Here is a 72,089-nt window from a genome sequence, read left to right as displayed (position 1 = left end):
GCAAAAAATTGCTTAGCTGTTATGCAATGACATATTGCACCATCAGTGGTATCCAGTACAATGCTAATTCTGGAGCAAAGCATTGATAAAAATGTGTTCCCACTTCTCTGCCAGTCTTACTAATGAAAATCCAGCTTTAAAAATGCCGTGTTTATCCTTTATTCACCTAAAGCTCCAGGGAGCTTTGTCCTCCTTTATTGTTTTAAACCAGCGCTCCAGGAAATAATTTTAATGGAAAACCTGCTCTTGATTTATTTTTTTAGCAATTTCTACAGCAGTCAATCTGGCACAGTATTTTGTTGAGGCTAAATATTCACTTTGAGGAGGCTGATGGTCCTCACCACGTCCACTTATTCCCTTTAATCATTTATCTGGTCCTTTCTGCAGAGGATCCGATTCATTGTTTCATTTATTTTCTCCAAATCGTGTGCAATACTTTTGAAACGAATTGCATTTTGTTGCAACAGATTGCATTTATATAGCGCTTTCAAGGTAGTAAAAGGTCTCATATGCCTAAACATCATAGGCCCGGAATTTGCGGTCAGGGGCGAAGCGAAGATGTTTGCTGTTTACCCCAAACTATGCTTCGCACAAGGATCTCGCGATCTCTGTGTCGAGAACTTTGGGTTTTCCGATTCAACGCAACAGAGTATAGCGGGGATCCCCTTGTGCGGACTGCTGTGACGTCAACTGCTCTGACTAAGCAGCCAATCAAAACACAGACAGCAAACAAGGAAGTGAGCAAGCTCTTAGCGTTCTAACTTTTCAAAATAGTTAGAGAGATCAAACAAAAGATTGGGGCTCTCGCATGGAGAAAAGGCAAAAGTAAAATAAAGATGGACAAACGTTAAAAAAATCTTCAAAACATTTATTTGGAAAGTTTCTTAAAAATGTAACCTTTTTATTAAAATGGACAAATTTCACACAGCACAAAATTAAAATTAGTTTTCCAGGCCCTTAACATTTGTTCAGCAGTAATAACTCTGTCAAAACCCCAGTTACACCTTATCCTTTTGGGTCTAACCTTTAGTGGGGAATTTGACACCCTAAACATCACCCTACCGCACCCCATCCCACCAACCCCACCTCCCTCCGCCTGCCTCAACACCGAGAGACACACATCCACTTCACCAGCACACCTTGCTGTAAACAAAATAGTAGATATAGCTATGCTGTGAAGGTACCAAAGCTAATTTTTTCAGGCCAGAGAGAAGATACAGTGTGCAAGACCAAAGATCGAGAGGGCAGAGCAAGAATAGAAGGGGAATTAAAGTAGCAAGCCACAGGAAAGTCAAGGTCTCACCTGTGGACAGAATATTGGGCAAAGCTGTGTGTTTGATGTCCCAGTGTAGAGGAGAGCACAACATGAGCTGTGAACAGTGTATATTAGATTAATGGACATTAGCTAAATGAGAGAAAACGTGGAGCAGTGGTTAATGGAAAATTTTCAGACTCTAAAACTGTAAACCCCTTGCTCTTTTTAATGTACATTACCATCGCTAAGCAATGTCAGAACAGAAAAATGCTATGCTCAATCCCCAGTGCATATTGATCTCAGCAAAGGCAGCTGTAATGATGTCACAATTTGCCTCAGGGGCTTGTAGTTCGGGCACTGTTGTTGGGGAGGGGTTGGAGATGGGTGGGAGGAGGGGTGGTGGTGGTGGAGATATAGTTGTGTGGAGGATAGATTAGATCATTGCTGTCCATGAGACTCTGTTTGAACCTTGAGGACTTGGTTCTGATGCTCGCTACAGTCAGATAACCTGTTCAAACTTACTGTGAAAACTCACACGAATAATGGCCACTTGAATGAGGTACCGGAGCAAGTATTGGATTTGGAATTGTGCTCCATCAAGGAGTCAACAGCTTCCAGAGGGGCGGAAATGTTTTAAGCATTCATTTCCATTTAAGAGCATGTTGAAGCCTCGCTGTGATTTGTTCCTTACTCCACCTACTATAGTTCCTTACAGTTAACGAAGAAAGTAACGCTACTAATCTTTCTGGTTCAGCCAATAGGCAAAACAGTCCTGTAGATTTATTTTTAACATGCAACATGCTAATGCTGTATAGAACACCTCATACTGCATGTAAAGGATAAACAGGATGTACCGTGGAAATAGTTCAGCTGCGTACAGTACTTGGGGACAAAGCTGTCTGATAAAGAACCTCAGATATTTCATTGGGCTGGATTTTCGGCTTTGATGATTTCGGGGTGGTAATGGTGGCAGGGTTTGTGCCGGGGAACAGTTTGCGCCTCAGTAAGTAAAATTGGGCAGCTGGGCCCTGAGTCAGGGGGCACAGCACTAAGGGTGGCGTTGTACACCTCTCTTGGGCGCTAGCATGGGAAAATCCTGAGCCAAAGAGCCAGACCGGGAGCGCTCCGAGAGAAGCCGGGGGAGAAAAAATATATATTAAAAAAACCCTCAAAATCATTCCCAAAACATTGCTCCGCGCTGCCACAAAACCAGGCCTGAGGATCTGCGGAGCGCTGGAGGTTGATCGCTTGCCCAGAAGACCTCACCGACCCATTGCCGCCTCTCCAGGGCAAAAAAACGGAGCGCTGAAGACTCGAAAGTCCGCCCCAAGCTTGTTATTTAACTTGGTATCTATACTGAGTCCCAAAACAGCATTTTGGATAAAGTAACAGTCAGTTAATTAAATAAATCTGGAATAAAAAGTTAGTATCAGTATTAGTGACCATGGCCCCTATTTTCCACTTGCTGCAATTTTGGCACCCACGCATATTAACGTTCGATTTTTTGTGTATGTTCACGCCAGAAAATAAAATCGGGACTTTCGCCAAAGAAATATTTGAATTTGGCTCCGCACTCTCTGAAGTTGTCTGGGGATGGGGCGGAGCTTCAAGTCTACGCTAAAAACTCTTTGGGCATGAGCGAAAAAAGAAACTTCCTGGTCTGGATCAGACATATTTAAAGAGCCCTTTGTGATTGGATCATTTTTCCTTTTGTGATCGGATCGTGCTGACTGGATCTTTCTGCAATTTTGTCTATTGAAACCTGCAAAACATGGCCGAGAGGGAACTGGAAGAGGAATTCAAAGGACGAGGAGAAGGAAGGGCGTTTGATTTCTCCAACATGAAGTGGAGAGAAGGGATAACCAGCCGTGGATAACCAAGGTAATTAATAATGGAGAGTATCAAATTAAAAACCAACACGTATAAGGTGGCCAAGGTGAGTGGGAAACTAGAAGATTGGGAAAATTTTAAACGACAGCAAAAAATGACTAAGAAAGCAATAAAGAAAGGAAAGATAGATAACGAAAGTAAACTTGCACAAAACATAAAAACAGATAGTAAAAGCTTTTACCGATATATAAAATGGAAGAGAGTGACTAAAGTAAATGTTGGTCCCTTAGAAGATGAGAAGGGGGATTTAATAATGGGAAATGTGGAAATGGCTGAGACCTTAAAAAATTATCTTGCTTCGGTCTTCACAGTGGAAGACACAGAAACCATGCCAGAAATTGCTGGTCACGGGAATGTGGGAAGGGAGGACCTTGAGACAATCACTATCACTAGGGGCATAGTGCTGGATGGACTAATGGGACTCAAGGTAGACAAGTCCCCTGGTCCCGATGAAATGCATCCCAGGGTATTAAAAGAGATGGCGGAAGTTAGAGCAGATGCATTCGTTATAATCTACCAAAATTCTCTGGATTCTGGGGAGGTACCAGCAGATTGGAAAGCAGCTAATGTAACGCCTCTGTTTAAAAAAGGGGACAGACAAAAGGCAGGTAACTATAGGCCGGTTAGTTTAACATCTGTAATGGGGAAAATGCTTGAAGCTATCATTAAGGAAGAAATAGCAGGACATCTGGATAGGAATAGTGCAATCAAGCAGACGCAACATGGATTCATGAAGGGGAAATCATGTTTAACTAATTTACTGGAATTCTTTGAGGATATAACGATGGATGTGGTGTATTTAGATTTCCAAAAGGCATTCGATAAGGTGCCACACAAAAGGTTACTGCAGAAGATAAAGGTACGCGGAGTCAGAGGAAATGTATTAGCATGGATCGAGAATTGGCTGGCTAACAGAAAGCAGAGTCGGGATAAATGGGTCCTTTTCGGGTTGGAAATCGGTGGTTAGTGGTTTGCCACAGGGATCGGTGCTGGGACCACAACTGTTCACAATATACATAGATGACCTGGAAGAGGAGACAGTGTAACAAAATTTGCAGATGACACAAAGATGAGTGGGAAAGCGGGTTGTGTAGAGGACACAGAGAGGCTGCAAAGAGATTTAGATAGGTTAAGCGAATGGGCTAAAGTTTGGCAGATGGAATACAATGTCGGAAAATGTGAGATCATCCACCTTGGAAAAAAAAACAGTAAAAGGGAATATTATTTGAATGGGGAGAAATTACAACATGCTGCGTTGCAGAGGGACCTGGGGGTCCTTGTGCATGAATCCCAAAAAGTTAGTTTGCAGGTGCAGCAGGTAATCAGGAAGGCAAATGGAATGTTGGCCTTCATTGCGAGAGGAATGGAGTACAAAAGCAGGGAGGTCCTGCTGCAACTGTACAGGCTATTGGTGAGGCCGCACCTGGAGTACTGCGTGCAATTTTTGTCACCTTACTTAAGGAAGGATATACTAGCTTTGAAGGGGGTACAGAGACGATTCACGAGGCTGATTCCGGAGATGAGGGGGTTACCTTATGATGATAGATTGAGTAGACTGGGTCTTTACTCGTTGGAGTTCAGAAGGATGAGGGGTGATCTTATAGAAACATTTAAAATAATGAAAGGGATAGACAAGATAGAGGCAGAGAGATTGTTTCCACTGGTCGGCGCGACCAGAACTAGGGGGCACAGCCTCAAAATACGGGGGAGCCAATTTAAAACTGAGTTGAGAAGGAATTTCTTCTCCCAGAGGGTTGTGAATCTGTGGAATTCTCTGCCCAAGGAAGCAGTTGAGGCTAGCTCATTGAATGTATTCAAATCACAGATAGATAGATTTTTAACCAATAAGGGAATTAAGGGTTATGGGGAGCGGGCGGGTAAGTGGAGCTGAGTCCACGGCCAGATCAGTCATGATCTTTTTGAATGGCGGAGCAGGCTCGAGGGGCTAGATGACCTACTCCTGTTCCTAATTCTTGTGTTCTTATGTTCTTATATTATCCCTGGTAGATATCATTGAGAGGAAATGGGATCTGCTGCTGCAATAAGGGAACACACCCAGGTTGTCATTCAACAACACCAATTGGCGGCATCAACTGCTGTCACTCATATCATCCCCAGTCCACCCTCAGGGACTGTGATGCAGGTTGATCCACAGCTTGCAAAAGAAGACAAAGATGAACCCGGGCCTTCCACAAAGGTATCTACTAGATCTGCCCCTGTTCAACCCCACCAACGAAAAACAAAAAAAATATAACCTTGGGCTCACCGGGGGGCTGAGAACGTTTGCTGCATCAACAGACAGGGCTATGGCTAAAGGCACCAGGGCGGGCAAGAGGGCCACTACGCGCTAATGATCGTTGAATAAGGGGGAGGAGAGATATGTGTATCTTGCTGCTACTTGTTTTGTTAGCAGAAAAGTTTGATACAATAAAGTTTTGTTAATTGAAAATGTTAAAGTTTGCGAGAAGTTTAAAGTTTGATACATGTTAATGGAAAACGCTAAAGTTTGATATTTCTTCATTGAAAAGTTAAAAGTTTGACACAAGATGTTTTATTAAAGTTAAGTACAAACGTACAAATGTTTAATAAATCTATTCTTTTAATTTAACCAGAATCAGTGCATTATTTTGTGAATTTAACTAACATAAACCAACACAACATTATTAAAAGTGCAAACATGGTGCGACATTATAATCAACCCCGTGCCGCCGTTTAGCCTTCAGGCTGAAAAATGTTCACGGATTAGCCACTGATGCAAGTCTCTAGCAATGGCTAGAGGTCCCCTTGGTCACCCCATCCTCCTCCGCCGTCGTCCTGCGACTTGAGGTGGTTCCTCCTCCTGCTGCTGGCTCTCCTCCTCCTCATCGTCAGCCTCCTCTGAATCCTCATCCCTCCTTCTCCCCTCAGGAGGATCTTCAATGTCCCGTACCTGTCCCCTCATGATGGCCAAGTTGTGCAGCATGCAGCACACGGCAGTGAACTGAGTGAGGTGGTGAGGGGAATATTGCAGGTATCCTCCAGAGTGGTCCAGGCATCGGAAAAGCTGCTTTAAAACGCCAATTGCCCTCTCTATGATGCTCCGTGTCGTTATTTGGGACATATTGTATTGACGCTTTGCCTCAGTGCGGGGTTTGTGAAGGGGGGGGTCATAAGCCAGGTGGCGAGCCCGTAACCTTTGTCCCCAAGCAACCAACTCTGCCCTTCTGGCAGCTCCTGAAACATCGCAGATATAATGCTCTCTGGTAGGGTGAAAGCATCATGGATTATATTGGGATATTTGGCATCCGTTGCCATGATCCTCTGCAGATCGTCGCACACCAGCTGCACATTTAGGGAGTGGAACCCTTTCCTGTTGCGGTAAACTTCGGAATTTTGCAAGGGTGCTCTCAAGATGATGTGGGTACAATCAATGGCACCTGTACCCTGGGGAAGCCAGCAATTCTGAAGAACCTGACAGCCCTGTCTCTCATTGCCTGCGTGGTCATAGGGAAAGTGATGAAATGGTCCCTTTTGGCATACAGTGCAACAATCACCTGGCAAATGCAGCAATGGATGGCGTGCTGCGAGATTGAGCATACGTCCCCAGTTGAAGCTTGAAATGATTCCATAACATAAAGGCAAGTGCCGCTGTTACCTTTACTTTTACAGGTCGGGCTGTCCTCCTTCCACTTCTTGGCCATATGTCTTCCCTGATTAGTTTACAGATCTCAGTGATGACCTCCTTACTGGATCGCAGCCTTCGAACACAGTCTCCCTCACTCAATTGCAGGTATGAGCACCTTTACCAATAGAGTCCCTATGGAACTACAGCATGTGAACGACGTTTGCGTCTGCGCACACTCAGAGGCCAAACTCCAAACTATCGTCAACACCTTCATCGAGGCGTACGAAAGCTTGGGCATTACACAAAACATCCGTAAGATAAAGGTCCTCCACCAACCTGACCCCACTACACAGCATTGCACCCCGGTCATCAAAATCCACGGTGCACTCTTGGACAACGTGGACCATTTTCCATATCTCGGAAGTTTACTATCAGCAAGGGCAGACTTCGTTGACGAGGTCCAACACTGCCTCCAGTGTGCCAGTGCAGCCTTTGGTCACCTGAGGAAGAGAATGTTTGAAGACCAGGACCTCAAATCTGGCACCAAGCTTATGGTCTACATGACAGTAGTGTTACCTGCCCTCCTATATGGCTCAGAGATGTGGACTATATACAGCAGACACCTCAAAGTGCTGGAGAAGTACCACCAGCACTGCCTCCGCAAGATCCTGCAACCAACGTCAGGCCAACATCGCCAGCATCGAAGCATTGACCACAATCGACCAGCTCCGTTGGGTGAGCCACATTATCCTTATGCCCGACACGAGACTCCCTAAGCAAGTGTTCTACTCGGAACTCCTAGTGAGCCCCAGGTGGGCAGAGGAAACGCTTCAAGGACACCCTCACAGCATCCTTGATAAAATATAACATCCCCACCGGCACCTGGGAATCCCTGGCCCAAGATCACCCAAAGTGGAGGAAGAGTATCCGGGAGGGCGCTGAGCTCTTGGAGTCTTGTCACCGAGAGCGTGCAGAAACCAAGCGCAGACAGCGGAAAAAGCAAGTGGCAAATCAGACTCCCCACCCACCCTTTCATTCAACTACTGTCTGCCCCACCTGTTACAGAGACTGTGATTCCCACATTGCACTGTACTGTCAAATGAGAACTCACTTTTAGAGTGAAAGCAAGTCTTCCTCAATTTCGAGGGACTGCCTATGATGATGATGATGAGACTCGCTGCGGGTAAGGCCTCCTCCCTATCAATCTGTCGCCCCGATATCGGTGTCAAATTATTTGTCACCTCTGCATGCCGTGTATGGCCAAAGCCCTTATCACAAATTGCATGTTATTGTTATTATACAGATAAATACTTAAATCACTGACGCTGTAGGGTATTCATTTTCCACTCTACTTTGATTCATAGACCTCGGGAATTACAGGAAGGACTCCACGTAATGCAAAGTTTAGGCTTAAAACCAACTATTAGTTTATTACACAAAAAAAACAACAAAAACTTACAGAACAAGACTCCTTAGAGAATTGACCGAAGACATACAATCGCCCATCCAGCCAGTTGCTGCTGGTGTCGATTGTAGGCTCGTGGTCATTGTTCCTTTGACCTGTTGTTCCACTCTGATGTTCCCTCCTTCTCATTCTGCTTGTCGATCTGATGTTCTCCTTCTCGACCTGTTTTTGTTCTTGTTCTTCTTCTGAACTGCTGTTCTCAGCTCTTACACATATATCCATTTGGTGACTACATCTCCTGTTGGGCTGCTTTTCAGTTAACGCGTCTGGATCGGTCTGAAGGGTGTGATGATCTGTTTAGATGGCTGTGATGATGAGTCTGGATCTGTTTGGATGGCCACAATTTGCACACGGAGTCGACAGGGCAAAAGATAACTCCTTATCTCTTGTGCCCCTTGATTGTATCAAACCCTTTGTCTCGATGTTTAATCGGGTTTTGCTCCTGACCGCAGCAATTGCATTAATCAGTTATGAGTCATCACCTGCCCCAGGCTGGCGCCCTTTCTCCAGTTCCAACAGTCCCAAAAGTTTCTTTAAACCTTTTTAATCCGTGGCCTCTTGCTGTGCCTCAATTGTGAAATTGTGTAACCTTCCAACACCTTTCCACTCCATTTTGCTCCACAAGGCTGGGTGAGGCCCGAGATCGGACCACACCCTGATCTGCGCATGCGCTTGGTTGTTTGTTTGTACAGTGATTCACTAGGATCACCTTTGACAAATGGTGATTTCTAACTTGCTGCTGTGCCTGTGCACAAAATGTCCCATTTCGGATGCTGACCGAGCTCGAGGCACGGGTCAAAGGAGTGTTGGCCGGGCATGATCGCCAGCTCGGCCAGTCACAAGCACAACAACTCGACGCTCAGCTTCAAAAGCAGCCCAGGTTCTTGTGCTTTTGTGGCGCTGCGTCAATTTCCTTAAGTTCACAGAGGGGGCTTTTTTGGGGCTCTTTGGCAGTGTGAGCCACGCTGAAAAAAATCGTGAATGACCAAAATTGCCTAACTTCACAAAAACGGCGTCTGAGCGTGGCAAAAATTTTTAAACTGGTGCACATGGTCGGTGCCAGTGTACAAACATTGCCGAAAGTTGGAAATGGAGGATTTCACACCAAAAAACCTTTGTACACCAAAAACCGGCGCAAAATCGTGCCGAAAATAGGGGCCTATGTAACTACTGGATTGTCATAAAAAACCCATCTGATTCACTAATGTCCTTTAGGGAAGGAAATCTGCCATCCTTACCCGGTCTGGCCTATATGTGACTAAGGAACCACAGCAAAGTAGTTGACTCTTAACTGCCCTTAAGTGGCCTAGAAAGCCACTGTGTTGTACCAAACCGCTACGACACTCCATACGGACTGCAGCGGTTCAAAAAGATGGCTCACCGCCACCTTTTCAAGGGTAATTAGGGATGGTCAATGAATGCCGCCTTGCGACACCCACATCCCATGAATTAAAGAAAAAAAGGCATGCTGTTATACAAAGAGCATAAACACAGAAAATGCTGGAAATCTCAGCGGGTCAGGCAGCATCTGTGGAGAGAAAGAAGAGTTAACGTTTCGGGTCGACGGCCCTTCATCAGAACTGGAGAGTGTTCGAAAAGAACAGATTCTTAACGAGCACTGAAAGGGGGAGGGGAAGAAAGAACAAAAGGGAAGGTCTGATAGGTTGGAAGACAGGAGTGATTAGAGAGACAAATAATGGCCCAAATTCAAATGGTAATGCCAGGAGTTAGAAAAACATTAGTCAAGATCGAGTATGAATGGTGGATTATGACCAACTGACATTAGAGACAAGGAGAAAAAAAGAACGAAACAGGCTCTGGGGGGTGTGGGGTGGAGGGAGTGGGGGGAGTGGGGAAGGGGTGGAAAGGGAGCCAAAGATTGGCAGTGGCTACACTCTGAAATTGTTGAACTTGATGTTGAGTCCAGAAGGCTGTAAAGTGCCTAAACGAAAGATGAGGTGCTATTCCTCGAGCTTGCGTTGAGCTTCATTGGAACAGTGTAGGAGACCGAGGACGGAGATATCAGAGTGGGAGTGGAGTGGAGAATTAAAGTGACGGGCGACCGGAAGCTCAGGGTCACACTTGCGTACTGAACGGAGGTGTTCTGCAAAGCGGTCACCCAATCTACGCTTGGTCTCCCCAATGTAGAGGAGACCAGATTGTCAGCAGCGAATATAATACAGTAAACTGAAAGAAGTACAAGTAAATCGCAGTTTCACCTGGGAGGAGTATTTGAGGCCCTGGATAGTGGGAAGGGAGGAAGTGAAAGGGCAGGTGTTGCATCTCCTGCGCTGACACGGAAAGGTGTCGTGGGGAGGGGAGGGGTTGGTGGGGGTGACTGCAGAATGGACCAGGGTGTCGCGGAGGGAGCGGTCCCTTCGGAATGCTGAGAGGGGAGGGGAAGATGTGATTGGTGGTGGGATCATGGCAGAAATGGAGGTGGCGGAGGGCTGGAGGTAGCGGAGCTTCAAAGAGCATCGTTGGGCAGGCAGACAGACCCAAGGTACGTTGGAGTGTAGTCACTGTTGTTGTGTAAATAACGCGGCAGCCAATTTGCACACAGCAAGCTCCCACAAACAAGAATGTGATAATGACCAGATAATTTGTTTTTTGAGGGATAAATATTGGCCAGGACACCAGGGATAAGGTCCTTGCTCTTCTCCGAAATAGTGCCATGGGATCTTTCACGTCCACCTGAGAGAGCAGACGGGGCCTCAGTTAAACATCTCATCTGAAAGATGGCACCTCCAACAGTACAGCACTCCCTCAGCGCTGCACTGGAGTGTCAGCCTCGATTTTTGTGCTCAAGTCCTTGAACCTTCTGACTCAGAGGCAAGAGTGCTACCCACTGAGCCATTGGCTGACACACACCTAGTTTATGTAATCTCTCCTCAAAAGTTAACAGGAGCCCTGTTAACATTTTGATGAATCTGTGCTGCAGTCCACCAAGACCAACATATCCTTTCTGAGGTGTGATGCCCAGAGGTGTACACAGTCATCCACATGTGGTCTAACCAGTGCTTTGTATAGCTGTAGTAAAACTTCCTCCCCTTTTTATTCCATTCCTCTAGTTAGAAAGGCATTCCATTAGCCTTTTTTATTATTTTTTGTACCTGACTACTACATTTTAGTGACCTGTGTGCTTTAGGCTTCTACTATTCCTAACTTTTCACCATTTAAAAAATAATTGGATCTATCCTTTTGTGGTCCAAAATGGATGACCTCACACTTACTTGGGTTGAAATTCATCTGCCACAGTTTTGCCTACCCACTTAATCTATAAATGATGTTTTGTAATTTTAAGCTCTCATTTACACTACTTACTATGCCAACAATCGTTGCTTCATCGTCAAACGTGGATATATGACTCTTTACTGTGTTCGCTAAGTAATTAATAAATATAGCAAATAGTTGAGGCCCCAGCACAGAATCTTGTTTCACACCACTAGTAACGTCCTTCCAATTCGAGTAAGTAATGTATGTACCTGTGTGTATGCTCACGGGTTTGTAGAGCTGTTGCTAGAGAAGTCCGTGTTCCACGTTTTTATTAAATGTGTGAGGTTGCAGCCCCTCTTCCAATATCTGAAGGGGCTGCTCCTCAAATTCTGGTTGTACTTCAGTCCCACACTCCTGATCTTTGGGACTGAAGTACAACCAGAATTTGAGGATCCTGTGCGGAGGGGAGCAGGTAGGTCCAAGGGACTCATCGTAGGACTGCTCCTAGTCATGGCCAAGGGTGCCATCAGCTGGTCCAGGCAGTGGGCGGTCAAGGGGGTCGTTCAGCCCGACTGCCTGCCTCTCTTCTGCGGTTACATCCGAGCCAGGGTGTCCCTGGAGATGGAGCACGCGGTGTCCACCAGTACGCTCGTGGCGTTCCGCGAGAGGTGGATGCCGGAGGGGCTGGAGTGCATCGTTACCCCTGGTAACCAAATTTTAATTTAATTTTATATGTTTTAAAGTTTAATTGGTTTAATGTGCCGGGTTTTAGTGTCCGCTCCCTTTTAGCCAGGGGGCACTTGTATAATTTGTGCTTTTAGTGCCCCTCCTCCCCCCCCAAAAAAAGGGAGCACTTGTTTGAAAGTTTTTGGAGTGTTCCCCCCCTTTAATCAGGGCACACTCGATTTAATTGTTTAATTATCTTCAACCCGAAAGAGTTGTAGAGCTGTTGCTAGAGGAAGCCGTGTTCCATGTTTTTATTGAATGTGCGAGGTTGCAGCCCCTCTTCCATTATCTGAAGGGGCTGCTCCTCAAATTCTGGTTGCACTTCAGTCCCACACTCCTGATCTTTGGGCACCCTGTGCAGAGGGGAGCAGGCAGGTCGGAAGGCTTCCTCGTAGGACTGCTCCTGGGCATGGCCAAGGGTGCCATCAGCCGGTCCAGGCAGCGGGCGGTCAAGGGGGTCGTTCAGCCCGACTGCCTGCCTCTTTTCCGCGGTTACATCTGAGCCAGGGTGTCCCTGGAGATGGAGCACGCGGTGTCCACCGGTACGCTCGCGGCCTTCCGTGAGAGGTGGGCACCGGAGGGACTGGAGTGCACCATCACCCCCGGCAACCAAATTTTAATTTGAACCACATGTAAAAAGTTACTTTGTTTAAGTTTGTCGATTTTAGTGACTCCCCCACTCCCCCCCTTTAGCCAGGGGGCACTTGTATAATTTGTGTTCCTGGTGCCCTCAAAAAAAAACAAGGGGGCACTTGATTTAATGTTTATGTGTTACAGATACAACTCAAAATAGTTGTAGAGCTATTGCATTATGAATGGCTTAGCCAGACAAATGATGTTCACAAGACTCAATAAAACCCCAGTCAGTTGGGTATAGGTCATCCACGATGAGGTATGCCGTTGTGAGCCTCGTGGATGAACTGGTAATGTGTAGTGTGATTGTTAAACATTTGTTAATAAACCAACTAGTTCTTAATAGCAATGTGTTGCTATGATATCTTAAAAAAAGAACCTATGAAGCAAATACATTACAGAGTACATGTCCATTATTCCTACTCTTAGTCTTCTTCACCCAGAGAGTGGTGAACCTGTGGAATTCTCTACCACAGAAAGTTGTTGAGGCCAATTCACTAAATATATTCAAAAAGGAGTTAGATGTATTCCTTACGACTAGGGGGATCAAGAGGTATGGCGAGAAAGCAGGAATGGGGTACTGAAGTTGCATGTTCAGCCATGAACTCATTGAATGGCGGTGCAGGCTCGAAGGGCCGAATGGCCTACTCCTGCACCTATTTTCTATGTTTCTATGTTTCTATGTAAGCAATCTCCTAACCAGGCGTTCAATTTTAGCTAATATTTTTCAGAATGCACATCAACCAATTAAAATGTGCTCAAGCTTGAAATACTAGATCATTGAAACTATAAATTCCCAGAGCTTAATAATTCCTAGGGGATTGTGTACTTAAATTTTCATGAGGCACTTGATAAAGTTTCACATGAAAGGCCACAAATTAATTTGAGAGGAGTTGGGGATTCAGGGCAAATTTGGGCTTAAATAAGAAATGTCCTGCAGGGAAGAAAACAATGGGTACTGGTTCGAAGGATAATATCAGGATAATGGATAACTAATGAGTGGCGTGCCCCAGGATTCAGTATTGGACCCACTGCTGTTTCTAATTTACATCAATGACTTGGATTCAGAAACTCATTGCAAATTGGAAACGTTTTTGGATGCTATCAAACTCAGAGGAGCAGTGGAATCAAGGAGACAATCCAAAAATTACAAAATAAACTGAACAAATAATGTGAGTGGGCCAAATAATGACAAATGAAATTTAATGCAGAGAAGTGTAAAGAATTTCCCATAGGAAGGAAATATGGGTGACACATGTATTTCATGAAAGCTCTGGAATTCCCTCCCTAAACCTCTCCACCTCTCTACCACTCTTTCCTCCTTTAAGATGCTCCTTAAAACCTAGCTTTTGGTCACTTGTCGTAATCTCTCCTTATGTGACTCCGTGTCAAATTCTTTTGTCTTATAATATTCCTGTAAACCTTGGGACGTTTTACTACGTTAAAGGTGCTATATAAATACAAGTTGTCGCCGTTGTTGTTGAAATAGCTGTTTATGTGTTACATCATCATAGGCAGTCCCTCGGAATCGAGGAGGACTTGCTTCCACTCCCAAAGTGAGTTCTTTGATGACAGACATTAATCGAGGGAAGGGGTGGGTGGGGCTGGTTTGCCGCGTGCTCCTTCCGCTGCCTGCGCTTGACCTCTTCATGCTCCTTGCGTCGAGACACAAAGAGCTCAACGCCCTCCCAGATAGACTTTCCTCACCTCGGGCGGTCTGTGGCCAGGGTCTCCCAGGTGTCAGTGGTGATGTCGCACTTTACCAGGGAGGCTTTGAGGGTGTCCTTATAACGTTTCCGCTGCCCACCTTTGGCTCGTTTACCATGAAGGAGCTCCACATAAAGCATTTACTTAGGGACTCTCGTATCTGGCATGCGTACTATGTGGCCTGCCCAGCGAAGCTGATCGAGTGTGGTCAGTGCTTCAATACTGGGGATGTTAGCCTGGTCGAGGACACTGATGTTGGTGCGCCTGTCCTCCCAGGGGATTTGAAGGATCTTGCGGAGATATATCTCCAGCGTCTTGAGATGCCTTCTGTACATCGTCCATGCCTCAGACCCATACAGGAGGGCGGGTATTACTACAGCCCTGTAGACCATGAGTTTGGTGGTAGATTTGAGGGCCTGGTCTTCAAACAATCTTTTCCGCAGGTGATCAAAGGCTGCGCTGGCACACTGTAGGCGATGCTGAATCTCCGGACCAATGTCTGCCTTTGTTGATAAGAGTCTCCCGAGCTATGGGAAATGGTCCACGTTGTCCAGGGTCGCGCTGTGGATCTTGATGATTGGAGGGCAATGCTGTGCGGCGATGACAGGCTGGTGGAGGACCTTTGTCTTACGGATGTTAAGCGTAAGGCCCATGCTTTCATATGCCTCAGTGAATACACTGACCATATCATGGAGTTCAGCCTCTGAATGTGCGCAGACGCAAGCATCGTCCGTATACTGCAGCTCAATGACAGAGATTGGGGTGATCTTGGACCTGGCCTGGAGATGGCGTAGGTTAAACAGCTTCCCACTGGTTCTGTAGTTTAGTACCACTCCAGCGGGGAGCTTGTTAATTGTGAGGTGGAGCATGGCGCTGAGGAAGATTGAGAAGAGGGTTGGAGCAATAACGCAGCCCTGTTTGACCCCGGTCCGGACGTGGATTGGGTCTGTAATGGATCCATTGGTAAAGATCACAGCCTGCATGTCATCATGAAGCAGGCAAAGGATGTTGACAAACTTTTGGGGGCATCCGAAACTGAGGAGGACACTCCATAGACCCTCACGGTTGACAGTGTTAAAGGCCTTTGTAAGATCGAAAAAGGTCATGTATAAGGGCTGGCGCTGCTCCCTGCATTTTTCCTGCAACTAACGCGCTGCAAAGATCATGTTTGTTGTGCCACATAGGGGACGAAATCCGCATTGTGATTCCGGGAGGAGCTCCTCGGCTACAAGGAGAAGCCGATTGAGAAGAACTTGAGCGACAACTTTCCCAGTGGCTGATAGCAGGGAGATTCCCCTGTAGTTGCAGCAGTCGGACTTGTCCCTTTTTAAAAAATGGTCACAATCACTGCATCTCTGAGATCTCCCGGCATGCTCTCCTCCCTCTAGATGAAAGAGATGATGTCATGTATCCGTGCCAACAGCGCCTCTCCGCCATATTTTAGCGCCTCAGCAGGGATTCCATCCGCACCCATAGCCTTGTTATTCTTAAGCTGTTTTATGGCTTTGCCTACCTCGTGCAACGTTGGAGTTTCACTGAGTTGATGGCGGGTGGCATGCTGCGGGATGGAGTCGAGAACACTCGAGTCAAAGGCAGTGTCTTTATTGAGGAGATCTTCAAAGTGCTCCTTCCATCGGGCCCTGACAGCCTCGGTGTCCTTGATGAGTGTTTCCCCGTTCTTGGTCAGGAGTGGGGTGGGGCCTTGCGAGTTTGGACCGTAGGTGGCCTTGACTGCAGTGAAGAATCCTTGCATATCGTGGCTGTCGGCCAGTTGTTGTACTGCTGTGCTTTCTCCATCCACCAGCTGCTCTTTAGGTCCCGAATTTTTTGTTGGGCCTGAGCCTTGAGCCGTCTGTAATGTTGTTTTGCAGCTTCCGAGTTGGGCTGTTGCTTGAGGCTCAGAAATGCTTTGTGCTTGCGATCTATTAGTTCTTCGATCTGCTGATCATTTTCATCAAACCAGTCCTGATGTCCTCTGGTTGAGTGACCAAGTGTCTCTTCACAGGCACTGGTTATAGAGGCCTGGAGGGCAGACCAAGTGCTGTGGGCATTCAGCATCTCAGGGTCATCAAAGCACGCCAGGTTAGCTGTGAGGCGCTGGCTGTATAGGGCTCTCTTAGCTGGGTCTCTAAGTGCTCCGGCATTAACTTTTTTGCAGAACTGCTTCTGTTGTCCCCTCTGCTTTGGGGCAATGTTAATGTTGATGAGGGATCGGATTAGGCAGTGGTCCGTCCAGCAGTCGTCAGCTCCTGTCATGGTGCGGGTGATGCGCACATCCTTGCGATCCCTGGCTCGGACGATGACACAGTCAAGCAGGTGCCAGTGTTTGGAGCGAGGGTGTTGCCACGATGCCTTGTATTTGTCCCTCTGGCGGAACAGGGTGTTGGTAATGAGGGGTTCATGTTCTAGACATTTTGTCAGGAGTAGGGTACCACTGGAATTGACTTTCCCTACTCCCTCTCTGCCAATCACGCCTCCCCAGAGGGCTGTGTCTTTGCCAACCCTGGCATTAAAATCACCCAGGAGGATCAATTAGTCGCCCGTGGGGACACGGGACAAGGATGTCTCGAGGTTGGAATAAAAACCCTCTTTAGCCTCATCCATTGCATCGAGTGTGGGAGTGTACGCACTGATGACTGTGGCACATTGGTTCCGAGATAGGGTGATATGGTGAGTCATGAGGCGTTCGTTGACCCCACAGGGGGAGTCTTTGAGGCGGTCGACCAGCTCATTCTTGACGGCAAAGCCGACTCCATGAAGGCGGCGTTCTGCCTCCGGTTTCCCTTTCCAGAAGGTGGTGTAATCTCCACCATGTTTCTTCAACTGGCCTTTCCCTGCCCGCCGGGTCTTGCTTAGGGCGGCGATGTCAATGTCAAAACGTCTGAGTTCCCGGGCAACTATGGCGGTGCAGCGTTCCGGCCTGTTGCTGTTGGGATTGTCCATGAGGGTCCTGACATTCCAGGTCCAGAACTTCATACTGACGAAGTGGAAGATGTCTGTGCACGAGTTCTTTTAATGTGGGGTGGCCGCTGCACACCGACAACCACACGGGCTCAGCTGAGCAAAGTCTTGGTCCAGTGGCAAGGGGGTCCAAGACAACTGGAGATCAGGCACTGCTCGATAAGCCTCATTGCCTACGGCTAAGTGTTGGCCGCAGATGTGTTACAGATACAATTCAAAATAGTTGCAGAGTTGTTGCATTGTGAGTGGCTTAGCCAGTCACATGATGTTCATAAGACTCACTAAAACCCCAGTCATTTGGGTCTAGGTCATCCACGATGAGATATGCAGTTGTGAGCCTAGTGGATGAACTGGTAATGTGCAACGTGACTTAGTAGGCTCAATGTCCAACCAACGCAGAGTAGCAATCAACAAAGCTGACAGTATGTTGAACTGAATTGCCAAATTGGCAGAATATGTTAGAGAACTGAGAACCAAGGGTCGACTCTCATGCACTGGAAGAAGTGCAGAAAAGAGCCATGAGGTTTATTTCCGAGTGACATGGGTCTGCATTATGAGGAAAGACAGGAGAAACTTTGGTTTTTCAGCCTGGAAGAAAAGTGACTGAGGTCTTATCGGGGTATATAAGGTAGTAAATGGTATAGAAAGGGTGAATGCAGAATACTACATTAAATCAAACAGTGGGAATAGGATCAGGGGACACTAATTATAACTAGTAGAATATAACTTTAGGACAGATACCAGAAGATGCTCCCTCACACAGAAAGTGATCAAAATTTGGAATGGATTTTCAGCCAGAGTGGCGGAGATAAAAACCCTGGAATCATTTCAGAAACAATTAGATGTAGTAATGGGAGGAGTTTTTTCACATGATACCAAAGTCAGAGGGGCAGAGTTTTTCTGGGTGGACTAATTAAATTGGGCTGAACAATGTTCCTCATCCATAATATCTTGTGAACTTGTGAGATTAGAGTTCCAACCAGTTTGGCTGGTATGATATTGGAGAACGATGCACAGATATAGGCCAAAAACACAGCTAATAGCTGAGCACAGGAACGCAAGAAAGCAAACGACAATCTGCTGGGTGCTGAAGCAGATGGAATAAAAGTACGTCATGGAAACACGGAACGCAAGCTGACGGTTTATTCAGGGAATGCCAAAGTGGAAAAGAGTGAGACTTGGCTGAAAAGCTGCATCTCCGCCCATCACAGCCCGTCTGCTGCTGAAACTCTCACCCATGCTTTTGTTACCTACAGACCCGACTATTCCAATGCTTTCCTGGCTGGCCGGGTGAGGGTTCCCCCATCATATAGGCAGAGGCAGGGGCAGTGGCGGGCGTCATAAACGGAGGTGGAAGTCTTTGTGATGGAGCGCATCTGAGGTTGGAAACTCAGCTCAAGATAGACTAAAACACCACAGTCGAGAACAGTATGGTTCAACCTGGGACGTTGGTGGGATGGAAATGGAATTGTGGCAAGGGTACAAGAAAGAGGGCATTTGGCAGTAGACCTGGACAACAACAACTTATATTTAAATAGCGCCTTTAGCATGATAAAACATCCCAAGGCGCTTCACAGGAGGGTTACAAAAGAAAATGTCCCATTCAAGGCCCTGTACTCCCAAATCTACTCTAGGCTCCAGGCTTAGTTCTGTGGCAGCACTCTTGCCTCTGCAGCGAAGGTTCACCAGACTAATTCCCGGGATGGCAGGACTGACATATGAAGAAAGACTGGATCGACCAGGCTTATATTCAGTGGAATTTAGAAGAATGAGAGGGGATCTCATAAAAACATATAAAATTCTGACGGGATTGTACAGATTAGATGCAGGAAGAATGTTCCGATGTTGGGGAAGTCCAGAAGCAGGGGTCACAGTCTCAGGATAAGCGGTAAGCCATTTAAGACCGAGATGAGGAGAAACTTCTTCACTCAGAGAATTGTGAACCTGTGGAATTCTCTACCGCAGAGAGTTGTTGAGGCTAGTTCATTAGATATATTCAAAATGGAGTTAGATGTGGCCCTTACGGCTAAAGGGATCAGTGGGTATGAAGAGAAAGCAGGAATGGGGTACTGAAGTGCATGCTCAGCCATGATCATATTGAATGGTGGTGCAGGCTCGAAGGGCCGAATGGCCTACTCCTGCACCTATTTTCTATGTTTCTATGTTTCTATGTTGTGGCTCGAGTTCCATTCCAAAAATTTGAGCATATAATTCAGGCTGACACTGTATGCAGTGGTGAGGGACGCGGAAAAGGTTTTTGACAAGGTTTGGTACAATATGCCACATCCCAGCTCAGCATCCCCAACAAGCTGATTGGATACATTTTGAATTTCCTGGCAGAGTGCTCAGCCAATGTCAGAGTGGGCGCAGTAATCTCCAATAGGTTTTATCCAATGGCCGGAGTCCCCCAGAGCTCAGTTCTTAGATCACTGATATGCCCACACCCAAAGCAAAAATGTGGGGTCCGCTCACAGTTTGCAGAGGACAGACAAACTAACATTAGCGTCCTTGACCAGGCCAACATCCCCAGCATTGAAGCACTGACCACACTTGATCAGCTCCGCTGGGCAGGCCACATAGTCCGCATGCCAGACACAAGACTCCCAAAGCAAGTGCTCTACTCGGAACTCCTTCACGACAAACGAGCCAAAGGTGGGCAGCAGAAGCCTTACAAGGTCACCCTCAAAGCCTCCCTGATAAAGTGCGACATCCCCACTGACACCTGGGAGTCCCTGGCCCAAGACCGCCCTAAGTGGAGGAAGTGCATTCGGGAGGGCGCTGAGCACCTCGAGTCTCATCGACGAGAGCATGCAGAAATCAAGCGCAGGCAGCGGAAAGAGCGTGCGGCAAACCAGTCCCACCCACCCCTTCCCTCAACGACTATCTGCCCCATCTGTGAAAGGGACTGTGACTCTCGTATTGGACTATTCAGCCACCTAAGGACTCATTTTAAGAGTGGAAGCAAGTCTTCCTCGATTCTGAGGGACTGCCGATGATGATGATGATGACATGACCATTTGAGAATGCTCCATGAGTTCAGAAATAACATGAGGAAAGCTCCAGGGATGTCTGGAAGATCTGGCCATGCAAATGGAGAATTCTACTAAACTCGTAACGTGGGCGGTCTTCCAAAAGAACAAAGCACAAGGAACAGCGCGTGATGATTGAGCTGCTGTCAAAACCAATCAGGATCGGCATACAGCAGAAGTTCCTGGGAATAACATTCCAGAGGATTAAGGCCTGGACACGGCCCATTGACGACATTGTCACGAGGGCACCAGCCTGTCTGGACAATTTGCGAGCCCTCTGTGGTGAAAAGGTACGTAGTTAGACTAAGAACTTATCTCAAACTCTGCGAAGCCTGCATCCATCCAATCCTGGAATATGGCCATCCAGCTTGGGCCATAAGTCAGACACAGGTTGGAAGAACCAAAAAATAAGGACAACATATCATCAACCAAGCTTAATCATAGAATCATAGTAATTCATGGCACAGAAGGAGGCCATTTGTCCCATCGTGTCTGTGCCGGCTGAAAAACAGCTACGCATCCTCACCCCATTTTCCAGCTCTTGGTCTGTAGCCCAGTAGGTTGCGACACTTCAAGTGGAGACCTGCCATGCACAACATCTATGGACTGCATAATTGGAAGAAAGACTTCTGAAACCCCAGCGGAGATACCTGCAGAGGACTAATCTGTCATTGTCCATGCTGATAAACGAGAAAACCCATCATGGTACAGTTGTGGAACTGCACTATTTCTGGGCCTGCAGTAGGTGGCACACCTCAGCAACATTCAATCACAAGGAGGATTGTGGCACAGGAGTCAATTAAGTCTGTGAAATAAACACACCAGTCAGAATTGACGGTTGCAAATACATGAATATGCGATATTATCATTCCCAAGCTCACAGTGTTCCTAGTCACTCCAAGAACTCAGTGGCTGAGAATTTCATCTGAGTTGTTCCCAATCTGCCAAATCAGAATCTCTGTTTACACGCATAAACGGGGGCTGGTGATTTGAGCCCTATTTGAAACCAGGTGGGTGGCAGTTAAAATGGACAGAGAGTGACTGCCTGCCGTCAGAAAAATCATGCAGCCAAGGGGAAAGGGGTTCTGGCAGGGTCTCTCAGGAAGGCAATGGGGGAGTCTGGGGTCGGAGAGGACACAACTTTCTTTGTTTGGCTCCTCCTGGGCCCTCAAATGTAAGTAATTTACCTGTTTGGGTCTCTTTATCTACCTGGCAGGTCCCTTACCCCAGGCCTAAGTTAAAATCACAATCAGGGACCCATAACGTTATTGGACCATGATCTGCACATTTATAGGAGGACCCTGCTGGCTGCAGCGGGTAAGTAACAATCTCAAGGCTGTGGGTTCAAGTCCCACCCCGGAGATTGGAGCCCATAATCTCAGTTTACATTCCTAGTGCTGCATTGTCAGAAATGATGTCCTTTGGAAGATACATTACAGGTAAATGTAAAAAATCCCATGGCATAATTTGAAAAGGAGCAGGGGATTTGCTCCCAGTGTCTTGGTCAATATTTATCCCTCAATCAACATCACTAATTTAGATTATCTAGTCACTGCTGTTTGTGGGACCTTGCTGTGCGCAAATTGGCTGCCGGATTTCCTACATTACAACAGTGACTACCTCCAAAAGTATCTTCTTGGCTGTAAAGCGCTTTAGGACTTTTTGAAAAGGGATATATAAATGTAAGTCTTTCTTCTTTTCTTTTAATACTATATTTCACCTGGTGCCTCCAGCAAAACAGAAACTGCCTCAGAATGTGGATGCCCCCAGGTCATCAGCAGACATAACTGTTTGCCGCCAGTGATATAATCCGCTGTTGGCCATCAATAGTTAGCTGTCCCTGAGCAGGCTGAGTTTCCGCGCTCAGACAAATCAAAAAACTGTGATTTTATATTGCTGGCCTATGTTTCCCAAGTATTCTATGATTCAATGATTCTATTCGAGAAGCTTGTGGCTAAAAGCTTAAAATCTCTGCAGCAGCGTTTCCAACAATTAGACCCATCCAAGCTTGTGCAGGCACAATTTCATCATCATCGGGGTGGAAGATGCCTGTGCGTGAGTTCTTTTAACGTGGGGTGGCCATTGCACACTGGCTACCACGTGGGCTTAGCAGAGAAAGGTCTTGGCCCAGTGGCAAGGGGCTCTAAGACGACTGGACACCACATACAATTGCAATTCTATTGCCACCGACACTCTGATAATTCACCTCACGATAGAATCATGACCCGGGAAAGAGTATCAGAAGTCTTAGTATTACATGAGATATAAACATGTCGTTAAATTGTTTTTCCTTCTTGACAGCAAAAAATCTAATCCTAATTAAAATTTGCACTGCTGATATTAGCAGGCTGACATTTAACACCTTTGCCAGGCATTCCTTAACAGTGATGGCAACCTCAGCGATCCTTGTTAACCCGAAGCTGGGATTCCGACGTCATATCCTCTGCATCACCATGACCGCCTACTTCCACCCATGTAATATCGTCGCTATTTCCACCAATGTAATACTGCCCCTGGCTCAGTCCATCCGCTGCTGAGACCCTCATCCATTGCCTTTGTTCCCTCCAGACTGGACTATTCCAACACTCTCCTGGCCAGCTTTCCACCTCCATAAGTTTGAGCTCATCCAAAACTCTGCAGCCTGTATCTGAACTCGCAACATTGACCCATCCCCCCTGTGCTCGCTGACCTACATTGGGTCCCAGTCCACCAACGCCTCGATTTTAAAATTCTCACCCTCATGCTCAAAACCCTCCATGGCCTCGCCCCCCTCCCTAAACCACTCTACCTGTTTCTCCTCCTTTTTGAAGCTCCTTAAAACCTACCTCTTTGACCAAGCTTTTGGTCACCTGTCCTAATAGCTCCTTATGTGGCTCGGTGTCAAATTTTGTTTGATAATGGTTCTGCGAAGCGCCTTGGGACGTTTTACTATGTTAAAGGCGCTATATAAATGCAAATTGTTGTTGTTGTAACCGTCTTAATCTAAACAGATCAATATTGCTTTAAAGTAGTCGACAGAGGAATGTTATGTGAATCCATTAAACGTTCATCCAGTAAAGTCGCAGTTATTTCTGTGCTTTAGTTTCCCTGCATATTTTAGCCAGCCGCATCAAGCAGCGGGACTGCACCAACAAAAGCTCTAAAGCAATTAGCAACTGCTCTCGCTCACTGAAAGCCACCCTTTGAAACTTGTTATTAATGAGTAGACGGGATGGTAAAAGGAATCATTACTTAGACCAAACAGAGATTGGTGAAATCTTTTGACGCAATTATATAGCGCCTTTCATGCCTTCAGGACGTCCCAAAGCACTTTACAGTCAATAAAGTACTTTTGAAGTAGAGACACTGTTGTAATGTAGGAAATGCAGTAGCCAATTTACAACCAGCAAGCTTCCACAAACAGCAATAAGATAATGATTGAGGGATAATTATTGTCCAGGACACCAGAGAGAACTCAGTTGCTCTTCTACGTAATAGGTCTATGGGAATTTTTACATCCATCTGAGAGGGCAGACAGGGTCTCAGTTTAACGTCTCATCTGAAAGGCAGCACCTCTGACAGTGCAGCACTCCCTCAGGGCGGCACTGGAACGTCAGCCTGGGGCTTTTGTGCTCAAGTGTCTGACGTGGAACTTGAACTTACGACCTACTGACTCAGAGGGGTGAGTGCTATCACTGATCCAGGGCTGACACGCAGGTTTGATTCCTTGTCTGTGCTGAATTAACTTATGCCTGGGTGGCAGTCGGAATATGAAACTTGTCTGAGCACGCCTGGGCTTGAGAAATGAAATTCAGCCTCCTGAAATCGTGCAGGTCATGAAAGCCTCCACAATGACATGAGCTGCACCTGAGATTTTTTTTAATGCATCTCATTGTATTTAAATATTTCCAGTTCTGATATCACAAACAGGAATTAGGAATAGTAATGTTTTTGGAAAATATTAATTATTTCCAGGGTACAATGCTAACTTTTAGCAAATGAATACTGCAAATATTGTATTCAATTGTAAAAAGCAACAAAATTGTAAAAACACAAAGCAATAAGGGAATAAAGGATTATGGGGAGGGAGCAGGGAAGTGGAGCTGAGTCCATGATCAGATCAGCCATGATCTTATTAAATGGCGGGGCGGGCTCGAGGGGCCAGGTGGCCGACTCCTGCTCCTATTTCTCATGTTCTTATGTTCTGAAACATCCAGAATCAGAGAAGGTGAAGTTGGGTGAATCATATATGGAGAAACTATGAAAGAAAAAGATGGCACTGAGAGAGAATTCAAGCTCTGCAGCCAGGCTGCATTTAGACAAACTGTGAAAAAACACAGGCCACATTGCATTAAGTCATCAATCAACTTGACATTTTCGGACCTTGGGTAGCGAGCCAATTAAAACGTTAAAAGACTATTAATTGAGCCAATAAGGTCAAAGAAGGCGAGTTCTTTTCTGTAAATTGAACCCGGTATAAATACAGCCATTTTGACCATGTGGTTTCAGTAAGACAAAGGACCTGGCAATCAGCCAGCTGATTATTGCTCTCTGCCAAGATTAATAAGTTAAAACGACAATCGGAGTTCCTATTTCATTGGAAATTAAGTGATCTAACAATTTTGGCGCTGCGAACAGGATCGTTGAGGAAAGAAACTGAATTTTGGACATCGGACCTACATATTGAGGTAAGGACACCTCTTTTTAAAAAGACCTTGGTCAAAAGTCTAAATTCGCCTCTCCTTCTACGCAATTCCGAAAGCCTCCGGTTTGCGAACCCTCCGGTTGGTAGTCGGCTCGAGGTCCCATAGACGTCTAAACTTCAGCGGTGTGTTAGTTAATTAATCACCGACCTATTGATCGACTGGAAAGCTTACGACTCGAGACCCCAGTAAAGAAATTATGGCAGCAGGAGATAAGAACAAAGAATTGCCTACAACTGTTAAAGGTGGGCAGGCACCACCTGAGGTTTCGATAGATTTAATTCTCGAACAGTTGAAAGAATACATAGAGCAACAATTCAACTTATCTAAAACCTGTATTAAGATCGAACAAAAGTACGGAACCTCCAAAGGACAATGGTCCTTGGACGAGATTAAAAGGGTCTGGGGAAAAACGACCCGTATGAAAAATAAAGAGCGAACGAGATGGTCCCTGGCGGTTATGGGCCAGATTCGAAACCGGAATGAAATTATAATGCGTTCCCAACATGATCGAGAACTGACCAGTACAAAGGACCAATTGCAAGCTGTATGTGCACAGCTGCGACAGAAAAAGCTTGAACTTGAAAAGCTGGAAGCGAAAGTTAAAGATCTTAAAGGTGAAATTAAAGAACTGAAAAAATCATTAGGTCAAGAGACAGTAATAGGAAAAGAAAAATGTGTTGATCAATTCCCAGGGTACCCATGTTTGGATAAATTAAAAGCGCAAACCCGAAGACACGACCGAGGAATAGATACGGATTCTGAATCCTCTGACAATACAGTGTCGGAGCATGACGAATTAGGGCTGCGCTTTGCCCCGTTTAAAAAAAGTCGAGTTGTAGTCAAATCAGAAGAGACTGCGGATGAGGGCGGAACCAAAAAAACAAAAAGAAGGGTGTATGCAGAATACTTAGTTCATGCTCCGGCAGACCCAGAGAAAATTGATAAATGGTCCAAGGAATTGCCCAATCCAAAGAAAGGGGGAGTAAAAACGTGGAACCAATTAGACCGCTTAAGAAATATATATCAACTTCATCCCTGGGACGGAGTGCAAATTTTGACCATAATGGTGCCAAAAACACAGGGAAGAAAATTGCACGACAAGGTAGAAGAAGCTTTGGGGCAGAATGAGCAAGAATTAAACGCAGGATGGGAGGCGATTAAACACTGGCTGCAAGCCTTCAGTCCGGCTAAGACAGACTGGGGAAAAATGGCAGCCTGCCAACAGAAAGGAAGAGAGGAGGTCCTGGAGTATGACGAGTGGTTTAGATGCACGTGGCTAGAACATTCGGGTATGAATAATACGGATGAGGAAATGGATGAACAAGTGTTTGGACCCCTGAAAGTAGCTTTCGTGGCAGGTCTAAAGCCAGAACTGTCCAAAATGCTTAAGGTAGTGTTACCGGACTGGGAAGGTAGAGGAACTACCTTTGCAGCATTGGTGGAACGATGTAACCAATTAGACCGGGATATGGGAGCTAAAGTCTGAGCTGTACAGGCTATGGGATAGAAATCCCAGGATAAACAGTTATGAGGAAAATTACCTGGAAAATGTCATTATTGTGGGAAAGAAGGTCACTGGGCCAAGACGTGCAGGGCAAAATAGAAAGGTCATGGCTGGGGAAGAGGACGCAGCCAGGGATACAATTCAGCCAACAAGCCAGGCTTGTCACAAGATAACGACCTCATAGAAGCATTTAAGCGACTGACAATACAACAACAGAAGGAGTTACTTGGGATAGCAAAAAACGATGAGAGCCCACCCTGGCCCCCTTCCTCGCACTAATACAACAGAGGGGAGATGGGCTATATATAACTGTGAGAGTGGGCGATAAGGATGTGGACTGTCTTTTAGACACAGGGGCGGAATTAACATGCTTACCCCTACAATATGGAGACTTTTTGCCATTGGATGGTAGGGCACGTACAGCCTATGGAGTTGGGGGCCATAAAATGGAAATTAAAAGGACAACACCGGTACTTATAGGGCTGGGTCCACATGAACTAACCACGCCAGTCTGGATAGGCCCAGTAGATCAACCCATTTTGGGAATGGACGTTCTAATCCAAGTAGATTCATCGTTGCATTTCAAGGATGGTCGGGTGACATGGTCAATTAGAACTTTGAAGAAAGAAGAATTGAAGGAATACCCGATATGGGCTAAAGATAAGAACGATTGTGGTCTACTCCAGATGGAGCCTGCGTCATTTACAGGGACCAAGCCTCCATGTACTAAACAGTATCCCATCAGTCCAACTGCCATCGTGGGAATCTTACCGGTTATTCAGCAATTGGAGAAACAAGGGGTGCTTATTAAAACGCATAGCTCCTCCAATAGCCCCGTGTGACCGGTACAGAAATCTAATGAGACTTGGCGTTTGACTGTCGATTATAGGAAAGCTAACCAGTGTATTGATCAAAAAGCTCCTTTGGTCGCAGATCCCTCCACCATTTTTAATGTCCTCAAACTGGAACATAAATATTTCTCGGTTATAGAAATGGCCAACGGATTTTGGTCGGTGCCTCTGGCACCGGAGGTTCGACAGTGGTTTGCTTTCACTGTCCAAGGACAACAGTATACTTGGACCCGGTTACCACAGGGTTTCCACAACAGCCCTACGGTATTCCACATGGCTTTACAAAGCCATTTGTGAGAATTACTTCCCCTATCATCCACAGTCATCCAATATGTAGACGATATCTTGCCAGCTTCAAACACGGAAGAACAGCATGAACAAGATTTACGAGCTTTGCTGGATCACCTTCTGATGAAAGAACATAAAGCCAGCATCGACAAAGCACAAATATCCCAAGAAGAGGTTGTATACCTGGGACAAAAGATTTCACAAGGAAAGAGAGAACTTACCCAGGATAGAACTGCAGCCATTCGGGCTGCTAAAAAAACCACCACTATTCAGGAACTAAGGTCTTTTTTGGGATTGTGTAACTTTAACAGAAATTGGATTGACTCCTTCACACAGCTTGCTCAGCCACTGAATGATATTATAAAGGGGAAACGTGCCTCTAAAGAAGCCATCACCCTCACTAAGGAACAGCAAGAGGCCTTCCTGAGTTTGAAAAAGGCTTTGTGTTCGGCACCGGCTCTGGGAATCCCTGACAGTGGTAAGCCATTTACCCTGTTTGTTCATGAGAAAGAAGGATATATGACAGCTATACTGACACAAGAACATGGGGATCGGCAAAGACCTATTGGCTATTATTCGGCAAAACTGGATGCGGTAGCCCTTGGATGGGGAAGTTGCCTAAGGGCCATGGAAGCTACATGTCGAGCGGTAATGATCACTGCGGGTCTCGTCCTCGACCAAAAGCTGATTGTCAAGTGTCCCCACACCGTACACGCTTTGCTGTCTATGAATAGAATGTCTCAGGTGACGGCAGCTAGATGGACCCGCTGGACAGCAGTTTTGGAAGCTCCTAATCTCCATATCGTCCGGGCCAGCCCGGTTAATCCCGCAACTATGCTCCCGATGTCAGAATCGAGGGAGCAAGAGGGGGGAGAATGTGAAGAGCATGACTGCGTGGAGATTTTAAAAGAAACAGAAGAAGCAGCCTTAGCAGCAGAGGAGCCTCTGCACAACCCAGACCTCATCCTGTTTACAGATGGTTCCTCCTTTGTTGACAATGGTACCAGAAAAGCAGGATGGGCAGTTACAACCTTATATGAGGTAGTGGCAAACGGATGTTTACCCTCAGGAACGTCAGCACAACAGGCCGAGTTACGGGCCCTGTCAGAAGCATGTCGAATAGCAGAAGGACAGACAGCTAATGTCTACACAGATTCGCGTTATGCTTTTGGAGTCGCTCACGACTTTGGTATGTTATGGCGGAAAAGAGGATTCCTCACTGCTGCTGGTACACCTATCCGAAATGGAAAAGAAGTCCGAGACTTACTAGAGGCCATACAATTACCTCAGGAAGTGTCCATCCTGAAGTGTAAGGCCCATACCAAGGAAAATACCACAGAAGCACAGGGAAATGCCCTAGCCGACCAGGCAGCTAAAGATGCCACCTCACAGGGCGTTCCTCCAGAAGAACCAACACAAATGTGCAGATTGAAAGCACTCAGGACTCTGACACGAGACCTTCAAACAATGCAAGGCAAGTGCTCCTGAGAGGAAAAATGGACATGGATTGAGGCAGGAATTAAGCTATGTGAAGATGGTGTCTGGAGACAAAGAGTTACCGACAAGCCAGTCACGCCACAAGCGCTTATGCCTTTTTTAGCCCAACAGATCCACTTGTGGGGACACTTAGCCTCACAACAGATGACGGCACGGTTCCAGAAAAGCTGGTGGGGTCGGGGATTTAAAAAACATGTCCAGCTGGTAACAGACCGCTGTGTGGTCTGCCAGAAAAATAATTCTGGACCCATCACGGTAATGCCCCAACTGAGGCCCCCTGTCCCTGTCGGACCATTCCAGCATCTGCAGGTTGATTATATATCTCTTCCTTCATGCCAAGGATACACTAACATTCTTGTCATGGTTGACAGATTCTCTAGATGGGTAGGAAGCTGTCCCAACTAAAAGAGCCACAGCTAATCACACTGCAAAGGTCTTGTGTAAGGATTACATTCCCCGATGGGGAGTCCCGAGTAGCATTGCCTCAGATAAGGGAACACACTTCACAGGTGCTGTCTGCCAAGAAGTCTGCAGGTTACTGAACATTACGTGGGATTTACACTGTCCTTATCATCCACAATCATCAGGACAAGTAGAACGAATGAATCGAACTCTGAAACAACGGCTTGCCAAATATCACCAAGAAGGAACACCATGGCCCCAGGCACTACCAATAGTGCTATGTAGCATTAGGGCAACCCCGAACAGAACTCCAGGTCTAAGCCCATTTGAAATTATAACAGGCAGACCCATGTCGCTGTCAGGAACTATCGATTTACGGAAAGCTGATGTTCACTTAATGAGTGACACTTTGTTATCATACTGTCAGAACTTAACCAATGCTATTAGTTCTGTTTCCCGATAGGTATCGGCAGCTTGGGGTAATCCACCCGAAGGAGGACACGACATCATCCCGGGAGTCTGGGTGTATGTGAAAAAGTTGCATAAAGAATCTTTGGGTGCCAAGTGGGAGGGACCTTATCAAGTGTTATTGACCACCCAGGCAGCTGTTAAAGTCCAAGAAAAGAAAGCCTGGATCCACGCTTCACACGTTAAACGAGCACCCGTAACTGAAGCTGAAATCTAATAAGGACAATTATTTTTTGCGAAAATGTATAAATTTACTGTATTATTGATTGTAGGTATTCTAGGCCTAGGCCTACTTCTTACTAGCCGACCCTCTGCACCAAAGGGAAATAGTAGGGTAGCAAGGGAATTACATGTAAATACCTTTTATTTTTATATTGTTTGTTTATGTTGATTAAATGTTGTTGCGACCAGGCGGCTGTAGCTGCTGTCCTGCAGGTGAGATACATTACAGGTCCCAGCAGGCCATCTATACGTGGCACAGGGGTATGTTATGCTTAAGGAAAGGTTGTTTACTGGTTGAATTAAGATATTGATTTGGATTAAATTGGAATAAGGTTAATTAACCTACTAAAACCAGACTTCCATTGTGGCCACGATGGAACTCGGGTTGGTGTAAATTTGTGTGGAAGCTACTAGTCCGGACATGTGGCGAAACACATCAACAAATTTTAGAAAGAAACTCTATTAACATGTATGAAATTATTTTGTAGAATGTTTAACCAGTGATACCTGAAGTTTTATGATTCAGTTTGTGAAAGAATCAAAGGGGGGATTGATAGAGAATTCAAGCTCTGCAGCTATGCTGCATTTAGACAGGCTGTGGAAAAACACAGGCCACATTGCATTAAGTCATCAATCAACTTGACATTTTCGGACCTTGGGTAGCGAGCCAATTAAAACGTTAAAAGACTATTAATTGAGCCAATAAGGTCAAAGAAGGCGAGTTCTTTTCTGTAAATTGAACCCGGTATAAATGCAGCCATTTTGACCATGTGGTTTCAGTAAGACAAAGGAACTGGCAATCAGCCAGCCGCTTGTTGCTCTCTGCCAAGATTAAAAAGTTAAAACTACAATCGAGTTCCTATTTCATTGGAAATTAAGAGATCTAACAGGCACTTTTCCCAAAACAGATGGCACTGGTTTCAGAAGGCTGAATCAGAAAGCAATATATATTTGTATTCATATCAAACCTTGTCATATTCTTGCAAACATCCCCAACAAGGTCACGCAGTGAATCACTATTTGATTGCTGTGACTATTCTTACGTGAGCAAAGGCAACAGCCATCCTGTGGCAGCAGCTTCCCACAAACGGCTATGAGATGAATTGCCAGTTAATCAGTTTCTTTCCTTGGTATTGGTTGAAGAAGGAATATTGGCCAGGGCACCGGCAAAGTTCAGAAAGCGAAATACTACCCACGCAGGAAATCTGAAACATAAACAGAAAATGCTGGAAATGCTCAGAATGATTTGAAAGAACAAAACTCGATGTTTAGGGTACAAAACCCTTTCTCGGAACTCAGAGCACCAACAGAGTTCCCTGTCATTCTTTCAATAGTTCCATTGAATCTTTAACATCAGCCCCTGAAAATTTGGGAACAGATGTAGTCTTAACGTCTTGTCCAGCAAAGCAGCACTCTCTTGGTAGTGTACTAGTCTTTATGTTCCAGCCCTAGTGTGGGACCACTCCAGAATGATATTATGCGTGTTAGTTGTCTCTCAAAATGGCAAATGGGACCTACGCAAGTAGGATTTGAATTTGCACGTTAAAATCGCCTATCGCCCGAAACAGGCAATCGCCCCAGACACCCAGCTGTAGGACCCTTCAGGCTGGCATTGGCCGGATCGAGAGCAGGAACGGGGCGGTAAGTTTTTCCCTAAGATTTACGAGGCGCTACTTCCTCATTTCCGCCAAGAGAAGCCAGTGAAAATCTACCCCATTGTCTCCTCCTGCCACTCCCCTACTCTCTCCTGATCACTCAATTTCCCTTCCTAGCCCCATGCCAGTTGATGTTGTAATAGCTCTTTGTCCTCAGGGACTGCACCATCCCCTCCTTTTCAAAACTACTCTTCAAGAAAAAATATCCTCGACCCCTTGCTAACTAATGCCCCATCTTTAACTTTCCTTTCCTCTTCAAGGTCCTTGAAGTTGTTCTCACCTCTCACATCTGTTCCCTGCAACTCTCAGTTTTAAACTCTCCACCCCACCACTGCCCCGAAACCCCCCAAACCAAAGTTACAAAGCAACCTTTCCTATGACTCACTGTAATGTATGCACCTGTGAGGATGCTCACAGGTTGAGTTGGGAGTGGCTTAGCCAGTCAAGTGAAGTTCGTAAGACTCAATAAAACCCCAGCCAGTTGGGTTTGGGGGATCCATGATGTAGCAGGTGGGTGTGAGCCTGGTGGATGATAATGTGTAGTGTGATTGTTAAACCTTTTGTTAATAAACCAACTAGTTCTTAATAGTAATGTGTTGCTATGAATTCTTAAGCAAAGAACCCATGAAGCAAATACATTACACTCACAGTGCAATATCCCTCCTCATCTTCCTGAATTTATGTGTAGCCTTTCCGCTGTCGACCACACAACCCTCCTCCAACGCCTCTCTCCCGTTGTGGAGCTCAGTGGCACTTCCCTCACTTGGTCCCACTCTTACCTCTCCAATCATAACTATAGCATCTCTACCAATGGCTTCCCCTATCACCTGTCTCCACCCACCCCCAACATTCATCATAATGGGAGTCCCCCAATGATCTGTCTTTGCCTTGCCCTCTTCCATATCTACATGCTGTCCCTTGGTGACATCATCCACAGCCACGGGGGTATCTTTTACATGCATGCTGCTGACACCCTGCTCTACCTCTCTGCTACCTCACTCAGCCCCTGCACTCCATCTGTACAGAAAGAGAGAGAGAGAGAGATAGACTGCTTGTTCAATATCCAGTCTTGGAATAAGGGGCCATTTATACTGAGATGAGGAGAAATTTCTTCTCTCCATGAGGGTTGTAAATCTGTGGAATTCTCTGCCCCAGAGCTGTGGAGGCTGGGTCATTGAATATATTTAAGGTGGAGATCGACAGATTTTTGAGCGATAAAGGAGTCATCATCATCATCATAGGCAGTCCCTCGGAATCGAGGAAGACTTGCTTCCATTCCAAAAGTAAGTTCTCAGGTGACTGAACAGTCCAATACGGGAATTACAGTCTCTGTCACAGGTGGGACAGACAGTGGTTGAAGGAAAGGGTGGGTGGGGAGTCTGGTTTGCTGCACGCTCCTTCTGCTGCCTGCACTTGGTTTCTGCATGCTCTCGGCGACGAAACTCGAGGCGCTCAGCGCCCTCCCGGATGCTCTTCCTCCACTTTGGGCGGTCTTTGGCCATGGATTCCCAGGTGTCGGTGGGGATGTTGCACTTTATCAGGGAGGCTTTGAGGGTGTCCTTGAAATGTTTTCTCTGGGGAGTAAAGGGTTATGGGGAGCGGGCGGGGAAGTGGAGCTGAGTCCATGATCAGATCAACCATGATCTTATTGAGTGGCGGAGCAGGCTCGAGGGGCCGAATGCCCTACTCCTGTTCCTATTTCTTATGTTCTTATGTTCTTGTGAGCTGTAACTTCCTCCAGATAAACAATGGAAAATCAAAACAATTTTCTTTAGCCTCCACCACACCCTCGCCATCCACCTGCCTTGCCACTATTTCAGGTTGAATCCGCCTGTATGTAACCTTGACAACTTGTTCAAGTCCCTGCTAAGATTCTGGCCCCATAACCTCTCCATCATAAAAATTCCTACTTCCACCTCTGTAGCCACCCACCTCCAGCCCTGAACCCATCTGCTGCTGAAATCCTCATCCGTGTCTTTGTCACCTCTTGGCTCAACTATTTCAATGCTCTCCTGGCTGGTCTCCAAACATAACTCTCCACAAACTTCAGCTCATCTAAAACTCCATTTCTAGTATCTTATCACATCAATTCACGCTCGCCTATCATATCCGCCCTTGCTGACCTATTTGCTCCCAGTCCCCCCATGCAACAAATTTTAAATTCTCATCCTTATGTTTAAGTCCTTTCACAGACTCACTCCTCCAGCTCCACAAGCTATGAATAAACTCTCTATTCTTCTACTTTTGGCCCCCGTTCACCCCGTCCTCTTTGCCCTACATCGACGGCCGTGCCTTCATTTGCCAGAGCCCCAATCTCTGGAATTCCCTCGCTAAACCTCTGAACCTCTCGACCTCCCGATTCTCCAATAGGATCATCCTTAAAACCCACCTCTTTGACCTAATGTTTGGTCACCTCTCCTAATATCACCTGAAGTATGGCATGCATTTTTTTGCTTATTCCTCTGCGAAATGCCTTTGGACATTTTTCTACATTAAAGTTGCTTTAGAACCGCAAGTTGTTATTGTTCATAGGAAGAGAGGAGCGTACAGGACTGGAAAAGACCATTTCTCTCCAGCCAGCCAGCCTCAAGGCATAAATTTCAGACACTGAATGATGTTATTCCTGGAGGCAGAGTAACTTTTGACAATTTTCCTGCCAAGAAGCGAACATCAAATGAGAATATGTGGGAACAAATTCAACATAACCTCGGCACAAGTTCCCATGCACTAGGCATGTCATTTGAGCTGAATGGAAGAAGAGTTTTCAAAGTTCCAAAAAATAGGCAACAGTGGAATTAAATAACTTTTATGTCTCTGGAACAGCAATGATTGATACAGTGGTTCATTATCTGCAATCGGAATAATACTTAAATACCTGTTGCTGAAGAATGAATATATCTCAAACTTCAGATACTGAGGCCAGAAACTTACCAGCCCTGCGAGAGCGGGTTTGGAGGCAGGACCACAATGAAAATGGCCCTGTTTGAGAGCAGGGTGAGATCCCGCATTGAACCCGCCTCCTTGTAAATTTACAAAGTGTCGGGTTCACAGACCCAACACCAAGGCCCAAGCAGTTAACACCATTAAGAGATACTTTAAAGGTATTTGAAAATAATTTTACCAATTTTTCAAGGTTTTTATGAGATTCACGTCCTTCAGGGGAACACGTCAGGTAAGTGCGTTGGGTTCTCAATGACTCTCCATTGCTTTGACTGGTTGACTGCTGCAGAAGTGGTATAAAAGCTACCATTTCACAGTTGTTCACTTTCCAATCTCAGAAGCTGAAGTCTTCAGGATTTGGCAGACACGATTGAGCTGAATGCAAGTGTTTTAGTAAACTCTCTATCTACGGTCACCTCATTGGAGCAACCTCTCTCACCATTGACAGATCGCTTCTGTCATTTCAATTTCAGCTGCAATCTATTCCAGCAGAATCGGTGCCTTTGAAAAGATCTCACCTTGGGCACCAGAATCCCACCATGATCACCCCTAACACCAATATCACTAAGCACATTAGCATCACCAACAACATCAACCTTCTCCGCAATCACCTGATGCTGCACAGTGCACAGGACATCAGCACCCGACCACATTGCTGCCCGGGATGCCAGGGATGGCCTCACCATGGACAGATTTACTACACTTAACGCTGTACACTCTGGCTGCCAGGTTTGCACCCCACACCAGCACCATAAACCATCCCAAGCCCAACCCATTCCTTTCACACTCATCACCATTGCAGGTGGTACTGTTATGTCTCAACATTCACGATAACTCACAAAGCGACTTCCAAAGATGCACACAAATCTGTCCAAGAACGCAAAGTGTTCAACATAAAGATTTCAATGTTTGACAACACATCAACATTAACTATATATGAACATTGGATAAAGGACTCAAGTGCCTACCCGTGTGTGTTGTTAGTTGGTATGATTGGACAAGGATGAGGGTAAGAATGAGATAGGGATGTGATCGGTGGAGGTGCAAGGTAAGTTGATGTGAGTAAGGATCTGCAGGAGTGGGGTAGGGAAAGGAAGGCAGAGTGATGGGGATGCGATGAGTGGCACAGCAGGATGTGGCTTTGCAGTAACATTTCATGATTTACTGAGATCATTGAAAGGTTTGCACCACTGCAGCCAGGTCCTCCTGACGAAATCCCTGCTTGTGCCCTCCTGTGCAATGTGCAACCAGGCTGTGTTGGTGTCCTGGGGAGGATTCTTCTGCCCACTGGAAGGGAAGGGAACCTCCCTGCATGCAGTGGCCCTCAAATTTGGCACCATGCTTATCGTCTACAGGGCTGTAGTGATATCCGTCCTCCTGTATGGCTCAGAGACATGGACCATATACAGTAGACACCTCAAATCGCTGGAGAAATACCACCAATGATGTCTCGCAAGATCCTGCAAATCCCCTGGGAGGATAGATGCACCAATGTCAGTGTTCTAGATCAGGCCAACATCCCCAGCATCAAAGCACTGACCACACTCGACCAGCTCTGTTGGTCAGGCCACATTGTTCGCTAGCCTGACACAAGACTCCCAAAGTAAGCGCTCGACTCGGAACTTCTACACGATAAGCGAGCCCCAGGTGGGCAGAGGAAGCATTTCAAGGACACCCTTGATAAAGTGCAACAACCCCACCGACACCTGGGAATCCCTGGCCAAAGACCGCCCTAAGTAGAGGAAGAGCATCTGGGAGGATGCTGAGCACCTCGAGTCTCATCGCCGAGAGCATGCAGAAAAGAAGCGCAGGCAGCGGAAGGAGCGTGCGGCAAACCAGACTCCCCATCCACCCTTTCCTTCAACCACTCTCAGCCCCACCTGTGACAGAGACCGTAATTCCCACAGTGGACTGTACAGTCACCTGAGAACTCACTTTTAGAGTGGAAGCAAGTCTTCCTCGATTCCGAGGGATGGCCTATAATGATGATTAAGCATCTGGAGTGGGTCGTTGGAGAGCCTGGGTGCAGCTGTCCACCTCTTTGCAATGCTTGTCAGAGTTTTCAGCACCTCAGTGCTGCAGAATACTGACAGAACTATTATCAAAATCATTGTGGCCATGGTCCCTTTAAGGAAACCAGCTGATGACGCATCATCAAATGACGTCATCAGACCAGTTTCTTTTTAATTGGCTGGGAACCTCACAGGGCGGGCTCAATAAACTCAATCCAGGGAAGATTCTTTTCACATTGTCGGCTGAAGCCAGGAGCGGGGTCGCAACCCACCCTGGGCCCGCCACGGTTGGCGAAATCGCGGCCTTTATGAATGGTTGTGCTTTTCCTTGCACTTGCAATTTATCTTAAATTCATCTGCTAGATAAACTGCATCGACCGAGTCCCTACACTAAACCAACAAGCTGCAATGATTCTCCACCTTACAAACAGAAGAACTGTTTCAAAATTCTGTTCAATGTCGATGGCTTTCTACCCATGGCCTGGCTAAATAGAAAAAACACAATCGTGAAGAACTAAAAACCTGAGGGCAAACATCACACACTTCGCAGGAGCTTAATGGAGTCTAAGCTCCCCCTGCTGTGTGACTTAGCAACTGATTTATTTAAATGTTAGAGAACTTCAAATAATCCATGTGAAGACTGTTTGTTGTGAAACCATTTGACTGGGATATATTAAAAGATGCAATAATTTTTAATAAAAATACTTGGCAGTGACTGAAAAAGGTGAAGAAGGGAAATAGATGTTAAATATTATTTTTCTGATATTCACTTGGGTAAGGTGCTGGAGTGCAGCCAATGTGGAACTAACTGCTTTGTAACTTCAGACAAAGCCAGCAGGAGAGGGAAAAAAACTGGGAAAAAAAGAAAGCATCAAGAACTGAACACATGTCAGGTTAAAGCTTACATGATGGATGTGGAATCCCACAGTGCACTGGATAAACAAAAATTGATCTTTTAAAAAATTCAATTCTTGGGATGTGAGCATCGCTGGCAAGACTGTTATTTTGATTGCCCATCCCGAGTTGCTCTTGAGAAGGTGGTGGTGAGCAGCACTTCTTTTTCTGCTTTCTGCCACTGCAGTCTGTGCGGTGAAGGTGCTCCCATATAGTGCTGTTAGGGAGGAAGTTCTATGATTTTGACCCAGTGACGATGGAGGAACGATGATATATTTCCAAGTCAGGATGTCGTGTGACGTGGACAGAAATTTGCAGGTGATGGTGTTCCCATGCACCTGCTGGCCTCGTCCTTTGAGGTGGCATAGGTCACAGGTTTGTCAGGTGCTGCCGAAGAAGCCTTGGCGAGTTGCTGCAGTGCATCCTGTAAACAGTACACATTGAAGCCATGGTACGCCAAAGTTCTTAAACCTGCCGGTTATCTGTGCCTGTTTCCCACAGATAGTTAACCGTCATTTTCTATATAGTAGCTATGGGTATCCTTCTGTTTAACCTTTTGTTTTTGCAGGTTGCAAGAGGAGTATCAGCGGATGCCAGACATTCTGGTGTCTTAGGAAATCATTTGTGATTTACAATCACAGAATGATACAGCATAGAAGGAGGCCATTCGGCCCATCGTGTCAGTGCCAGCTCTTCAAATGCGCACTTACCCATACACCCCTACTGTTGATTATGTGCCAGATAATCAAACTTGGGTATGTCCATAGAAGCTTGTGCTGAGACTGTGGAGGAATTTTAATGGGAGAAGGTCAGGTTCAATCTGTAATTACGTGAAACCCGACCCCAACCTGCCATGAACGTATCGACGTCTGGTTTAACCGCGGCGGGTTTGGTGGCGTCTGAGTAAACTCGCTCTAATTATAATATGTTAATTAGATTCCATTACTCAGATATAGGTGGTCATTTAAATGAAACAGCGGAAAACCTGGGCTCGGGAAACCCGGCAGCTAAAGGAAGGCGATAGCTGCCAGCCACAGCAGGTAAAAGCTTTTCAGAGCACTGCTCATGGGTCAACAAGAACTGGAATGCTTCTCCCGACCCCTCAATTGCTGAGCCCTCCGCGATCTGCCGATCCCCACTATGCCCCAATCTTTCCCTCCCTCCTTGCTGCCATGCTCTAGACCACCACCCCCCCACCCCCACCCCATCATATCCCCATCTCTTCCCGGATGCCAGGTGGGAAACAAAGTAAAAAATGACGATGAGGTCCTGCCGTTAAATTCTGCAGGATCTCCGCATTCCTGGAATTTCCAGGTTTCCCCGCCAACACTGCCCCCCCCGCCTCCCCCACCCCCCGCAACACAGGCCCTCGCCCTTTCATTAACTCCCCGTTAATATTCGGACCATTAATGATTCCTCAAAAAGCCATCACACCACTATGCACACATAAGAACATAAGAACATAAGAAATAGGAGCAGGAGTAGGCCATCTGGCCCCTTGAGCCTGCCCCGCCATTTAATAAGATCATGGCTGATCTGATCATGGACTCAGCTCCACTTCCCTGCCCGCTCCCCATGACCCTTCATTCCTCTGTAGCTCAAAAATCTGTCTATCTCCGCCTTAAATATATTCAATGACCCAGTCTCCACAGCTCTCTGGGGCAGAGAATTCCACAGATTTACAACCCTCTGAGAGAAGAAATTCCACTTCATCTTAGTTTTAAATGGGCAGCCCCTTATTCTGAGACTATGTCCCCTAGTTTTAGTTTACCCTATGCGTAGAAATATCCTCTTTGCATCCACCTTGTCGAGCCCCATCATAATCCTATATATTTCAATAAGATCACCTCTCATTCTTCAGAACTCCAATGAGGAGAGGCTCAACCTACTCAACCTATCTTCATAAGTCAACCCCCTCATCTCCGGAATCAACCTAGTGAACCTTCTCTGAACAGCCTCCAATGCAAGTATATCTTTCCTTAAATACGGAGACCAAAACTGTACGCAGTACTCCAGGTGAACAGTATCCTCCCAAGAAAGAATGCAAAAGGCAGGAGGCAACAGGGCAGAGTAGCACTGGGGTAAGGGTAAACCACAAGGTGATAGGAAGGGACAATATGAATGAATATAAGGGGGCTACAGGAGGGGTCAAAACTAAAAATCATGGTTTAAAAACTAGTATTAAAACACTCTACCTAAACGCATGCAGTATTCAAAATAAAGTAAATGAGTTGACGGCACAAATCATTACAAATGGGTATGATTTGGTGGCCATTACAGAAACGTAGTTACAGGGTGGCCAAGACTGGGAATTAAACATACAGGGGTATCTGACAATTCGGAAGGATAGACAAGAAGGGAAAGGAGGTGGGGTAGCTCTGTTAATAAAGGATGATATCAGGGCAGTTGTGAGAGATGATATTGGCTCAAATGAACAAAATGTTGAATCATTGTGAGTGGAGATTAGAGATAGTAAGGGGAAAATGTCACTGGTGGGCGTAGTTTATAGGCCCCCAAATAATAACTTCACGGTGGGGCGGACAATAATCAAGGGAATAATGGAGGCATGTGAAAAAGGAACGGCAGTAATCATGGGGGATTTTAACCTACATATCGATTGGTCAAATCAAATCGCACGGGGTAGCCTGGAGCAGGAATTCATAGAATGCATACGAGATTGTTTCTTAGAACAGTATGTTACAGAACCTACAATTGAGCAAGCTATCTTAGATCTGGTCCTGTGTAATGAGTCAGGAATAGTAAACGATCTCCAAGTAAAAGATCCACTCGGAATGAGTGATCACAGTATGGTTGAATTTGTAATACAGATTGAGGGTGAGGAAGTAGTGTCTCAAACGAGCGTACTATGCTTAAACAAAGGGGACTACAGTGGGATGAGGGCAGAGTTGGCTAAAGTAGACTGGGAACACAGACTAAACAGTGGCACAATTGAGGAACAGTGGAGGACTTTTAAGGAGCTCTTTCATAGTGCTCAACAAAAATATATTCCAGTGAAAAAGAAGGGCGGTAAGAGAAGGGATAACCAGCCATGGATAACCAAGGAAATAAAGGAGAGTATCAAATTAAAAACCAATGCGTATAAGGTGGCCAAGGTTAGTGGGAAACTAGAAGATTGGGAAATTTTAAACGACAGCAAAGAATGACTAAGAAAGCAATAAAGAAAGGAAAGATAGATTACGAAAGTAAACTTGCGCAAAACATAAAAACAGATAGTAAAAGCTTTTACCGATATATAAAACGGAAGAGAGTGACTAAAGTAAATGTTGGTCCCTTAGAAGATGAGAAGGGGGATTTAATAATGGGAAATGTGGAAATGGCTGAGACCTTAAACAATTATTTTGCTTCGGTCTTCACAGTGGAAGACACAAAAACCATGCCAAATATTGCTGGTCACGGGAATGTGGGAAGGGAGGACCTTGAGACAATCACTATCACTAGGGGGGTAGTGCTGGACAGGCTAATGGGACTCAAGGTAGACAAGTCCCCTGGTCCTGATGAAATGCATCCCAGGGTATTAAAAGAGACGGCGGAAGTTAGAGCAGATGCATTCGTTATAATCTACCAAAATTCTCTGGACTCTGGGGAGGTACCAGCGGATTGGAAAGCAGGTAATGTAACACCTCTGTTTAAAAAAGGGGGCAAACAAAAGGCAGGTAACTATAGGCCGGTTAGTTTAACATCTGTGGTGGGGAAAATGCTTGAAGCTATCATTAAGGATGAAATAGAGGGACATCTCGATAGGAATAGTGCAATCTAGCAGACGCAACATAGATTTATGAAGGGGAAATCATGTTTAACTAATTTGCTGGAATTCTTTGAGGATGTAACGAGCATGCTGGATAGAGGTGTACCGATGGATGTGGTGTATTTAGATTTCCAAAAGGCATTCGATAAGGTGCCACACAAAAGGTTACTGTAGAAGATAAAGGTACGCGGAGTCAGAGGAAATGTATTAGCATGGATCGAGAATTGGCTAGCGAACAGAAAGCAGAGAGTCGGGATAAATGGGTCCTTTTCGGGTTGGAAATCGGTGGTTAGCGGTGTGCCACAGGGATCGGTGCTGGGACCACAACTGTTCACAATATACATCGATGACCTGGAAGAGGGGACAGAGTGTAGTGTAACAAAATTTGCAGATGACACAAAGATTAGTGGGAAAGCGAGTTGTGTAGAGGATACAGAGAGACTGCAGAGATTTAGATAGGTTGAGCGAATGGGCTAAGGTTTGGCAGATGGAATACAATGTCAGAAAATGTGAGCTCATCCATCTTGGAAAAAAAAACAGTAAAAGGGAATACTATTTGAATGGGGAGAAATTACAACATACTGCGGTGCAGAGGGACCTGGGGGTCCTTGTGCATGAATCCCACAAAGTTAGTTTGCAGGTGCAGCAGGTAATCAGGAAGGCGAATGGAATGTTGGCCTTCATTGCGAGAGGGATGGAGTACAAAAGCAGGGAGATCCTGCTGCAACTATACAGGGTATTGGTAAGGCCGCACCTGGAGTACTGCGTGCCGTTTTGGTCACCTTACTTAAGGAAGGATATACCGGTACTTGCTTTGGAGGGGGTAAAGAGACGATTCACGAGGCTGATTCCGGAGATGAAGGGGTTACCTTATGATGATAGATTGAGTAGACTGGGTCTTTACTCGTTGGAGTTCAGAAGGATGAGGGTTGATCTTATAGAAACATTTAAAATAATGAAAGGGATAGACAAGATAGAGGCAGAGAGGTTATTTCCACTGGTCGGGGAGACTTGAACTATGGGGCACAGCCTCAAAATACAGGGGAGCCAATTTAAAACCGAGTTGAGAAGGAATTTCTTCTCCCAGAGGATTGTGAATCTGTGGAATTCTCTGCCCAAGGAAGCAGTTGAGGCTAGCTCATTGAATGTATTCAAGTCACAGATAGTTAGATTTTTAACCAATAAGGGAATTAAGGGTTATGGGGAGCGGGCGAGTAAGTGGAACTGAGTCCACGGCCAGATCAGCCATGATCTTTTTAAATGGCGGAGCAGGCTCGAGGGGCTAGATGGCCTACTCCTGTTCCTAATTCTTATGTTCTTATGTTCACCAATACCCTGTTGCAGGACTTCTCTGCTTTTATACTCTATCCCCCTTGCAATAAAGGCCAACATTCCATTTGCCTTCCTGATTACTTTCTCTACCTGCATCTGCTGCCAAACTAGAGAACTGATAAAAAAAATCTTATGGGACCCCTGGATTTATAAATAGAGGCATTGGCCGAGATTGTGCTCACCTCGACGGGTCCGATGTGGCCGGTGTTGGTGGCGGGTCGCGGCCCTACTGCTGACTCCATCCTGCGTTTCCCGGCCCAATTAGATGGAGCGGGTCTGGTGACATCATTCATGATGCGACTTGAGCAGTTTTCCTTTGAGGGACCATGGCCAACTTACTTTTGACATTTGTGCTGTCAGTGTTCTACAGCATTGAGGTGCTGCAAACACTAACAATCACTGCACAGAGGCAGAAGCAAGCACCCAGGCCATCCCATATGCTTATGGAGGGAGTCAGAGGACGCAGGGAAGTCTTCTTCCCTTCTGATGGGCAGAAGAGACCTTTCCAGGAGACCACCACAGCCTGGTTGCACATTGCAGAGGAAGTCACAAGTAGGGATAGGGTCAGAGGACCTGGGTGCAGTGGCGCAAACCTTTCAATGATCTCAGCGGATCAGGAAATGGGAGTACAAAGCCACACTCACCTTCATCCTTCTGTGCCGCTCATCACATCCCCATCACTCTGCCTTCCCTACCCTACTCCTGCACATCCTTACTCACGCCAACTTACCTTGCACCTCCACCCATCCCTCTCTCCATATCTACATTATCACATCCCCTTCTCACTAGCCATCCCTCACACTCACCATCATCCTAGTGCAATCATACCAATTAACACACAAGGGTAGCCACTTTGGTGTTTTATCCAATGTTCATGTGAAGTTTCTGTTAATGTGCTGTCAAAAATTGAAATCTTTATTTTCAACACTTTGCGTTCTTGGACAGATTTGCGTGCACCTTTAGAAGTAGTTTGGTGAGTTGCAGTGAGCGAGTGAGACATAACAGTACCTGCCACAATGGTGTGAAAGGAATGGCTTGGGCATTGTAGGGATGCTTTATGGTGTTGGTGTGGGGTGGTGCCAACCTGGTGCATCATGTGACAGCTATATGGGTGTACAGCGTAAAGTTAACCAAATCTGCCCATGATGATGAGGCCATCCCAGGTCCCCCAGGCAACAATGTGATCGGGTGCTGCTGCCCTCTGCCCTGTGCAGCATCAGCTGCTTGCAGAGAAGGTTGGTGTTGTTGGTGGTGCTGCTGGTGTACCTGGTGCTGCTGGTGTTGGGGCAGATCGTGGTCTGATTCTGAGGTCTAAGTTGAAACAGTATAAATGGTACCCATGCTGATGGAATAGATGGTAGGTGAAGTTGAGATGACAGAAGCAATCTGTCAATGGTGAGAGAGGTAATGAGGTGACACTGGATGGAGAGTTTGCTCCAAACACTTGTAGCCTGCATAAAGCTCAATCTGTGTTCCAAATGGAGTAAGCAACAACTTCTGTGCTTGGAAAGTGAATAGCTGTGAGGTGGGAGCTTTTATAATACACTTCAAGTTGTCAACTCATCAGCTGATTCAATGGCCATTCAACTTCCGCCTCAGATTAACAGACCAGAATGGACCCTGTGGCTGAGCAGTTAACGTTAAAAGGTAAGGTTAAAACCATTATTAAGGGTCGGTCAACAAGCCAATTTAATTGGGTTGCCGCCTCTGCGTGTCTGGTCGGGTCCGATCCGAGATCACAGAGGCGCCATGGGAAAGGCATGTTGTGGCGGGAGGACAGTGAGTTGCCGACCTGCTGTCAACAAAATCTAATTTCCCACCCGACCTGCCACCGATCCCGCCCGCGGATCCCCTCAAAAATTCCAGCCGCAGTGTACAAAAGCAAGGAAATTATGGTTAACCTTTATAAATCACTGGTTAGGCCTCAGCCGGGGTATTGTGTCTATTTCTGGGTACCGCACTGTTAGGAAGGATATCAAGGCCTCAGTGTCGAGGAGATCGACCAGAATGGTATCAGAGATGAGAAAACCAAATTACGTGGAGAGACTAGAGAAGCCGATATTTCTCCTTTGATTAGATTTAATAGAGGTGTTCAACCTTCGGAAGAGTTTTGATAAAGTAAATAGGAAGAAATTGTTTCCACTGCCAAGAGGGATAACTGGAGGGCAAAGATTTACAATAATTGGCAAAAAGTTCAGCGGGGGAATAACGAGATTTCTTTTTTACGCAGTGAGTGGCTCTGATCTGGAATGCACTGCCTGAAAAGGTGGTGGAGGCAAATTCAGGGCTGGGGAAGCCCTGAAAAAATTCACCCCCTTTGTGAGATTGTTTTCACTTATGTTACTGACTGGGAGCTCCTCTTGAATGCAGCTGACATTTCTTCAATTATAATTGGCGAAAGAACCAGAGAGGCGATAAGAAGAATTTGTTTACACAGTGAGTTGTTATGATCTTGAATGCACTGCCTGAAAGGTTGGGAAAAGCAGACTTCATAATAACTTTCAAAAGGGAATTAGATAAATATTTGAAGAGAAAAAATTGGCAGGGCTATGGGGAAAGAGCGGGAGAGTGAGACTAATTGGACAGCTCTTTCCAAGAGCCGACACAGGCACGACGGGCCGAATGGCCTCCTTCTCTGCTGTCCCAATTGATCAATAAAGTCTTTTGACAGTTAAAGGTACAATGGGTCTGTTGTAGTGTTACTCTGCCATATTCAAAGACCAGGAAAATAAAAAGAAAGACTTGCATTTATATAGCGCCTTTCACAACCACCGGATGTCTCAAAGCACTTTGCAGCCAATGAAGTACTTTTGGAGTGTAGTCACTGTTGTAATGTAGGAAACATGGCAGCCAATTTGCACACAGCAAGCTCCCACAAACAGCAATGTGATAATCTGTTTTTGTGATGTTGATTGAGGGATAAATATTGGCCAGGGCACCGGGGATAATTCTCCTGCTTTTCTTCGAAATAGTGCCACGGGATCTTTTACGTCCACCTGAGAGAGCAGACGGGGCCGAAAGACGGAGTGCCACAGAATAAAAAGCGCAGCCAAAGTAATTAAACAAAGAGTTCTCTATTGGTTACTCTGGGCATGTTATCAAATCTTACCTACCATCAGAGAGAATGAAAATACCCTCCAGCTACAGGAAGCAAAGACTCGCCTCAGAGTGTAATCTATAATTCATAAACCAATCTATAATTCAGAAACCAAAAATCTTAGAGCGAGAATGATAGATAAGACCAAAAAAAATAAGAGACAAACTGGCAAACTGCAGCCACTTCGCAAGAGTCTAATGGTAGGGTACAAAACAGAAAACAGAGGAAAGGGGTTAAAGGTAGTTACTCAGATTGTCAAACGGTGCGGAGTGTTGTTCCACAGGGATCGGTGCTGTTGTTCACTATTTACATAACCGCTTTGGACTCTGAAATCGGAAGCACAATTTCAAAATGTGCGGATAACATCAACTTGGGGGTGTAGTTAATACAGAGGCCGACAAAATACAGGAAGACTTGAATAATCTTGCAGTTTAGGCATGTAATTGGCAAATTAACTGAAATATAGGTAAGTGCGAGGGAATACAGGAAGAATAAAGGGGCCACATAATGCGAGGAAAATAAGTGTCTAAATGGGGTAGAGGAACAGAGGGATTGCATAGAGTTATATAGAATAACATAGAATATACAGCACAGAAACAGGCCATTCAGCCCAATCAGGCTATGCTGGCATTTATGCTCCATTCTGGGAGTTCAGATACACAGATCACTAAAAGTAGCAATGCAGGTTAATACGGCCATAAAAAAACAAACAATGCGCTAGGATTCATTTCTAGAGGGATAAAATTGAAAAGGAGAGAAGCTATGTTCAGCTTGTATAGAACTTTAGTTAGACCACACTGGGAATACTGTGAACAGTTCTGGGGGCCGAAATTCAGGATCCGGATAAGGCCCAATAATCGCTGTTTTGCAGCGGCCATGCAGCAGAATCAAGTGGCCGCTGCGTTGCAGTCGATTGGCCGCTGCGACCCAAATTCACCCCGGGGATTTGTTGGCCTGTCCCCACTTCCACCCCACTGCTGCCGACCGCTGCAAGTGCATCATCTTCCGCACCTGCATCCCAATCCGCGTGAAATCTTTCATCCGCCCCGCCGTGCCCCCGACAGCTTTTTCTTTTCGGGCACCTTGTTTTGCGTCTGTGGCATGGCAGCGCGGAGACCCTTCAAGGGGAGGGCACCGGGCCGCCAACAGGCAGCCTGGCACCCCCTCTTGGGTGCCAAGTCGTTGGCCCAGCCGAAACCCTCCCTGGTGGCCCGGTGGCCGAACCGACAAAATCGCTGCTTTTCTCCCCTGTAAATGAGGGGAGAGACGTGGTGATGCACACGTGCACTGACGTCACCACCGCTCCGTCGCTGAGTGGCAGTGGTGGAGACTCTGTCCTGCCCCCAATGTTCGCCCGTCACCAGGACTTACCACTGCAATTCCACCCCCATTATGACCGACTTGCGGTCCAATGTGAAAAAACATCAAAGAGGAGAAAAAAAAACGACAAAGACCTGAATATCAATCAGGAGTCGACCTCTTCCCATACACCGGTAACAACAGGTAAAAAATCGTATGTGCGTCAGTTTCCTGGCGGGCCTGAATTTCGTCCCCCTGGTCTCCATGTTATTAAAAAGGATATACAGACACTAGAGAAGGTGCAAAAAAGATTTACTAGAATGATACCAGAGTTTATATCTAACAGGAAAGATTGAACAGGCCTGGGCTCTTTTCTCCAAACAACAGAAGTCTGAGGGGTGACGTGATAGAGGTCTTCAAGATTATGAAAGGATTTGAGAGGGTAGACATAGAGAAAATGTTTCCACTTGCGGGCGAGACCAGAACTAGGGGCCATAAATATAGGATCGTCACTAATAAATCCAAAAAGGAATTCAAAAGAGAAACCTCTTTATCCAGAAAGTGATTAGAATGAGGAATTCAGTACCACGAGGAGTGGTTGAGGCGAATAACATAGATGCATTTAAGGGGAAGCTAGATTAGCACGTGACGGAAAAGGAATAGGATAGGATGAATAAGGATGGGAGGGGGTTCGTGTGGAGCATAAACATCAGCATGGACCTGTTGAGCCGAATGGCTTGTCCCTGTGCTATAAATACATTGTAATAGGCTCAAATAGACACATTGGCCCAGAGTAGACCTGCTGTTAATCAAGCAGCAGTGCAGAAGAAGACCTGCAAATTTGTTTGGGATCCAAATAGGCTGTGTCTCGCCCTGTGCTCCCAGTCTCCAAGCGGCCTTGTTTGGGGTGGAATCTCTGTCACCACACAACATAATCCACTGCGATGAGAGGACAGGGGCTCTCAAACCAGGAGTGTCCTCAGCCTTGGTCTGGAGGTCGCCAGGTAATGTACTGGTGACCCATGTTCTCAGACAAAAGAGGACACCGGCTTGAGGATTGTGTAGGACCCACATTAGTGGGCCAGACCAAAGATATTGAGCATGGTAATAATTTATTTTGGCTCTCTGACAAAGGGCTGATGATTTTTATTTTCCAGCATGATCCAGCAAACCCCCCCCCCACTCCCGTGGAGCATCAACGGTGAGGTTTCTGATCTGTCAGGGTAGTCGGGCACCCAGAATGTGCCACGGGTAGCACTGCACCTGACGGTCCCAAACACTTTCGGAATCAATTCTGGAGGTCCCCAGCAAATGGATGCATCCGTACCTTTCAGCCCCTTTCACTTAAATGACTGAAATATCCAATGTGCGGCAACCATCTGCACATGTACCTCACATCCTAGTCAAATGAATCATCACCATTTCCTACAGCTTTACATCAAGACCTATAAATACAATAGCATTTTTTCTCAACTATCTAATTCTTTCCCTTCCCAAGTCAACAATTAAGCCTAACAGTGTGAAATGATGTGTTCAGTTGCTTTTCCTTCTATAATGGTGTATGGTGCGTGCCTTTTACATCTTAACCATATGCTCCTTCTGAATGTTCCCTCAGCGGGGAGGAGGAAGTAATGCGATCGCCTGCTGCTTGTCAGTTTCTGCCTCGAGGAATAGAGATGGTCCGTTTGCTCTGTGTGCTGGGTCAGTACATGGCTCTGCAGCGACAGCACGGATATTGCTTTAGTGGTTGACTGTCCTGACAGGCTGTTTGACAAATCTGTGGTCATTTGAGCAGGGAGGCACTGTGGTGTCATCTTTAAAGATGGTTTCATCATCTCAATGAATTCCATCACCAAAAGTCTCAGCCGTGGCTCAAGATGTGAATGTTGTGGGATCATAGACCCACTTCAGGAACTTCAGCACGTAATCAAGGTTGGCATTTCTGTGTGGCACTGAGGGAGTGCTGCACTGTCGGAGGTGCTGTCTTTTGGATGAGATGTTAAACCGATGCTCCATCTGCCCTCAAAGGTGGATGTAAAATATCCCACGGCACTACTCAAAGAGGAGGGGAGTTCTTCTGGTGCCCTGGCCAATATTTATCCCTCAATCAACATCACTAAAAAAATCAGATTACCTGGTCAGCTATTTCATTGCTGTTTTTGGCAGCTTGCAGTGAGCAAATTGGCTTCCACTTTTCCTACATTACAACAACGACTACACTTCAGAAGTACTTCATTGGCTGCAAAGTACTTTGGGGCATCCAGAATTCGCATAAGGCGGTATATAAATGCAAGCCATTCATTCCTTTTTTCAACCAGCTCCTGCCATTCCCCTGCCGCGAAGCACTGCCTCAGCAGGGCCAGAGACAGTTATGAGAACAGAGAACTGGGTGAATTCATTGAAACCCTGCATTGCCGGGTTCCCCAACATGTTCACAGGGAGAAGATTGATTGCTGTTGATTGAAGCCCAGGATCTCGAGATTCCCAGTCATGACATTTGGTAAGAAAGCTAAGACTGTGCTTAGGACCTCAGTTAATGGCCCTGAAATTCCAATCGGAGGCTTCCCGCGGGCAATTCATCATCATCATAGGCAATCCCTCGGAATCGAGGAAGACTTGCTTCCACTCTTAAAATGAGTCCTTAGGTGGCTGAACAGCCCAATACGAGAGCCACAGTCCCGGTCACAGGTGGACAGATAGTCGTTGAGGGAAAGGGTGGGTGGGACTGGTTTGCCGCACGCTCTTTCCGCTGCCTGTGCTTGATTTCTGCATGCCGTCGGCAATGAGACTCGAGGTGTTCAGGCCCTCCCGGATGCACTTCCTCCACATAGGGCAGCCTCCGAATGGAGAATTTTTCCGAAAGTACCTGGTGGTTCCGGAGGCGCCTGCGATTACGGTTGGGAGGCCTTTTCTTCCCGCGCAGTGAAGCGCATTCCCATCCTCCAGGTTCCCACGCAGAAGATGCAGTTACATGTGACTGCGCAACCAATCAGGTACAGTATTCTCAATTAATAGCAATGGGAACTCCGTATCTACGAGTTCTCAATGCTATTAATTGAGGGGAAAAAAAACCAAACACAATAACACCGATTTAAAAATAAAAAACACACCTCACATAATTAAAATTAATTGAAATTAAAGTTAATAAATATCTTAGAGGAAAAAAAAATTTCCAAGTTTTAAAAAAGTTTTTTTTAATTATGGTTTAAAATAAATTTAACGTAGTGGGCAGGGTTTTTAAAAACAAAATGTGTATTTTTAATTTTATTTTTTATGTCTTAAGTGTGTTTTAAGACTCTTACACCTGTAAAAGTAGGCTATGTGCCTGCATTTATCAGGTGCAAGAGTTTTGAGTACATTTGCTGGGCAAGATATGGGTAAATACCGCAATCTTGCCCTTGCAAATGTTCTCGTTCCCGAGATGCAGATGATCTGTCGAGCTGGAGCCTGACAGATCGGAAAAGCAAGCTTTCAACACATGCGTATTGCGCACTGAAAACCGGCTTTTCCAATACCTTCCCGGGTCCATAGACACTCCGTACGGACCCGGGGAGGCTGGAATTTCTGAGCCAATAGTGTAGGTAGGTGAATTCACACCTTCCTCATATATTCTAATTCTGGAATCTGACCTGAACCCATCCGGGTGGGATAAAAATGGTCAAGGCTCACAACACAGGATTCTTTTAACTGTTTATTATACGATGGATAACAAATGTCAATGCACTGGCCTTTAACTTCGAACAGTAACTCTCTTTAATTTCAAACACCACTCACCCCAGCAATCATTCAGATCAGTGTGTTTCCATCTGTACGGGTGATCAAATCCATCCGCAGTTCCGTTGCAAATTGCTGAAGTTTGTCCCTAAACACATCCTTTATATAATACAAAGATCCTACCCATGACAATGAATGACACAATCCCCCCTTTGATGGTACCATCTTAATAATAGCTGCATCTGCAAATCAATTGAGTCACTTCCCCATCCTGGGTCAGTGAATAGGCCATTATAATACAAGGAAATGTCCTCATCAAATTGTTTGATGTTAAAATATTGTCACACAAGTGTTTTGATGGGGAGTTTCGGATCTATCAACATCTGAAAGGTTGACGAATGGGTCTTTCACTCCAGTAACAATGTCGACATTAGCATTTCCAAAGGGTGAAGAGAGCACTCCAGATGTGGTGGGGCCATAGTGATTACCTGCCGTGTCGATTTGTAAGTCTTGTTATCAGCCTGACCACAGGAGTTCAATGCACCAGACAACCAGTTACATTTAACGTACACAATGTCATTGTGTGGTCTGATCACTCCAGCTCCTTCCTTGGTTAGCATATTCATAAAGTCAATCGATCGTGTCTGTGTCTCTGTCTGAATAATCTCCTCCTGCATTCTGTTCAGCTGACAGCTTGTTTATAAAAGTTCATTTAAAAGTCACATTTGTTCCTCGAGGCATGCTGGGATACGAGGCTGGTCAATTTACAAAACTGCCTTTACAGTACAGCTTCTTAACCCTTTAATGTCGGCTTACTTTAACTTAAGTACTGTAAGATTTCTAAATCTCAGGCATTAAAGTGACAGCAAGACCGATTATTTTAAAACAATTTGGAATTGTTTATTAAGCACACACCCATGCACATCTATCAGAGAAACATCAGTCATCAGCTATCCTACATATCTACTTAGTTACAACAGATACAATGATGTTACAGTAAAAAAAGGTATAAAAAGGTATACTACACTTCCCTCTGGCAAAGCACACGGCCTGTTCCTTGCTCTGTCGAGGAAGGTCCTGCTTTTGCCGTGTGCTGAAGAAAAGAGAGACCCAGCAATCTTTGGCTTGACTTCTTATATCCCTTAAGGCTATTGTTTCTCAGAAAGACTCAGGATTGGGTATTGTTTCCACGGCCATTCCTGATTGGCTTCTCCTCATACATGTGTCTGTCTGGAGGGCCGGTGCCATTCCTTGATTATGTTAATGGTTTTCCAATTAACACCTTTTCTCGTTTGGTGAGTTTCAAAGCCATGCTTCCTTTTGTTCCTTGAGCTCTGCCCAGCCAGAGGAGACGTGAACTTGGGGAAGGTATCCATTTTGTTTCTTTCGACACTACACTTTTAACATTTATATATATACATAATCAATTTTATTATTACTAAACACTTTTATTCTTACAGACTTGGACCCCTGGTTCTAGACTCCCCAGCCAAAGGAATCAACCTCCCTGCATCTACCCTGTCAAGCGCTGTAAGATATTTGTATGTTTCAATGAGATTACCATCTAAACTCGAGAGAGTATAGGCCTAGTCTACTCAAGCTCTCCTCATAGAACAATCCCCCCTTCCCAGGAATCAACCTGGTGAACCTTCGTTGCATTCCCTCCATGGCAAGTATATCCTTCCTTAGGTAAGGAGACCAAAGCTGTACACAATACTCTAGGTGCGGTCTCACCAGTGTCCTATATAATTGCAGTTAGACATCTTTACTCTTATATTCAAATCCTCTTGTAATAAAGATCAACATACATTTGAAACATAGAAACATAGAAAATAGGTGCAGGAGTAGGCCATTCAGCCCTACAAGCATGCACCACCATTCAATATGATCATCTCTGCTTTCCTGCTTTCTCTCCATACCGTTTGATCCCTTTAGCTGTAAGGGCCATATCGAACTCTCTTTTGAATATATCTAATGAACTGGCCTCAACAACTTTCTGTGATAGAGAATTCCATATGCTCACAACTCTCGGAGTGAAGAAGTTTCGCCTCATTTCGGTCTTAAATGGCTTACCCCTTATCCTTAGACTGTGACCTCTAGTTCTGGACTTTCCCAACATCGGGAACATTTTTCCTACATCTAACCCGTCCAATTCGGTCAGAATTTTATATGTTTCTACGAGATCCCCTCTCATTCTTCTAAATTCCAGGGAATATAAGCCCAGTCGATCCAATCTTTCTTCATATGTCAGTCCTGCCATCCCGGGAATCAGTCTGGTGAACCTCCGCTGCACTCCCTCAATAGCAAGAATGTCCTTCCTCAGATTAGGAGACCAAAACTGCCCACAATATTCAAGGTGTGGCCTCACAAAAGGCTCTGTACAACTGCAGTAAGACCTCCCTGCTCCTATACTCAATTCCTCTCGCTATGAAGGCCAACATGCCATTTGCCTTCTTCACTGCCTGATGTACCTACATGCGAACTTTCAATGACTGATGTACCATGACACCCAGGTCTCATTGCACCTCCCCTTTTCCTAATCTGTCACCATTCAGATAATAATCTGCCTTCCTGTTTTTGCCACCAAAGTGGATAACCTCACATTTATCTACATTATACTGCATCTGCCATGCATTTGCCCACTCACCTAACCTGTCCAAGGCACCCTGCTGCCTCTTAGCATCCTCCTCACAGCTCACACTGCCACCCAGCTTAGTGTCATCTGCAAACTTGGAGATATTACATTCAATTCCTTCATCCAAATCATTAATGTATATTGTAAATAGCTGGGGTCCCAGCACTGAACCTTGCTGTACCCCACTAGTCGCTGCCTGCCATTCTGAAAAGGACCCGTTTATTCCTATTCTTTGCTTCTTGTCTGCCAACCAGTTCTCTATCCACGGCAATACATTACCTCCAATACCATATGTTTTAGTTTTTCACACTAATCTCTTGTGTGGGAACTTGTCAAAAGCCTTTTGAAAGTCCAAGTACACCACATCCACTGGTTCTCTCTTGTCCACTCTACTAGTTACATCCTCAAAAAATTCTAGAAGATTTGTCAAGCATGATTTCCCTTTCATAAATCCATGCTGACTTGGACCGATCCTGACACTGCTTTCTAAATGCGCTGCTATTACATCTTTAATAATTGATTCCAATATTTTCCCCACTACCGATGTCAGGCTAACCAGTCTATAATTCCCTGTTTTCTCTCTCCCTCCTTTTTTAAAAAGTGGTGTTACATTAGGTATCCTCCAAACCATAAGAACTGATACAGAATCTATAGAATGTTGGAAAATGACCACCAATGCATCCACTATTTCTAGGGCCACTTCCTTAAGTACTCTGGGATGCAGACTATCAGGCCCTGGGGATTTATCGGCCTTCAATCCCATCAATTTCCCTAACACAATTTCCTGACTAATAAGGATTTTCTTCAGTTCCTCCTTCTCGCTAGACCCTCGGTCCCCTACTATTTCCGGAAGGTTATTTGTGACTTCCTTAGTGAAGACAGAACCAAAGTATTTGTTCAATTGGTCTGCCATTTCTTTGTTCCCCATTATAAATTCATCTGATTCTGACTGCAAGGGACCTACATTTGTCTTCACTAATCTTTTTTCTCTTCACATATCTATAGAAACTTTTGCAGTCAGTTTTTATGTTCCCTTCAAGCTTACTCCCATACTCTATTTTCCCCCTCCTAATTAAACCTTTCGTCCTTCTCTGCTGAATTCTAAATTTCTCCCAGTCCTCAGGTTTGCTGCATTTTCTCGCCAATTTATATGCCTCTTCCTTGGATTTAACACTATCCCTAATTTCCCTTGTTTGCCATGGTTGAGCCACCTTCCCCATTTTATTTTTACACCAGACAGGGATGTACAATTGTTGAAGTTCATTCATTTGATCTATAAATGTCTGCCATTGCCTATCCACCATCAACCCTTTACGTATCATTCGCCAGTCTATTGTAGCCAATTCACGTCTCATACCGTCGAAGTTGCCGTTCCTTAAGTTCAGGACCTTAGTCTGTTTGCTTTCTTAATTGCTTGCTGTACCTACATGTTAACTTTCAGTGATTAGTGTACAAGGATACCCAGGTCCCTCTGAACACCAACATTTCCCAATCTCTCACCATTTAAAAAAACTCTGATTTTCTATTTTTCCTACCAAAGTGGATAACTTCACATTTCTCCACATTATATTCCATTTGCCATGTTCTTGCCACTCACTTCATCTGTCTTTATCCCCTTGAAGCCTCTTTGCATCCTCCTCACAACTTACATTCCAACCTAGCTTTGTATCATCAGCAAACTTGGATATATTACATTTGGTCCCCTCATCCATATCATTGATATAGATTGTAAATAGCTGGGGCCCCAAGCACCGATCCTTGTGGCACCACACTAGTTACAGCCTGCCATCCCAAAAATTACCCGTTTATTCCTATTCTCTGTTTTCTGTCCATTAACCAATCCTCAATCCATGTTAGTATATTACACCCAATCCTATGAGCCCTAATTGTGTTTAATTACCTCTTGTGTGGCACCTTATTGAATGTCTTCTGAACACCTAAATACACCACATCCACTAGTTCCCCCTAATTTATTCTGCTAGTTCCAACCTCAAAAAACTCTAACAGATTTGTCAAACATTATTTCCCTTTCATAAATCCATGTTGACTCTGCCCAAACTTATTATTCTTTTTTAAATGCCCTGTTACCACATCCTTAATCATATATTGTAGCATTTCGCCTGCTATTGATGTCAGGCTAACTGGTCTGTAGTTCCCTGTTTTTTCTCTCCCACCTTTCTTAAATAGCAGGGTTACATTTGGTAACTTCCAATCCGCAGGAACCATCCTACGATCTATGGAATTTTGGAAGATAATAACCAATGCATCCACTATCTCTTTCAAAACCCTAGGATGTAGGCCATCAGGTCCAGAGGATTTATCGGCTTTCAGCCCCATTAATTTCTCCAGTACTATTTTTTGACGAATATTAATTTATTTCATTTCCTCATTCGCGCTAGACCCTTGGTTCTCCACTATTTCCACAAGGTTTTTTGTGTCTTCTTCCGTAAAGACAGACACAAAGTATTTGTTTAAGTTCTCTTCCATTTCCATATTCCCCATTATAATTTCTCCTGTCTCAACCTATTAGGGACCCACATTTCTACTTTCGCTAATCTTTTCCTTTTTACATATCTGTAGAAGCTTTTACAGTCTGCTTTTATGTCTCTCGCTAATTTATTCTCATATTCTACTTCCACTTTCTTTAGCAACTTCTTGGTCCTCCTTTGCTGAATGCTATAATCTTCCCAATCCTCAGGCTTACTGCACTTTTTGGCAACATTATAAGCCTCTTCCTTTGATCTAATACTATCTTTAATTTCTCTTGTTAGCCATGGTTGGACCACTTTTCCTGTGGGGTTTTTGTGCCTTAAAGGCATGAATGTTTGTTGCAAATTATGTATTAATTCTTTAAATGCTAGACATGCTTTTCTACCATCATACATTTTAAGTAGTTTCTCAATCTACCTTAGCCAACTCGCCCCTCATACCTACGTAGTTTGCTTTGTTTAGATTTAAGATCCTAGTTTCAGATTGAACTAAATCACTTTCAAACTTAATATCAAATCCTATCATATTATGGTCACTCGTCCCTAACGACCCCTTTACTACAAGGTTATTAATTAACCATTTCTCATTGCACAAGACTATATTGAAAATAGCATGTTCCCTAGTTGGTTCCTTAACATACTGATCTCGAAAACCAGAGTTCACTGATGAGTTCCAGGAAACATAGAAAGATAGAAAATAGGTGCAGGAGTAGGCCATTCGGCTGATCATGCAACTTCAGTACCCCATTTATGCTTTCTCTCCATACCGTTTGATCCCTTTGGATGTAAGGGTCACATCTAACTCCCTTTTGAATATATCTAACAAACTGGCCTCAACAACTTTCTCTGGTAGAGAATTCCACAGGTTCACAATTCTCTGAGTGAAGAAGTTTCTCCTCATCTCGGTCTTAAATGGCTTACCCTTTATCCTTAGACTGTGACCCCTGGTTCTGGACTTCCCCAACATCGGGAACATACTTCCTGAATCTAACCTGTCCAATCCGGTCAGAATTTTATATGTTTCTATTAGATCCCCTCTCATTCTTCTAAATTCCAATGAATATAAGCCTAGTCGATCCAGTCTTTCTTCATATGTCCGTCCAACCATCCCGGGAATCAGTCTGGTGAACCTTTGCTGCACTCCCTCAATAACAAGAATGTCCTTCCTCAGATTAGGAGACCAACACTGTACACAATATTCAAGGTGTGGCCTCACCAAGGCCCTGTACAACTGTAGTAATACCTCCCTGTCCCTGTACTCAAATCTTCTCACTTTGAAGGCCAACATGCCATTTTCCTTCTTCACCGCCTGCTGTACCTGCATGCTAACTTTCAATGACTGATGTACCATGATACCCAGGTCTCGTTGCACCTTCCCTTTTCCTAATCTGTCACTATTCAGCTAATATTCTGCGTTCCTGTTTTTGCCACCAAAGTGAATAACCTCACATTTATCTGCATTATACTGCATCTGCCATGCATTTGCCCACTCACCTAACTTGTCCAAGTCACCCTGCTGCCTCTTAGCATCCTCCTCACAGCTCACACTGCCACCCAGCTTAGTGTCATCTGCAAACTTGGAGATATTACATTCAATTTCTTCATCCAAATCATTAATGTATATTGTAAATAGCTGGGGTCCCAGCACTGAACCTTGCGGTACTCCACGAGTCACTGCCTGTCATTCTGAAAAGGACCTGCTTATTCCTACTCTTTGCTTCCTGTCTGCCAACCAGTTCTCTATCCACGTCAATACAGGAAGCCCACAAAGCCCAGGAAACCTGTGCACTCGGAGTAAAAGCTCAAATCTGCAGTTAAAACAGCTACTAATTGCCTCTTAGCATCTTTTAATTGCCAACCCATCTCTCTCAAATTTATGCAATGTAAAAACCCCAAACCCACAGACATGATTGGACTGTGAAATATAAAAAGCCAAACCTCAGCGCAACACACAGAGGTGGGCTATGCAGTAAGGCGTTAATTCAAACATTGCAACGAAACTACGGCTCATTAAGACACTGATAGTAATATTATCTTAAGTGATGGAGTAGGAAAATTGTTACTGGAAGAGAGACATTATCATATACAATGATACAGGATAACTGCCATCGATCTAATACAATTGAGGTATTGAGAGTACCATCATCATATCATCATCATCGACAGTCCCTCAGAATCGAGGAAGACTTGCTTCCACTCTAAAAGTGAGTTCTCAGGTGGCTGTACAGTCCAATATGGGAATTACAGTCTCTGTCACAGGTGGGGCAGACAGTGGTTGAAGGAAAGGGTGGTGGGGAGTCTGGTTTGCCGCACGTTCCTTCCGCTGTCTGCGCTTGTTTTCTGCATGCTCTCGTCGATGATACTCGAAGTGTTCAATGCCCTCCCGGATGCTCTTCCTCCACTTAGGGCAATCTTTGGCCAGGGATTCCCAGGTGTTGGTGGGGATGTTGCACTTTATCAAGGAGACTTTGCGGGTGTCTTTGAAACATTTCCTCTGCCCACCTGGGTATTGCCTGCTGTGTAGGAGTTCCGAGTAGAGCACTTTCTTTGGAAGTCTTGTGTCGGGCATGCGGACAATGTGGCCCGCCCAACGGACGATAGACAATAGCACTGGACGATGGCCATTACCATCACAAATGGCTTATGCCAAGAAGGAAGAGGGACATTCACACATTCATTAACTTTGGAGCCAGGTATCTTTTACCATGGAAGGGCTGCATTGTTTTAAACAGCATTAGAACTGATCATGTCCGCTCGGTCCGGTCTAGACCAGGGTGTGGAATAAACTGATTAAAAGATGTTAACCATCTGACGATTCAATGGGATAACAACAGGAAATATGTTTGAGATATTGTGATATGAATCTTTATAAAAAGAGGACAACTTCGGAGTGTGGTGACTGCAGTCGGGAGAAGGACAGAGATTGGTCACCTGGTCCACGGCCACAACCAGCACCAGAACAACCAGATGTGTGGGTATCAGCCAAATCGGAGAGGGGTTTGTCTGAGTCATTGTGTAAGTAGCAGTGGAATCGCAGAATGGTTTAAACTGTGGTATTTCATGTCAGTGTCAGGTAACCTGGTATTGGGGTTTTGTATTGTGGGTTTTGTGTTACTCCGGTCAAATCACAGAAGGGTTTGCACTGGGGGAGAAATTTTGTGAGTTCAATCAATGACCTATTCTAAGGTTGAGCCAAACTCTGTGCTGTGTGTATTTTGTTCTTATAAATCCTGAAGTCCAAGAACTGTCTGTAAAGGGGCACAGGAATGGAATTTTTTGCACCAAATTGATCAGAAGAATCTTTATCCGCTGTCAATGAGTGGTATCAATAGAATCGACTTTTTCAGGGCTGGACTGCAAACACAAGTATGGATGAATCTGCCATGCACTTACACAGTAACCAGGATATTAGACCACCGTCCTGTACGTGGACAGATTCCAGAGGTCAACATCACCTCTGTTAATGAAGACTTCTGTTAACTGCTGCTAACAAACCCCAGTAGTTGTCTGCGGGTGCAGTGTCTGCTCACGCTGACTCTCGAGCTCGCTTCTTTCTGTCTTGTAAACTGACAGGAACTACAGCTTTGGGACAGAATGCAATGGTTTGAGAAATCAATGGCTGACCCATAATTATGTAACTCGAATCACATGTATTGAGCCACTGCTTTTCAGAAAGATTATAATATTTTTCTTTTTGTGTAACTTTTGAAGTTATTTTCTCGAAATGCCTGTCAGTCAATAGTCATTGATTTCTCAGGGAAAAATAAACGTCAAAAATTGTCACATTAAAGCAAAAACTTATCCCTGACAATATCAATCCAAATATAATGACTTTGCTAAGCATTTTGTTGGATTTTAAGTGCATTCATTGCACAAGTGCTTATTGTTGTGCTGCATTGTAGCAAATGCTAGTTGATCCATAAATGTTGCTGTCAGCTCATTTAATTGGATTCTACTATAAGTCCTATAAAGTTATCATGGACGTAGTGCCGTATCCAGGCCAATCCTGCCGTCTCGGAACCAGGCTGACCAAAGGTCTGTTTCCACAGCGCCGTACAGTGCAAGGACAATTGCAATACTCATAGAAGTACAGAGGCTTACAGTGCAGAAGGAGGCCATTCGGCCCATTGTGCCTGGGCTGGCGCTTGGAAAGAGCGATCCAATTAGTCCCACTTCCCTTGCTCTACCCCTATAGCCCTGTAAATTGTTGCCTTTCAAGGATTTTCTGGCTTGCACGTCTACCGCTACCTTTGACCCAGTACCTCGCTCAGGTTCTGATGGAAAGAGGTTGGGTTGCAAGTGGCCTTCCGTTATCCTGACATTTATTTTAAATTGAATTTTAAATAGGGGTGCTTAAAAGGTCCTTTACTGTTAAAATCCTGTGAGCTTATTTTAAAATTAAAATCGAGAATGGTTACTTCAGTCAAAAGACGTTTAATTTTACTATCGATGTGTATGGGGACGCATCTGGCAGTGGAATCTATGACTGCACAATAACACAGAGAAGTCGCGTCAATGCAGTGAGAAGGAACCTCAATCCTGTATATATGCACTCGCCCTAACCAATACAACTGCAAAAATGCAATTGCCTTTTTCAAATTATTTTTTCCTCTCTCTCTCACTGCTGAAAGCACTGACTCATCCTGCACAACGGCTCCTCACCCAAGTAATCATTCTACTCAAACAGGGCACCACAGCTCAAACTGAAACTGTCCTCACTCCACCTCCGCTCATGTGTAAGTTCCAACAAGGAGGAAGGGTCCCAGACGGTAATCGGGAGCAGGATCTCGCACTGATTTATTTTTTCCCCCTGCCTTGGGTACTGAGGTCAATTGTGGTCCCCACCGAACCCTTCAATTTTCTCACCTGCCAATTCAGACAGGAATCAAACTGAGAGGTTCCTGGTCTGTGTGACTCAGAACAGCTCACATGCCCACTGATCCGTTTGCCCTGCACTTGCTTTGCAGCCGATTTCCTCCCAGACTTTCTTTAACAATTTGTCTTTTGATTGATTTGTGTTGTATAAGGTTTATTTGTATCTACTCTATGGTTCCGCGGTGCTGTGTGATTGACTGACTGCTGGAAAATTTCCGATGGAGACAGATATAACAATATAGACATTCCAAGAGATCCTGTCGCTAAACCCATGCTATCCTTTTGTAAAAAGCAAGTCAACCGAACAACAAGATCACCAGAATTCCTTGCCGGCTCCAGTCATTAACTTCAGTGCTAAGTAAACTTCGGTTGAATCTAAACCAACTAACTATTTGCCTGAGCACTGGAGCTGTGTAGGAGTTAAAGCAGCCATGAAAGGGATGATTCTCTCATCTGGCACTTCCAATAAGGAAGAGCATCTCAGGAAATCGCAGGCGTTCTTCCATGATTTTATTTCAGGGAGCACTGGATCATGGGATCATATGAACATGTGAACATAAGAAATAGTAGCAGGAGTAGGCCATTTGGCCCCTGCTCCGTCATTCAATAAGATCATGGCTGATCTGATCATGGACCCGGCTCCACTTCCCTGCCCACTCTCCATAACCCTTTACTCCCTGGATCAGTAGGGATCCAGTCAGAGTCGGGTATGTTAGTGTAGTGGTTGTATTACTGGACTGGTAATCCAGAGTATGTGCGTTCATATTTCTCCTGTGGCAGTTTGATCATTTAAATTCTGTTTTTTTAAAGGCTGGTATTTGTATCAGTGACCACAAAGCTGTCGGATTGTTGTAAGAACCCAACTGGTTCACTAATATCCTTTAGAGAAGGAAACCTGCCATCCTTACCGAATCTGGCCTATATGTGACTCCAGACCCGCACCAATGTGGTTGACTATTACCTACCCTCTGAAGTAACTAACAAATTACTCAGTTTGTATTAAACGGCTTGGAGGAACATGGACTGCAGCAGTTCAAGAAGAAGGCCCACCACCACCTTCTTGAGGGTAATGAGGGATGGGCAATAAGTGGCAGACATGCCAGTGATGCCCACATCCTTGACTCTGGGGAGGTACCAGCAGATTGGAAAGCAGCTAATGTAATGTTTCTGTTTAAAAAAGGGGGCAGACAAAAGGCAGGTAACTATAGGCCGGTTAGTTTAACATCTGTAGTGGGGAAAATGCTTGAAACTATCATGAAGGAAGAAATAGCGGGACATCTAGATAGGAATAGTGCAAGCAAGCAGACGCAGCATGGATTCATGAAGGGGAAATCATGTTTAACTAATTTACTGGAATTCTTTGAGGATATAACGAGCATGGTGGATAGAGGTGCACCGATGAATGTGGTGTATTTAGATTTTCAAAAGGCATTCGATAAAGTGCCACACAAAAGGTTACTGCAGAAGATAAAGGTACGTGGCGTCAGAGGAAATGTATTAACATGGATAGAGAATTGGCTGGTTAACAGAAAGCAGAGAGTCGGGATAAATGGGTCCTTTTTGGGTTGGAAATCGGTGGTTAGTGGTGTGCCACAGGGATCGGTGCTGGGACCACAATTGTTTACAATATACATAGATGACCTGGAAGAGGGGACAGAGTGCAGTGCAACAAAATTTGCAAATGACACAAAGATTAGTGGGAAAGCGGGTTGTGTAGAGGACACAGAGAGGCTGAAAAGAGATTTAGATAGGTTAAGCGAATGGGCTAAGGTTTGGCAGATGGAATACAATATCGGAAAGTGTGAGGTCATCCACCTTGGGGAAAAAAAACAGTAAAAGGGAATATTATTTGAATGGGGAGAAATTACAACATGCTGCAGTGCAGAGGGACCTGGTGTCCTTGTGCATGAAACTCTTTTGAGTTTACCTGCAAAAACATAAACATTAAAACCATGCCACCCGACCTGGGTGACACAGCAGACATTTTCAAGGCCCCTTTTTTTTTAATTTATTTTTTTTTTGGTTTTTTTGGGGCGCTAAAATCAAATTTTTCCAGTGCCCCCTATAAAAGGGGAGGGGGACACTAAAAGCACCGGCAATGAAAACAAATTAAACTTTAAAACGTAAAATCAAATTAAAATTTGGTTGCCGGGCGTGATGATGCACTCCAGTCCCTCCGGTGCCCACCTCTCGCGGAAGGCCGCGAGCGTACCGGTGGACACCGCGTGCTCCATCTCCAAGGACACCCTGGACCGGATGTAAGAGCGGAAGAGAGGCAGGCAGTCAGGTTGAACGACCCCCTCGACCGCCCGCTGCCTGGTCCGGCTGATGGCACCCTTGGCCGTGCCCAGGAGCAGTGCTACGAGGAGGCCCTCGGACATACCCGCTCCCCTCCGCACAGGGTGCCCAAAGATCAGGAGAGTGGGACTGAAGTGCAGCCAGAATTTCAGGAGCAGCCCCTTCAAATAATGGAACAGGGGCTGCAACCTTGTGCACTCAATAAAAACATGGAACACGGACTCCTCCAGACCGCAGAAATTGCAGGCGGCCTGGGAGTCCGTGAACCGGCTTAAAAATTTGTTGCACGGCACTGCTCCGTGCACCACCCTCCAGGCCAAGTCCCCGATGAATAGTGGGAGGACCCCTGCGTAGAGTGCCATCCATCGGGGACCCCCGCCTCCTCCGGACGGCAAGATGGTACGCCATGGCGTGTCCGGACGGCCGGCGAGGATGGCAAAGTTGAGGGTGTGCAGGAGCAGCCCGTACAGGAAACCCCTCCGCGCGGAACTGAAAGGCACGGAGGGGATTTCCCCGAGGCGGCTCAAGTTGTGAGGCGCCGGCCCCCGAGGGAGGTTCCGGGGTTTGGCGCCAATGAGGAATTCCGTCCGGACGGGGGTCAGTTCGGACGGGATCTCCCCACGTGCTTGAGCCTCCTCGATGCACCTAACGGAGTCAGGGCCCAGAGCTGTTTTTAGCGACTCGATGGCATCGGCCGCGTGGCGGACGTTGGCAGAATTTAGGCGCCGCGCCAGCGTGTCTGGCGCCATCCAGCCCGCTCCTCCGCCATCGAGCAGGTCCCTGACCCTGGTCACCTCACCAGCCACAGCCCTCTCTTCCGACCGCCACATAAAACCTCGGCCGTGGAGGTACGGATTCCCGAGCAGCGGTTCCTGCAGGACGGCCGCCACTCCAGCCAGCGGAGAGCTGCGCTTGGTGGAGACTTTGTTCCAGACCCTGATGAGTTCCCTGTAAAAGACAGGCAGCTCCCGGAGGGCGGTCCTGGCACCCCCCAAGTTCACAAACAGGAGCTGCGTGTCATAATTGAGGTCGCGCTGCTGGCGGAAGAAATACCTCACCAGAGCACACCACCTAGGAGGGGGCTCGACGTAAAGGTATCTCTGCAGGGTCTGAAGACGGAAAGTCGCGAGCTGGGCGCTGATGCACACCAACGACTGACCGCCCTCCTCAAACGGGAGACTCAAGACCGCAGCAGAGACCCAGTGCTTCCTGTTGTTCCAGAAGAAGTCCACCAGCTTCTTCTGTATCTTGGCGACAAACGCAGGGGGAGGGGTCAAAGTGACCAGCCGGTACCACAGCATTGCGGCCACCAGCTGGTTTATGACTAGCGCTCGACCCCTGTAGGACAGCACTCGGAGCAGTCCTGTCCAGCGCCCTAGGCGAGCGGCGACCTTGGCCTCCAGCTCCTGCCAGTTCGCCGGCCAGGCTCCCTCGTCGGGGCTAAGGTAGACTCCCAGATAGAGGAGATGGGTCGTGCTCCAGGCAAAAGGCCTGAGCTCCTCCGGCAGGGAGTCCACCCGCCACTGACCCACCAGGAGTCCGGAACATTTCTCCCAGTTGATCCTGGCGGAGGACGCGGCCGAGTAAATCTCCTGGCACTCACGCATCCTCCGCAGGTCAGCGGGATCCTCTACCGCGAGGAGCACGTCATCGGCGTAAGCCGAGAGGACGACCTCCACGCCCGGCCCTTGCAGAGCCAGTCCCGTCAACCTCGTCCGCAAGAGGCGCAGGAAAGGCTCCACGCAAACGGCGTATAACTGGCCGGACATGGGGCATCCCTGGCGCACCCCTCTCCTAAAGCGAAGGGGCGCCGTCAAGGACCCGTTAACCTTAATCAGACACTCCGCGGCGGCGTACAAAAGTTGGATCCGGGCGACGAAATGCGTCCCGAACCCGAAAGCGCGCAGAGTTCCGAGCAGATAGTCGTGATCCACCCTGTCGAACGCCTTCTCTTGGTCGAGGGATAGGAAGGCGACCGACAGACCAGCGCCTGGGAACAATGGATGAGGTCCCGGACCAGATGGATGTTATCGTGGATTGTCCGGCCCGGGACCGTGTAGGACTGGTCGGGGTGGATCATGTGGTCCAGCACGGCACCAAGGCGAGCAGACATCGCCCTGGCGAAGATTTTGTAGTCCGTGCTGAGGAGGGAGACCGGGCGCCAGTTCTTAAGGAGGCGGAGATCGCCCTTCTTAGGCAGCAGGACGATGACTGCCCTGCGCCAAGAGAGGGGCATCTCCCCGGTCGCCAGACTTTCCCCCAGGACCCGCGCGTAGTCGCCCCCCAGGACGTCCCAGAACGCCCTGTGGAACTCCACGGTCAGCCCGTCCAGCCCCGGGGATTTTCCGCTCGAGAGCCGGTCGAGGGCACCGGTCAGCTCCGCCAGGCTTAGCGGAGCTTCCAGATTTCCGGCGCCCTCCGGGCTGACCTTCGGCAGGTCCTCCCACAAAACTCTACGCGCTTCCTCGCTGGATGGATCCGGAGAGAACAGAGCCCCGTAATATTCACGGGCCCTGTTGTTGACGCCCTCCGGATCCGAGACGAGAGAGCCGTCGTCGGCCAGCAGCGTCAAGAGCTGCTTACGGACACTCTGCCTTTTTTCCAGCGAGTAGAAGAAGGGGGAGCCGCGGTCCAGATCCCGCAGGAACCGGATCCGCGACCTCACGAACGCGCCTCGGGACCCGACGAGCTGCAGGTCCTTCAGCGCGGCCTTCTTCGCTTCGTACACCGTCCGCAGGGCCGGGTCCTGGACGACTTGACCGAGACGAGCTTCCAGGTCGAGCACCTCTTTTTCTAGGCGCCCGACTCTGGCCGCCCGCCTCTTGGTCGACCCCCTCGCGTACTCTTGACAGAAGACGCGGACGTGAGCCTTGCCCACGTCCCACCATAGCCTCAAGGAGGGGAAGCCCCCCTGCTTCCTTCTCCAGTCGGACCAGAATCGACGGAACGAGTCCTGGAACCGCACGTCCTCCAGCAGCCGGTTGTTAAAGTGCCAGTACGCGGACCCCGTCCTCGCGCGGAGCGAAGCGAGCTCCGCCCACACCAGGTGGTGGTCCGAACACGGCACCGGCCGCATGGAGGCCGCCGGGACGCAGGAAACGTACGCCCGAGACACGTAAAGGCGGTCGACTCTAGACCATCCTACTCCAGGCCTCACCCAAGTAAAGGCGCTGGAGTCGGGGTGGAGATTTCGCCAGACGTCCACCAAGTCGAAGGACCCGACCAGGTCCCTCAACTTCTCCATCGCCGTCATGCACTGCGGGGCACCGGAGCGGTCCCTCGCCTCGAGGGTGCAGTTAAAATCCCCCCCGAGGACAATGCAGTCGCCGACGTCGACGGAGCCAAGAAGAGCGGACACCTCTTCAAAGAAGCGCGTTTGCTGCGGGCCGGGATGAGGGGCGTACACGTTCACGAGATGGAGCGGCACGTCCCCCAGGCGAACCGTTACGTGCAGCAAGCGGCCTGGCACGGGCTCCTCGACCCCCAAGATCTCCGGCTGAAAATGCGGGCCCAGCAAGATGGCCACCCCACTAGAAATGGCGGTGAGGTGGCTCATGCGGACCTCTCCTTGCCATTCCAGGAGCCACGTAGCTTCGTCTCCCGGAACGGTGTGGGTTTCTTGCAGGAAGCACACCGCATATTTCCCCTCCCGCAGGATCGAAAAATTGTCAAATCTACGGCGTGCCCCTCTGCCGCCGTTGATGTTGAGGCTGGCTATGGTTATCTTCATGGCAAAAGCATAGTGCAACTTCTACCTTAACCTATTGTGGGAGAGGGAGCGGAGTCTTTTGTTGAACTCCGCTCCCTCCGCAGCCCAGCGAGGAGTCCCTCGAGCTCGCGCAGCTCAAGGTGTTGCGCCTTTGTCAAAGGCCCGCCCGCGGCCAAGGTTTTGACGGCGGCGCGGACGGACCCCTTGATCAGCTCTGGCTCGGACCATTTTTCCAGGGCCAGTCGGGCTTGGTCGCAGCGACCCCGGCTCTGGGCCAAAAAGTCCCGGAGTTCCTTTGCAGGAATGAGGATGGTCTCGGCGGCGGCCGCGAGCAGATCCACCGCCTCGCTGGCGGTAGTCTCTAGGTCTTCACCCGCGTTCCCCACCGAGTCCCCGTCCTCCTCCGGGAGGTGGCCGCCAGCAGCCAGCCCATCGACCGCACAAGGTACGGCAAAGTAACCGGCCGCTCCAACCGGCCCTGGCTCTGCCCCGATCCCACCCCCAGGATCGTCGGCAGAGGAGTCCCCACTGGGTTCTTTTAAAAATGGTGCTGGGTCGGGAAATGACAGCGGAAGGGGTTCCCCCTCCGCCCCAGGAACCGGGGAACAAGGAGAGACCCGGCCATAGGAAATCCCCAGGCTATCCAAGTGCTCCAGCTCCACAGCAAGAGGCGAGGGTGGGTGTTCCTCCCCCTCCCCGCTGCCACCCCCCGGCCCAGCATCTACAGTGTCATAATAAGCATTTGTTTCGGTTTCCGCCGGGTCGAGCGACTCCCGGGGGAAGTTGGGTATTGGCTGGGCGGGCTCAGGTTCGGCCTTTTCGGCCCCGCCCGCCTCAGTTCCCGGGGCGCCCGGCCCGGCGGCAACGCATTCCTCCGCGGTCCCCACGTCCCCCCCGACAGGCAGATCTTCCACGCCATCCCCGGGAGGCAGAGGCTGGGCAGCCTCGACTGTCTCACCCTCCCCGGGGACAGACTCCTCCCGCCTACGGCGCTGCTTGGGGGCGCTGGTGGGGGACGCGGGACACGCGGCGGGCACCGACTCCTCCGCGGAGGGATGTTGTTCCCTCTCCGCCTCAACGGAGCGGCGCCTCCTTTTGTTGCTGGAGGTGCGCTGAGGCAGGGAGACCTCCATGTCTGCCGAGGCCTCCCGCTCCGCCCCCCCCTTTTCCTTATCTTGCCCTCGCCCGAGCCCCTCTGCGGTATTGGTCAAGGGCTCGGGCACGGGCTCAGGGCACCCCGCGCTCGCCGGTGACTGGGTTGTGCTGAGCGCGGTGGTCAAACTTTCCGGCGCACTGAGGGGACCCGCCTCTAGATGTCTCGTCTTCTTCCGCGCCTTCTTTTCGATCGGACGCTCTCCCTCCCCCCCGCCGGAGGCCCTGAAAACAAAGGCCCCCGATGATGCCCGCGCACCTATGGCTCCCGGCACGCGGACGCAACTAGGGGGAGGGGTGGCGGCGGCGCCAGCCTTGGCCGCCTTTGGTGGTTTGGCAGCCTTGGAGGTGGGGTAGTTCTTGCGAACGTGCCCCACCTCTCTGCAGGCATGGCACCGCACGCCGTCCGACGTCCAGAAGACGCGGTAGGCAGTCCCCTCGTGCACCACATTAAAGTGCCCTTCTGTCATGTCCTCCCGCGCCAGCCAGACAAAGAGCTGGCGGCGGAAGGAGAACACGTGGCGCAGGCTGTTCTCCCGGAGGCCAAGCGGTATGGGGTTGATCCCCGACCTTACCTCCCCCAGTTGGTGTAGGTGAGGGAGGAGGAGCTCAGCGGAAACAAAGGGCGGGACATTTGACACGATGACCCTCTGCGCGGTGGCCTCGAGAGGGTCCACCGGCAGGAACGTCCCGCCCACCGTGAGCCCCTTTTCAAGGGCCAGGGACACCGCCCGCTCCGACCCCAGGAAGAAAACAGCCTTCCCAGACATCTTGGAGGCTGCGACAATGGCCGAGGGGCCGACTACCCCAGCCATCGCCCGCACGCACTCCTCAATGCTCATTGTGGGGTGAGTGTAGCTCTTGACCCCGTGTTTCCTGGTTATAAGTTGAAAAGGTGGCAGGGCAGCGGGTGGCGCAGGAGGTGCCGTGGAAGCGGTTGCCACCTGCGCATACGTCTTCGCTGGCCCTGCCACTGGCGTGGATGGGGTCGCCATCACGGGGTCCCTTTAAGGGCTACACCCACCCCAAAGTCACAGGCCTTAATGGTCTTTATTGGCCTTGTATATTTAACTGAGCAGAGGAGCCCTTAACGAGGCACCACTCCCCTAGTTGGCAATTGGGGAGGGGCCTTGCTCCCTCTGCTCAGTTGTCTCAATTGTTTTTTTTTAAATTAGGAGAAAGGGGCCTCAGAGAGAGAGGGGAAAAACAGAGTAACAGAGAAAGAGAGAGGGGGGTGGGAAGGGGGGGGGGAACTGCGAGGGCAGGTCTCCCCTCGCAGCTGTGGGTGGGTGCAATCCCCAGATGGCAAAACACAAAGTCTTTGGGGTGGTCTTCAGGTGAGGGGAGAAGATGTCTTCACCTGGGGCAGCTAGAGCCACCAGGCACACACTCCCAACGATGTTTAATTAGGGTGATTAAGGAAATTCTTGAGCCTGGTAGCTCCAGCTATCCCAGGCTAGGCAATTGGGGGGGGGGGTCAAATGTGTGTGGGGCCCAGTTGCAAGCAAGGCCCCCACACATACTTTCCACACACACACACCCCCCGCGATGTTCCGGCCCTCGGTGGTCTTCTTTCCTCCCCCCACCGATTCAACAAAGTCTTTTTGGGACTGCACCAACACCCACCTGTAGAAATGTAGAGTCTCCCTCCTTCCACACTGGATGTTGTTGGTCTTTTCCCCCTCTCTCCAACTCTTTGCAGAATGGTAAAAAGATGTACAAAGTTTTCTTTTCTCCTCCTCTCCCTCTGGGTGAAAGTTGGTGGTGAAGCCCCTTCCTTCCTTCTCTTCCTGGGCTGGTCTCAGGGCTCTCCAGGCAGGAGCAAAAGTTGATAGCTGCTCTCCTCTCTGCAGCTCAGCTCCTACTGTGCAGGACACGCCTCCACTGCTCCACAATTGGTCCTTGTGCATGAATCCCAAAAAGTTAGTTTGCAGGTGCAGCAGGTAATCAGGAAGGCGAATGGAATGTTAGCCTTCATTGCGAGAGGGATGGAGTACAAAAGCAAGGAGGTCCTGCTGCAACTGTATAGGGTATTGGTGAGGCCGCACCTGGAGTACTGCGTGCAGTTTTGGTCACCTTACTTAAGGAAGGATATACTGGCTTTGGAGGGGTTACAGAGACGATTCACTAGGCTGATTCCGGAGATGAGGGGGTTACCTTATGATGATAGATTGAGTAGACTGGGTCTTTACTCGTTGGAGTTCAGAAGGATAAGGGGTGATCTTATAGAAACATTTAAAATAATGAAAGGGATAGACAAGATAGAGGCAGAGAGGTTGTTTCCACTGGTCGGGGAGACTAGAACTAGGGGGCACAGCCTCAAAATAGGGGGGAGCCAATTTAAAACCGAGTTGAGAAGGAATTTCTTCTCCCAGAGGGTTGTGAATCTGTGGAATTCTCTGCCCAAGGAAGCAGTTGAGGCTAGCTCATTGAATGTATTCAAGTCACAGATAGATAGATTTTTAACCAATAAGGAAATTAAGGGTTATGGGGAGCGGGCGGGTAAGTGGAGCTGAGTCCACGGCCAGATCAGCCATGATCTTGTTGAATGGCGGAGCAGGCTCGAGGGGCTAGATGGCCTACTCCTGTTCCTAATTCTTATGTTCTTATGTTCTTATGAATCAAATTTCAAACAAATAAGGCTGATACAGAGAGACCACGATACCAGCACTATAATGCCAAGCTATTAGCTGCATCAATGCCAGAGAATCAGAAACATGACCATTAAACAGTGCAGCAGAAACAGATGCATGCCCACTGCTGAAGTACCAGAGAAAGAAGGGGTACCCACTACTCCACCAAAGAGTAAGGTGTATACCTACCCGCCCACATAATGCCAAGGAATCAGATGCAATATGATCAATATATTGCCTGTATTCGACCCATAGAGCATGGATGCCGACCCACAATAACTGAACTGAAAAGGAAACCTGCTTGACAAACGCAGAAAGCAGAGAAGGCATGAGGTTCTTTCTAAAGTCTTAATTTGGAGCAAGACTGAATCATGCTGCATCTGATGCATATCCTACCAAGCACAGCTAAGACCAATATGTATGGCAGGTTACCTCTCATAATTTAATGAATAAATATTTTATTGCACTTCAGTATGAGCCAGTATATTAGGTTATAAAAGTCCAAGTCATTGCATACAGATGATACCACATAACACGTAAACATTAAGGTTTGAACATGTTCTGTGGAACCCAAACTGATTTAAAAGCAGGCAGATTAGGAAAGTCATTACCACGGAGATGCTTACATTGGTATACAACCAAGAGAGACAGAAAGAACAGGAGCTGCACTTGGATTCATAAATGTTAGCAGAGGGAGGAGCACTTTCTGGGGTCTCCTCAATGACTCAGGCCAAAGTGTTTTCCAGAGCTGCGTTCAAGGCAATGCCGGCAGAGATAAGGCCCTTTGGCACCCAGGGAGTTTGTGCTGGGTGTTCAGAATCATGAGGTGATCTGATAGAGCAAATAAGGAGAAACTGTTTCCACTGGCAGGAGGGTCGGGAACCAGAGAACACAGGTTTAAGGTGTTTGTCAAAAGAACCAGGGGAGACATGAGGAGCATTTTTTTTACGTAGCGAGTTGTTATGATCCAGAATGCACTGTGTGAAAGGGTGGTTGAAGCAGATTCAATTGTAACTTTCAAAAAGAAACTGGATATATACTTAAAAAGGAGAAATTTGCAGAGCTATGGGGAGAGAGCGGGGGAGTGAGACTAATTGTTTGAAAGAACTGGCACAGGCATGATGGGCCAAATGGCCTCCTTCTGTGCGGTATCATGCTCCGATTCGATGCTGCAGAAAAAGGATTT

Source organism: Pristiophorus japonicus, chromosome 2 (genome assembly GCF_044704955.1).
Source record: "Pristiophorus japonicus isolate sPriJap1 chromosome 2, sPriJap1.hap1, whole genome shotgun sequence".
In the NCBI taxonomy this organism is placed as follows: Eukaryota; Metazoa; Chordata; class Chondrichthyes; family Pristiophoridae; genus Pristiophorus; species Pristiophorus japonicus.
The sequence above is the reverse complement of the archived record's forward strand: the minus strand, read 5'-3'. Positions refer to the sequence as shown.